General features: G+C 38.7%; 2 pseudogenes; both read right to left on the bottom strand.

The window, feature by feature from the left end:
- Window positions 1-19,831: 19,831 nt before the first annotated feature.
- Window positions 19,832-23,651, bottom strand: LOC108353114 (glyceraldehyde-3-phosphate dehydrogenase pseudogene; annotated as a pseudogene).
- A 33,502-nt stretch (window positions 23,652-57,153) lies between these two features.
- Window positions 57,154-61,306, bottom strand: LOC134482543 (uncharacterized; annotated as a pseudogene).
- Between the last annotated feature and the right edge of the window lie 10,783 nt (window positions 61,307-72,089).

Genomic DNA, 72,089 nt, shown 5'->3' on the forward strand with positions numbered 1-72,089 from the left:
TTACTATCATGTGCTCCAGTGCTATGCAACTCAGCTTTCGAAAAACAGATTGTTTTGTTTTGTTTTGTTTTGTTTTGTTTTGTTTTGTTTTAATTAAACTAACAGTAGATTTTCTTTACTTAAAATAGTAGAGAATAATGTTGACATAATTATAACTTCTTAAATTGATATTTTAATTACATGATCAAAATGTTGGGAAAGCAGAACCGACTAGTCTGTGGTAAAAGATTATGGAAATTCTTGAATGGATTAAATGTTTTTAACATTAAAGAAAGAAACATATTACTTAAACCAGATGAATTCTCATCTTTTATTATTGAGATTCATCAGATGTCATAAAAGGTCATACTAGTAATGCATATAAATAAGTGTCATAGATTAGCATCTTAATGATAGAGAAGAATAATTAATATTACTTAGTATTTAAAAATTTTAAAGTCATATTTTATATATAGCAATACAAGTTACATGTCAAATACAGTAATAGAATGATTTAACACACATAATCAGAAGAAAATGAACTTATAGTTCTTATATTTTTAAGTCACCCATAAAACTTGACAAAAATATTTTCAGATTATGTAAACTTCATAATTCATACTATATTGTGATCTAAAATGAATTATATCGAATGAGTATTAATGTAACAAATACAATCTTAGTGCCAGGGTTGTCTTCCCTCCTTATTAGTTGGTCAGGAGGCGCCTAAGGCCTCCAAACCAATGTAAGCAAATGCCGTTGCTATTGTAAAACAACTAGATGGCAATAGGACCCTATTGCTGAAGTTGCTATGGCACAACTTCTTCACCACAGAATAAAGAGAAATCAAGCTGGAACTGGACTGAAAGCTTCCTCTCTTCTAGCTAACTTTCCTAATACCCTAAGTGCTGTGCAAGTGGCTGGAGGAGGATTATCATCAGCATCATTTTCTGTTTTGGGCCGTATGTGCAAAACTACAGTCCAGCAGGATGAAACTGCTGTTGCAAAAGTGGCAAGTCTGCTATAAGATGAACAACAACTTTCTGATTAGATGTGATGCCTGGTTCACTGGTGGAAGCTTCCATCTTTGTCTCAAGAGATTACAGGCTCTATTGGAACAGTTACTTCTGCTGTTTTGCTAAATTGACAATGATGTACACATAATATTCCTCTCTAAGGAATTTCTATGTTTATGCCCTGAGATTAGTGCTGCTATGTGCTTTGACTAGAGAAACTTTTTTTTGCTTGTCAATGGTGTCTTCAGAGACATGTAACTGGTCAAAAGTATTGAGAATAAATGATCACTAAATGTTCAGCTGTAGGTGACACATATATACCACTTCCTTGCGATTCAAAGGCCATCACAGAATAAAAGACAAAGAGTGTAAGAGTCAGAGAAAAGAGGAAGAGTGGTACAAAATGCTAATTTCTAAGTTATGACATGGCTTTTAACTTTTGCACTCACAGCATCTGAGATTTTCATGTATAACACTGGGAGCATCCTGTCATGAAATAGGGAGGGAGTCATGGAGCTACACTTTATTATGAAGATTTATTTGCTGTTAATATGTGTTGATGAGGAAGAGACATTTTCTTCTGTCTTGAAGTCACCAATGAGGTGTCAGTGCTTCTCTGCACCACCAACAAAATTGGGTATTCTCTCTCCCATGCATGTGAATGCAGAGGCGCGCGCGCACACACACACACACACACACACACACACACACACACACACACACACACACACAGGGGGGAGGAAGGGAGAGAGGGTAAAGGAAGAGGACCTGAGAAGAAGAGGGATTATTTGGTAAATCAGATGGGATTAGGGATTAGTGGGATGGGAGAAAGGCAAAGAATGTCAGGAGTATGTGCAAGATGAAGTTACATTAAGAACATACATGAAAATATAATGAAACTTGTGAATAATTAGTATATTCTATTAAAATATTAGAAATAAAATTAAGTTATTAAAAATTAACCAATACTAGATACTAAATGAAAAATTAAGAAAAAATAAATTATCCACACAGAACACTGATATATTGAAGTTATGTGGCCCCTGCCCAGGAGACCAGATAGTAATATCTTTTTCCTTAAACTCTGTTCTCCATATAGAGAACCGATAAGAAGTGACCAAATAGCACATACTATAATGTACCAATGACAAGGAATTACAACTGTAAGATAATTAAAAGTATTTTCTGCGTTGTATCTTGCTTGAAGAATTTTTCTTCTTAAGTTGTTTTTGTGATTAATAGGTAAAAATTAATCTCTTTAAACTTATTTTGGAGAATGCTATAACAGTAAAACAAATTAGAAATTGTTGCTGCCCACATAAATCCACTTATTTTATTTACAAGCCATAGAATAGATTGGGTAGGTTTCAGGGTTATTTCACAGCCATAATGTCCCTTCTTATTTGTTTTTCCTGGCCACAAGCTCATGGTCCATCTCCTCTCATGTTAGCCTTCTCTGCCACCTTGTCTTTTCTCTTTCTCCTTTCTCTACTTGTAGCCTCTCTCACTTGATCAAGTCCCACCTTTTCTTCCTCTGCTGCCCAATCAGGTCCTAGTCTTTCATTAACCAGTTAAATTCGGGAAGAAGGTCTATAAAGCATCGTTTAGTGTGCATGGGGATCTGATGGTCTAAAGATCTGTCCCTTGGGAACAATCAGATTTTGTGAGCCAGTATTTAGCATTAGAAATCAAGCATTTTCAGACAAACACACTACATATAACTGTAATGAATAATATCAGTTCTATCCCTCTACAGAAGCTGGGTAATACATATATGTGTCTATTATATGTACATTTCTATGTAAATATAAAAGAATATGCTTCTGTATGCTTTTCAAACACTCCTACTGTTCCTCCTCTTTCATGATGACAGATTTTTTGCTTTGGTACATTTTTTCATTAATTTACATATTTATTCACTTATATACTTATAGCAGCCCCCTTCTCTCCTCCCTCCAAGTTCCACTCTTACCCATCACTCCCCACAATAATCTCTCCCCATCTCTGAAGAAAATAGAAATCCCCATAGGGGTTCCTCTGCACCCTGTCTCACCAACTCGCAACAGGACTAAGCACATTATCTTCCACTGAGGTCTGACCAGTCAGTGCAGCCCAGGTAGAGGGAGAGGATCCAATGCCTGGTAACAGAGTCAGAGACACCCCCACTTTGATTAATTGAGGACCAACTTAAAAACTAAACTGCATGTCTACTACAAATATGTAGGGATCATAGTTCCATCCCTTGCATGTACTTTATTTGGTGGCTCTGTGTGCCTCTATTGGCCCAGGTTTGTTGACTATGTAGGTCTTATTGTTGTGTCCTTGACACCTCCTCCTTGCTCAATTTTATCACCCACAATGCCTGACGTTTGGCTATGGGTCTTTGTATCTGCTTCCATCTGCTTCTAGATGAAGCCTCTCAGGAGACAGTCATTCTAGGTTTCTGTCGGCAAGTGTAGCAAAGTATCAATAAGAGTGTTAGGGGTTGATTCTCTAGTTTGGGCAGTCATTGGTTGGCTGTTCCATCGGTCTCTGTTCCATCTTTATCCCTGCATACCTTATAGGCAGAACAAATGTTGGGTTCAAGGTTTTGTCAGTGGGCCCATCATGTCATGCTTTCTCCACTGCAAGTCCTGTCTGGCTACAGGAGGAGATCAGTTCAGTTTCCAAATATCCTGATGGGTGGAATCTCAGGCAGGATAACACATAGACTCCCCAGAGCCTCCGTTTCCTGGTCTCCAGTTATTCCCAAAGATGCCCTAATGGATTCCCATTCTCACTCTAGCCCTCTTGTCCCCCTCCCCACATCTGATCCCCATCTTTGTTCCTCACCCCCTATCTTACCCACTTCCTTTTCCTCATCAACATACAATGACTATTTTGTTTCCCCTTCTGTATGAGATTTCACGCATCCTCCCTTGGACCCTCCTTATTAATGTGCACCTATAACTGATTATATATCCCTTGCATCAGAGCCCCAAGACCTGACACCATTACTGGGGTTACGGGGCACTCACAAAATGTGACCTATCACAACTGCCTTCCAAAAAACCCAACAAGAAGTTTAAAGAGTCAGATGCAGATATATGCACCCAACCAATGCATAGAAGCTGCTGACCCCCCTGGTTGAATTAGGGAAAAGCTGGAGGAAGCTGAGGAAGAGGGCATCCCTGTAGGATGACTAGCAATCTCAATTAACCTGGACCCATGAGATCTCTCAGACACTGGATCACGAACCAGGAAGCATAGATGAGGCCCCCAACACAAATACAGCAGACGATTTCTGGGTCTGGGTTCAGTCACCAAAGATGCACCTAACCTGCAATAGACTGAAGGTCCCAAGGAGTTTAAAGGTCTGGCAGGGTGGGTAGGTTGGGGTTATCCTCATGGAGACCGAGGGGCACCAAAAGGAGATATAGGATGTGGAACAGTTGGAGGGGGGACTTGGAGTTGAATAAAATCTGAAGTATAAAAATGAAAAATAAATAAATAATAAAAAATAATTGACATGGTCATTGTGTCTGTTCACAGAAGGAAAACTTTGACTAAAACAGTGACTCTGGTTCAGGTATAACTCAAAAGTCTGATTCCATAGTAAAAGAGCTAAGATTAATAAAACTGAATAAATGACAGCATTTGGTCACCAGTGATTTTTCCTATAAAAATAAAGTGACTATATATACCTTGTATCTTTCTGGGCCTGGGTTGCTTCAGTTTGGATGATATTCTAAAGTTCCATCCATTTGCCTGCAAAATTTATTGTCTTTGTTTTTATTCCGTTGTGTGGATAGACTGCATTTTATTTATCCATTCTTCAGTTGAATATTTGCTAGGTTGTAAATAATATTGATATGAACATAGGTGAATAAATGTCCTTGTGGTATATAGTTAGGCATATTTGGGTATATACCCAGGAGTAATACAAGCCAGTTCTGAGGGTAGAACTATTCCCAATTACCTGAGAAACCACTGAACTCATTTGTAAAGTGGTTATATGTAGAAATTAGTTATGGGTTCTTCCTTCCAGGCCCATGCTCCCAGAATCAAAACTCAAACTCAAAATATATTTATGAATACCTTGGCCATATAACTAGGCTCTTCTTTGACTAGATCATAACTTAAATTAACCCATTTATTGCAATCTCCTTCCATGTGGCTATTTACTTGTGCTCAGGTACACTGAATCTGTCTTATCATTCCTGGCAAAGCTTCTGCTTGTCCCTATTCCAGAATTCTCTCTGCTCCTAGATGCCCCACTTCCCACCTCCTGCCGAAGCCATAGGCCATCAGATTTATTATTGAGAGTGCCAAACCAATACATAGTAATATTTATTCTTTCAATAATTCTCCTTAGTCCAATTAATTGTCCCTTTTGAAATTTAAATTGAATATGATTATAATTATTATGGAACCATTATAAAATCTATAAGTCATGATATGCATTTACAATATCCAGTCCATAGTATTTGGTAACTAATGAGTAATTGCTATTATTGATCCTATCTTGGTGTGTTAACAATTCTGTACATTAATCATTTTCTATCCTAACTTGTATTATCATCTTACAGACATCTTCTTAGACACAGAACATCTTCTTAAATCAAACAAATTAAGCTTATAGTAAGTGAACCTATGATATTCTCCTCAATGGGATTGCTAACGATTCCACCGGACCAGTCAAATCTACTCTTCCTTCATAGAGAATGCACCAGGGATGACAGGACTATTCACCCTTTCCTCCTGGGATTGAAGCTCTACCTCATGTATACCTTCTCTAGAGACCCTATTTGAGGCTCCTCTGCCTGCTCTGTATACACACTCAATTTCCACCAACACAAGAGCTACTAGATCACAAACAGGGAAGGCTATGCTCTCCCAGAGGAAAAACTCCACCTTGCATTTCCCAAGTCAATGGAGTGAAAGATAAGGGAGAAATACAAATACAGTAAGAGACAGACAGACAGACAGAGATTCAATCAAAATGTAAAGTAATCTCTGGATAACCCAAGAAGTAAAGAAATAGAGGCTCAATATCTAATCCAAATGCAAAGGTATGTCTCAGCTATTGTTATATGCACCTGTGTGGACAGCTATGCGCAAATGGCTTGTGGGACGAAAAGAGAAATTAGAGTGAGAGATGGACTTCCAGTGGATTGGTGTTGCAGGTCCACTAAGGAAATGTTCTTGCCTTAAGGAGAACTTAATCTGACTTGCTGAGGTCAGATTGCAGTGTCCATTTTGCCCTCTGCCTGTGCAGAAAACTGGCAGAAGAGCAAATTGTAGCCTTTTCCCCTACCTCAGGTTATGTGAAGAGACTCAAATCCTCAGCATTCCCTTGAGAGTGGTAGATCTCGGTGGAGAGCAGGCTTGGCTTAGAGTTTAAATGAGGAATTGTAGAGTCTTACAGTTGAAGAAGTCACCTGTAAGGAAGACACTGTTCTGGGATCCATCAGTTCTGTTGTGTTGGGAGATCAGAGACAGGCGGGAACGATTGAAGCTGGTAACTAGGTGTGGCTTATAGACCTACGAGTTTGGAAGGGTCTTCCTTAAAACAAGCCACTTTGGTGGTTAGTTTGGCAATTGTGTGACAGAGGCCTGGCCCAGATACCACCTGATAGAACACATATTAATCTGAGAGACAAAAAGAGGCAGGGTCCACTAGCAGGTGAGCTGGCATTGGTACCTTCTGACCCAGAGAACTGGCTACCTTTCTGGAGATGAGGCTATTTGTGCCAAGAATGTTGATCCTAGGATGTCCCTTCCTGTCCTCAGGAGTAGACTGGAAAGCAGGCCCGCACCTGAGTATCCTTCAGAAGCTTCGGGAGAGTCGTTGCAAAGACATAGACCCAGAAAAGCTCTGCAAAATGCTGACAGAACTCTCTTCTTTGCCCATCCTGTCTAAAAGCCTGGCAGAGATTGGCTTCAGGCAAACCACCAAATGCTTGCGGAAACAGGAACTCCTAGACCCTTTTTCCGAGGACATCAGGTAGTCAACAAGGTCCAGGGAAACAGAAGTGGCTTTTGTCTCCTAAGCACAGAAAGAGCCACAGCACTGTTCCAATGGGACCAGCAGCAGGTGCCTGCTGGGTCCTTTGAGTCTTTTCTCATCAATTATGGAAGGTCTCCTTATCCACTGGCACTGCTCTCATGCAAGAAGATGGAGAGGACCAAATCCTGGAACAAAAGCACTTCAAGGCAAGTCTTCGAGCTAGAAAGATCTGAGTCCCATAGTTGTGAGTCCCATTTCAGAGAGCTACTCCAGTGCCACTAAATTAATGTTCCGGGATATCCAGGAGGAGTCTTCTTCACACCTGGACAAGTAACCTCAACATGGGCATGGACCCACGGTATTGACTTCAAAGCACTATTCAATTGATGATGCAGGCCCCCAGCTGTTTTTTCCGCAGAAATCCTACCAGGGTTCTTGCTAAAGAGCCCATAGTACCCTGGATCATGGTCAGGCCTCGATGTTTAAAACTGAGCCAGGGCAGCCAAAGGAGTCCTGGACTGAGACCCATAGACACCTGCAGCTGCAGGAGTCCCAAGAGGTGAGGCTGCAGGCATTGAAAGCCTGCATCCAAAGCACAAGAGCCAGCAGGCTAAAAGCCAAAGAGACAATGATGATCTCCTCCCCAGCTCAGGAGCCCAGGCTGGTAGCCAGAGTCTGAACTTGGAGGGATTGAACAGGATTCCGGCTGCCTTTACCCATCTTCTAGCTCTGAGGGCTTCCTATCTGCCCTTTGTGGGTAAGGGCAGCAGTAAGACAACCTCTGCTAAGAAAACCTGCCCTGCACATGGCCAAGGCCCTAGGAGATTATAAAAACGGTTTCCCTAGCAAGTGAACCTTGGTTGCTCTCTGTTGTGGCATTTCTTCTTTTCACTAGATCAGGCTCACCCATTTTCATCTCAAAGATGTTCTGGCTTTCCAGCTCCTAATCCTGGGATCCCAACTTTAACTCACGGATATCTTCTCTGCAAACACTGTTTGAAGTGTCTCTGACTACTCTGTATATTCACCTGCAGTTTCCACCAACCTGTGAGTGCCTAGATTCTACCAACGGAAAACTGTGTTCTCTCAGACAAAATACCTTGCATTTTCCAGATAGCCACCTACTACAGGAGAACTCTTAAAGACTGAAAACCTGGGCTTCCATCACAAAGACAAGCATGAGACCTTATGCCTTTGCGTCCATCTCTGATTGTGACTGGGTTACAGAAAAACCCTTTGAAATTCTGAATTCACACTGTGTGAACTCACAGTAAAATGTGGATTTCTTGTGATTCCAGAGCCACTGCACCTGCATTCTGAAATGCTGGTCACTTGGCTGAACTAATCCTTTTCTTGACATACTTCTGTTTTCACCTATTCTGGGCATTGCACTTAAGTTCTTTGCAGAATTTTTCATACCTTAATGTTTTATCCAAGGTATAAAACAACTTCAAATATAAATAAATATCTATCTCTGCATGTTTATGTATATATATATATCTTTAGAATGATGGATAGACATAAACATAGATGGTTGCTTGACAGTTGTACAAACAGACCAACAGCCAATAGACAATTCTACATATGTACATATAGACTAATATATAGATGTATTGATACATAGATAGACAGACAGACAGACAGATAGGGTATGCACACATGCCTTTCATGCCCACAACATCATAAAAATTAAACAAATTAAAATGTTGTAAAAATAAAAAGGAAATGAGCGACAGCACCATTGTAAATACCAAAATAAAATTGGTGTGTATGAGGCATGGTGTGTGGGGGTGGGGGGGTAAGAGGGAGAGAGATGGAGGAAGAGATTAAGTATGTGAAGAAAGTAGGACAAAACAGGGTCAATAACCTCTGACATTATACCTCATAAGGGCAATAGATCAGACATATTGGTACCCACCCTTAGACCAGCCATTTTGAGAGACCCTAGAATTTGAGGTCACAGTGGTCAGGTGAACAAAATGTGAGAAATCTGGGGTGATGTGGGCTAATTTATAAGTGAGGTTTTGAGAGATCTCAGGAGTGAAGGGGTAAGGAGAAATAACTACAGTGAGAAACAGACAGGCAGAAAGAAATTGAATCAAAATAAAAGGAATCTCTGGGTAACCCTGGGAGCAAAGAAGTAATAGACTAATATCAAATCTGAAATGAAAGTTTTGGACATGGCTGGGCACCTGTTTGTCCAGGTATGTGCAACTAACTTGTGGGGAAAAGAGAGAAATTGGAAGGAAGGGAGGGACTGCCATCAAGGTGGTGGTGCAGGTTTGCAAGCTGACCTCCGGGCTCACCTGCTATTTTAGAAATTAATTAGGGGTTTCTAGCCTACCGTGGATCATTGAGCTCCCAGATAAGAAGACTTAAAATCTTTATAAGAAGCTTTACTAGCACTGGAACTGGACATATATCACCTTCTCAGCTATTTTGTCTAATTTCCTGTCAATAAACCCAATGAATGATTGTTTTGCCATGTTCTGCCTGGTCTACCCTTACTCTAATTGGCCAGCCCTCATGGCCATGTTCTCATAATTCATCTAACCTTCGGATTTTCTCTTCTCTATTCACCTCCCTGTTTTCCCTCATGATCAGTGCTCAGAAACCAAGCCCAGCAACAGAGGCACTGAATAAGTTACTTCTTCTCAAATATATACTGTAGGCATCTTTATTGACCAATCAGATATAACTTGGTTGGCAAATTTCATAGCATCATTTGGCATACTTGAGAATCTCAGTAACAGAGCCAGTACTTCCATGTATTATAAAATATAGCAACAGATCAAACTTCAACACTTCCTCCTTTTTATCTAAATAAAATGTCTCTTTCTCATACAATAATAAACAACAAACAGTTGAAATAAATATGCAACAAGTTACATTCAAAAAGTCCAGTTTGTTTACATTTGGCAGCTCAGGAGTAGTATTCTATTATCTATTCTATCCCAGTGTTCAGTGTTTTGAATCTAATTTTCTACTCTAACTTGTATTATCATCCTAAAAACATCTTCTAGACTTCTTAAGTATATTGTAAGACTATTGTTATTTAGTCTTCAACTCCATGAGAAACATGCACAGGAATAAACATTACTTGAATATATAGGAAGAACAGGAATGCAGTTTGCAAAAATTATAGAAATGCCAGCTGGCTTCCTGCAAATCTCAAACATTATCCATAATGTCCAAGTGTCTATCTTCAGCTTTTTTGACCGGAATAGCTAGAAGAGTTTATGTGAAACAGGAAATATGACTTGCTTACCATTTTGTGGCAGAAGTTGGTGGTCCACTTTCCTGCATCAATTTATTCTTTTTAGACAGAATTTTTCTGAAGATGAAGTTTAGTCATTTTCTTTACCTAGCAGGTAGATGGCCATAATCAAAGCAAGTCCATGTGGAGGTTTTTGATTTTTATAATCTTCTTCCAAGGAGAATAGGATATTGCAAGGAGTGGATATGTCTTAATGTCTAAAAAGATCTTAAATTAATAAAATTATGTTTACATGATATATTCTGTGAGTCTCTGGGTTTTTTTAACATGATCTATTTATTTCTAGCATATCTGAACAAACAGTACCTGTTTCTAGCTATCATTTGTTAAACTTAGAATATACGTTTATGTGATAATTCAGATTAGTATCTAACATGGCTATGAGTTGGACTATTAATTTGCCTTGCTTAAATAGTATGTAATAGCTGCTTTCAAATGGACTAGAACTTTATATTGTGTCTTTAAGAATCTGTAAGTACAATACCTCAAAAAACATTAAAAACATAAATACATGATATATACCAAAATAATCTCAAATTTGTATCATACACTGTAACCCATACCAATATATCAAAACTAATGTGATTTTTGTGTCAATATACAAAAATTCTGTACCAATGTAACAACATATACTTTCACATTTGCATCAAAATACAAAGGTATCTGGCAAATTAATTATGGCTGTAAGTGTTTTTAAGAGTAGATTTGATAATCTACCCACTTTTGGACTAATATCCACTTATCAGTAAGTTCATAGCATGTTTGTTCTTTTGTGACTGGGTTACCTCACTGAGGATGATATTTTCTAGTTCCATCCATTTGCCTAAGAATTTCATGAAGTCATTGTTTTTAATAGCTGAATAGTACTCCCTTGTGTAAATGTACCACATTTTCTGTATCCATTCCTTTTGAAGTGTGGCATCTGGGTTCTTTCCAGTTTCCGACTATAATTAAGGCTGCTATGAATATAGTGGAGCATATATTCTTGTTATATGTTGGAGAATATTTTGGGTACATGCCCAGGAGTCATATAGCTGAATCCTCAGGTAGTTCTATGTCCAATTTTCAGAGGAACTGTCAGATAAGACCAAAAGTTTGGAACACCCAAAATACAATTCACAGACCACATAAAGCTCAAGAAGAAGGAAGAACAAACTGTGGATGCTTCAGCCCTTCATAAGAGGGCTTATAAAAGGGGAAACAAAGTACTCAAGGGAGGAAATACAGAGGCAAAGTGTGGATTTTGGATGCCAAGAAGTACTTGCTGACAGGAGCCTGATTTAGCTGTCTCCTGAGAGATTCTGCCAGAGTCTGACAAATACAGAGGCGAATTCTCACAGCTAACCATTGGACTGAGAATGGGGTTTCCAATGGAGGAATTAAAGAAAGGAGTGAAGGATTTGAAGAGGTTTGCAACCCTATAGGAAGAACAACAATATCAACCAAATGATATTGAAGCAGGGGAGAGAGAACGGGCTAGGAGGTTTCCAGAGAAGAAACCAGGAAGAGATAACATTTTAAATGTAAATAAAGTAAATAAATTAAATATCCAATAAAAATATGCTACCCAATAATGTGATATTCTTATATTTCTACACACCCCTTTTTCTTTTCAACCCCCTTTCCTTTAACTTATGAAGAAAAATAAATACAGGAAGGGAAAGGAGAGAGAAAAGAAGACCTCGAATCTAACTTCCTTATTTCTTCTCCTTGGTGTCCAAGACCGTAACTATTTGTAATCATTCCCTAAAATGAAAACATAGCCATAACTCATTAAATGGCCAAAACCATTCACCCCTCCTTAAGCGACTAGGACAATGATCTTCTAATAATTGTTTCCAGCTGAATTATGGTGAAGGATTACTTTTCATGGTGCCAAGAAAATTAGAAAAATGGTTAGTCTTACGCAAGCTATCGGTAGTCATTTGTTGTCCTTTCGCTGTATGTTGAGAAAGTGCAGGTGTAATGAACTTCCAATTGGAACAGCCTGAAAGGCTGGACCATGTAAGCTAGCTGTTCTGAAGTTTTCCCGGAATAGTATCCCAAGGACATAGCAGTTTGAATCTGAATCAGGTGTCCCAACATCATCAAGAGTGGATCTTGCCAGGATTGCTTCATTGACCTTCCATTCTGCAATATACAAACCTTACAAGCAATATACAGTTCTATAAAGACAATGTTTGTATGAAATACGTGGGGTACACAGGTCAATTGGGGATGACTTTCTCCATTTTGTTTGAGCAAGTGAAACACAACTGTCATTTTTTACAACTTTAATCATGTAATCAAACTACCAGAAATCTCCATTCCTGCCATCTGAAAGGATGGTATGAAATACAAGTTATGAGAATTCTTTAGCCAATACAATTTATTGGCTATGGAAGTTGGTGTTTTGGCTAGAAGCATTTTATGTCCTAGAAAGTCTCAGAGCTGTTTCCAAGTACAGGATCATCAAATGTAAGTTATCTGTTTTGGTCTTGATTTGATTCTTCTTATCTGTGGCAATGATATTTAAACTGTTGGCATTTAGTCTAGGCTCTGCCCACAGTTTCCTGGCAACAGCCAGGTGTTCCTGAGTCACTACAAAAGGGGATGCTTGCCCACTCCTCACTCTCATGCTCTTGCTCTTCTCCTCTTTCTCCGGCTCCCTTACCCTCCTTACCCCCTCTCGCCATTCCCCTCTCTCTACAAGCTCATTGCCAGCCTCTATGACCTCCGCTCTCTGCCCTTCTCTTCTCTACTACCCCCTCAACTCCCATGCCCATGCCCTAAATAAACTATAATCTATACTATACTATGTGGCTGGTACCTCAGAGAGGAGGGATGCCTCAACATGGGCTGCAGAGACACCCCTATCCCAAACCCCATACTATGACTCCACCAAATATATTCCTGGCTTCTTTTTTCTTTTATACAACACAGTACAAGTGACCTCCCTCTGTCTAATCTGATTTTTATAGTTTTTGATGGGATTTAAATCCTTTTCTCCACTCCTTTTGATATATGCACAAATTCTCTCTTCCAACAAAACATCCTTTTTCCAGCAGCTTGAAGTCTTACAGTTATAGACTAATCCAATTTAGCAGCCTGTTTTCTACTTAGGTCTGCTCCATTTTGGCCTTTCTCAAAGAGATTGTATAATACCATCATAACCATTGTCACTAAGTCAAAATCTACATAGTATTGTTAAGAGAAAATGTGTAATTTTGAGGTTTAGACTGTCATTTACATGTTGCTGTATCTATCAGCAGTGTGTCTGCTATGGCTTTATTGTGTAGATCAAGCAGTTCTAGAATTCATAGAGCTCTGCCTGTCTTTGTCTCCTCTGTCTGCTGTGGTTTAACTCATATGCTGACACACCCCCATCCCTTTATTTACATGAAGAGTCTTTGGTCTTCTGTTTGATTCTGGCTACAGCAACTAACTTAGTGCTGCATTTCTGAACACCATGACTGCAGAGCACTTCCCATAGGACAAAACTGGGCCAATTTGAATTGCCAAGCTTGGGAGGTTCTGAAGTGGCTTATCTCATACTTGTGGTCTCTGGGAAGTTTCCACAGGAGCTACCATGGCTGCATTCGGCCCATGTGTAATCCAGAGTTAGTTCCTCCTACTAAGCCACAGCTGTACTCTGTCCTCGAGAAAAGCCCCAATTTCTGTGTTTTGTTTGAAATTCAGTAGGGACTTCTGAAAAAAGCAAAAAGCCACCTTCCATACTATCTCTCTGCGTGTTCCTTCTCCTGATCTAGGATACTTCTTCCTTCTCCTCTTGTGTAGTTCTGATAAGCTTTGATTTTTGCCCTCCTCCTCCTCCACCTCCTCCTCCTCCTCCTCCTCCTCCTCCTCCTCCTCCTCCTCCTCCTCCTCCTCCTCCTCCACCTCCTCCTCTAAGAGACCAGGACTGTTGTGGGGCATTGCAATTTAAACTTGGGTTCTAAGTAGGTTCTTGTTCCACATTTTGTGCAATTTGTAGAAGACAGATCCAGGTTCTTCCTCCCAGCTCCCTGCTCTAAGTAACAATACTCAGACTGGAAATATATTTAAAAATACCTTGGCCATATAACTAAGCTCTTCTTTGACTAGACCATTGCTTGAATTAGCCCATTCATTTTAATATAATTCTTCAGAATAGCAAGTTGCCTGTGTTCAGGGACCATGTTTCCATCTTTTTGACTGAACTTATTCCTGGCTCCACCCCACATTTACTTCTCTTCTTGGATGCCCCACTTTCTATTTCCTGCCTAAGCCACAGGCTATCAAATTTAATGACATGTACCATATCTATACAGACATAAGATATTCTTTCTACAGTCAGACTGCTAACAGCAATGGAGAAGTGTTCATTATGCCCCACAATCCAAACAGTATGTCATTTTCCTGGAGGTATTTATCTTAGGTCCTGAGCAACTGGTGTTCTGTTGAGGAAAGTGTCTCCTGTGCCAATGAATTAAGGCACTTCTTCACTTTCTCTTCTATTGGATTTAGTGTGTCAGAATTTATTTGGAGGGCTTTGATCTACTTGAACTTGAGTTTTGTTCAGATTTATATATAGGGATCTATTTCATTCAACATCTATTTCTAGTCTTCTACATCCAGAATCCAGTTAGACCAGCATGATTTGTTGCATATATTTTCAGTTGTCCATTGCAGTTTTGGCTTCTTTGTCAAATATCAAGTTTCCACGGGTGTGTGGTTTATTTCTGTGTCTTTTATTCTATTCTACTGATCAACATGTCTATTTTTACCACTACATGTGAGATGTATTACTGTAGCTTGATATGAGGGATAGAGAGACCTCAGAATGTCTTTAATTGTACAGTATTATTTAGCTATCCTGATGGTTTTCTTTTTCCATATGAATTTGAGAATTGCTATTTCAAGATTAGTAAAGAATTGAGTTGTAATTTTGATGGGGATTAAATGGAATTTTCAGATACTTATAAAATGGTCATTTTTACTATGTTAATACTGTGGATCCATGGCTATGGGATATCTCTCCATTTTCTGTTTTTCCCCCCAATTTCTTTCTTCAGAAGTATGATGTTCATTTCATACTGGTCTTTAACTTGCTTGGATAGAGTTACACTAAGATTTTTAAGATACCTGTGGCTATGGTGAAGGGTTACAATTTTGTGTGGACATTGTTTCTCTCATTATTTCCTCAGCCTGTTTATCTTTTGTATAAAGGAGGACTACTGGTGGGTTTGTTTTTTTTTTTTTTTTTTTTTTGTTTGTTTGTTTGTTTGTTTTGTTTTTTTTGGGTTTTTTTTGTTTTTTTAGTTAATGTTGTATCCAGCCACTTTGGTAACAGTGTTTATCAGCTGTAGAATTTTTCTAATTTTTATTGTTTTATTTCAATTTTCATGTCTTTACCTGTTTGGTTCTGTCCTTCTGTGTTTTTAAGGGATCTGTTTGTTTCTTCTTTAACATCGTATTTCTATCTTTATAAAATTGGACTGAAGCTCATTTTCTTGTGCTTCAATTATGTTAGTACATCTAGGGATTTTTTGTTAGTAGGATAGCTCTACTTTGAAATTGCCATACATTTGGATTTTGTTGATTTTGTTTTTACGCTGGCCTTTAGTCATCTGGTTATCACTATATGTATCCCTATACAGCAGGCCTCCAGTGGGCAGACTTTTGCTGGACAATGGATCGCTGGGAGGACAACGTGATGCTCAGGGTAGTTGGGTGTGCCCAAGGGTACTTGCAGGGTAGGAGGATGGGACTGGGACATTTAACCTGCATGTTCCTGGTGCTGCAGACCTGGTGAATGTGGGAAAGAGGGTTCCTCTTTCACTCTGTTTTAATGAAATACCAACTCTTATACTTTCAAAAAGGAGTATAAACTTTCAAAGACCTTTGAACCATTTATTCATGTGTTTCATCTGTAGCATATTTTGTGTATTATACCTTTTTAAAAATTAGGAAAGTCTTGTAAAACATTAAAGAGAGTCTATAAGATCCTTCATATTGAAATCTGTGATTATATTTGAACAATATAATTTATTTAACAATATATTTCTAATGAAATGGATTCAGCAGAGTCCTAATGAGAAGACAACAATCAATATAGGAGCTTGGTAAGTTAATTTACACAAATTATAAAGGCCTGTGAATATGACTTGATGAGGAGTTTGCCTCACATATATGAAACCCAAAATGACTAATATTGAAGACAATGTACTTGAAGACAAAAAATGTTAAATTGCTCTGAAATCATTATGCAGGTAATATTCATCTTTATTAGTTCAAATGCAATAATGATAAAAAGGATAGTGCATTCACATTGTAGAAAAAGATATGTCAAAATTGATATGCTGAACAAAGAAAAGTCTGTCTTTACTGGGTGTAGCTATGATGATAGGTTATCCATGAGATACTGAACATATCAAGTTCAATTATCCTTAATTGCATTATCTGAGAAAAAACTAAGTTGCAGTTAGCAGAAATTAATGAAAGAAGACAATTCAATATGTATTACTTGATATATTTTCATTGAAATATTAGTGAAAAATGCTGGAAAACAGCACACCAAATAAACACTAAGACAGTCTAGTGGAGGAGTTATCACACTATGGATGAGTTATCACAATTAAAGTGAAGAAAAAGGGTAGATGTTTGCTTAATAACAAGGAAGTAAGAAAATAGCCTTTTTTCAAAAGCATATGAAGCAAATATCAATGAGCAATGAAACTGTAGAAACCTTTATCCACTACTGAGGTGAATGTATTTTTATTAATGTACTTGAAAAATAGTATAACATTACCACCTAATAGTAAACACACATTAATCCTAGAACTCCTGACTCTCTGGAGACACCCTCCTACAAAATATCTCTCAGCTAATACTTTCATTACCTTTATACAAATGAAAGTTCCAACCCACCAGGAAAGGCATGTCCACTGCTACACTAGTAGCACAACTGTCCTGTGAACAAACAACTGCTCTGTTTTGGGATTTCAGACTCCCAGCAGCAAAGTCATGCTACATACTATAAACCTGGTTGTGGGATGCACTGAGCATAAGCACGAGGGATAACATATTATAGTTGTTTAGTTATATTGTGATGGCATCAAAATTCCTTCCAAACATCTATATTTTAGACAAAAGCATTCTCGGTATTAATCACACTTTACATTGAAATGGAATGAATTTCATTCCATTGATCCTTGATTGCTCAATGTATTCACAATAAGGCTCAGTTGATTGCTCATCCCTAAATAGGATACATTCATGCCCACTGTTAATCTTGGTGATATGGCATTAACAACGGAAAGGAACCTGCCAGGGAGGGGAGTTGATCTCAACCCTCGATGTGAGGGTTGAGAATAATCAAAATGTTTAAGTCACATGTAGGCAATAAAGAACAGATAATTAATAAAAACAGTTCAAGTCACAAACTCTTAATTGATTTATAGGAGATACTGGGTGCGTGGAAAACTAAAATTACTGTAACTATCCTAAATCCATTTAAAAACATTACTCAGAAACTAACTTCAAATCATCACTGCTCAAAAGTGGGAAACTAATCTTCTATGGATTGTCATTGAGTATGAAAACCCCACTTAAGGCCAGATCCCATGCACAGAAGGAGATGGCCAACACAAAACAATCCCAATAGCATTTTTGGAGGTTTATGTTTCACTGTACATTGTCGGGATTTTTTTTAACTTAACAGGTCCTTTGCAAATCTATTATGCCTTCTGGATTTCTGTTTTTATGGTACATCTGAGTGTAAGAATCTTTACCACTGTTTCTGCTGTTCTTGTGCTTTTCCTTTGGATCTTGTTTATCAGTTTCCTTGTCTCGTTTCAGTTTGTTTGCTTTTATTTTATTTTATTACTATTTTAGATGTCTGTTTTAAAGGAGAAAAAAATAGTGTATATTTGGGGTGGTAAGATACTGTGAGGTGTTAGAGGAGGGGAAGCATAATCAGAATATACTCAGGGAAAAAATCTATTTTCAATAAAAAAAACAGAAAGCACATAACTGATTTCACTAAGAGTTTTTAAATTCACTCTTAGACCATTTCTGAGACAACACTAGGGAAACTAAAAGGGAGAAAGACCAATCTAATTAATAAAGTATAAGCAATAGAAATATCACAAAGAAATCAGATGATGCATGTTCAAAAAGCAGAATTAAACAGAAAATCATTGCTGACACAGACTGAAGACAGTGAACTGTGCTACAGCTGTGAATTCACAAAAAATGGTGGATGAAGGTTTGCATGGAATAAATTTTAACTTCTTTGAATTTGATCAGCTCATACACAGCAATTTTAAGTTGCCTCAATATAGACTGGGAAAAATAACAACTATCCAAATAGTTTTTATTTTAAGAAGCTACTTGGAGTTTTAAAAGTTAGAATTTCATAACTGTAACATTGTTATTTCAAACATGTTGATTATTTAATTATTATTCTGATACTGCAATTTGATTTTTGAAAGACAAAGACAGAATTTCTATTCTAACTTCAGTCCTTGGTGCTTTCAAAACTAATGCTTTTTTTGTCTGCTCCAACTTGCTTGACTTGATGGTCTTCAAGAGGATGAAATCCAAAATGAGAGCTGTAGTTTATTTCTGTGTTTCCCATTCTGGTTACAGAATCTCGCTTTTTTGTTTTTCAGAGAATAATGTCAAAATATCTCTCAAAATTGTCCTTTTTTTAAAATCACAGTAGCGAACTTTTTCTAAACTACTGAAATTGCCTCTGGATTTGTTTGACTATATCTAATATTTTACCCATTAAATCAACCCTAAACATTTAAGCCTATACATTCTTAAAAGACTTTCTTATCTTGTCACCATGACTTAAATGTTTAGTTATCCAAGATCAACAACGTATATTTGGTATCAGCCCACCTGTGCTAATATTTCGATTTATACTTTTATCCCCATTAACCTGGATGCATTTTTGTCTCAAAATTTGGCTATTCTACCACATTATGCAAGGGAAAAATTTATTCATCAAAAATAACAACAGCAAGAAAGCCAAGAAAACAATGCACATAGAAATTGAGAGCTCAAGAACTCTTTTTTGTTGATTCTTTGAAAGGACTGAGGAAATATAAAGATAGCCCAAAAATAAGAGAGTAATATTGCTTCTGTAAATAGAGTAGGTGGTAATAATAGTAATACAATAATAGTAATTCTAATAATAAGTATTAATTAATAAGTAGTAAAATGATTGGAAGAAAGTAAAAGCAGACTTATCAGCAGAATAAATCAGACATCTTTTTCTTGTTGGATATTTTTCATTTACAGTTCAAATGTTATTCCATTTCCCAGTTTCTGGGACATAAGTCCCCTATCATATCACCCTCCCCTTATTCTATAAGGGTGTTCCCCTCCCCAAACACCCCCCTTTCTGAATTCCACTCCCATTCTCCTAAACTGAATCTCTCAAAGGAGACTATGAAAGCTAGAAGATCCTGGGCAAGATGTCATACAGATCCAAGGAGAGCACAAATACCAAACCAGGCTACTATGCCCAGCAAAACTCTCAATTAACATAAAGAAACCAAGATATTCCATGACAAAACAAAATTTACACAATATCTTCATACAAATCCAGACCTACAAAGGATAATAGATGGAAGACTCCAACACAAGGAGGGAAATTACTCCCTAGAAAAAGCAAGAAAGTAATCTTTCAACAAGCCCATAAGAAGCCACACAAACCAATTCCACCTCTAACAACCAAAATATCAGAAAGCAACAATCGCTTTTCCTTAATATCTCTTAACTTTAATGGGGTCAATTTCCCTATAAAATGACATAGACTAACTGACTGGATACTTAAACAAGACCCAACATTTTGGTTCAAAGGAAGAAATAAGGAAAGAAATTAAAGACTTTATACAATTTAATGGAAATGAGGGCACGACATACTAAAACTTATGGGACACAATGAAAGAAGTGCTAAGAAGAAATTTCATACCTCAGAGAGTCTCAAAACAAAACTGGAAAGAACATACACTAGAAGCTTTAAAGTACACCTGAAAGATCTAGAACAAAATGAAGCAAATACAGCCAAAAGCAGTAGAGAGCAGGAAATAATCAAACTCTGGGCTAAAATCAACCAAGTAGAAACAGAAAGGACTATACAAAGAATCACCAAAACCAGGAGGTGGTTCTTTGACAAAATCTACAAGATAGAAAAACTGTTCCCCAGACTAACCATAGTGCACAGAGCTGGTATCCTACTTAACAAAATCAGAAATGAAATGGAAGACATAAAAACAGAAACTGAGGAATTAAAAAAATTATCAGATCCTACTATAACAGCTGATACTCAATAAAACTGGATGAAATGGCCAATTTTCTAGGCAGATACCATGTACAAAAGTTAAATCAGGATCAGATAATCATCTAAACAGTCCCAGAAAGAATCAGAAGAAGCCATTAAAATTTCCCAAACAAGCAAAAATCCCTCAGGACCAGACGGATTTAGTGCAGAATACTATCATACCTTCAAAGAAGACCTAATACAAATAAATGTTCTTCAAACTATTCCACAAAATAGAAACAGAGAAAACCCTACCCAATCCATTCAATGAAGCCCCAACTATGCTTGAACGTAAACTACACAAAGACCCAACAAAGAAAGAAAACATCAGACCAATTTCCCTTATGAATATCAATTCAAAAGTACTCAATAAAATTCTTGCAAACTGAATCCAAGAACACATCAAAATTGTCATTTATCAAGATCAAGTAGGCTCCATCCCAGGGGTGCAGGGATGGTTCAATAGATGGAAATCAATTAACATAATCCAGTATATAAACAAAATCAAAGAAAAAACACATGATCATCTCATTAGATAACGAGAAAGCATTTGAAAAACTGAATATCCCTTCATGGTAAAAGTCTTGGAAAAGTAAAGTAGTCAAGGCCCATATCTAAATATAGTAAAAGCAATATACAGCAAATCAGTAGACAATATCAAACTGAATGGAGAGAAACTTGAAGCAATCCCACTAAAATCAGGGACTAGACAAAGTTGCCCTCTCTCTCCCTACTTATTCAATATAGTACTCAAAGTCCTAGCCAGAGCCAATTAGACAACAAAAGGGGGTCAACAGGATACAAATTGGAAAGAAAAAAGTCAAAAATATCACTATTTGCGATGATATGATACTATACTTCAGTAACCTCAAAAATTCCACCAGAGAACTACTAACCCACATATTCAACTTCAGCAAATTGGCTGGATATAAAATTATCTCAAACAAATCAGTAGCCTTCCCCTACTCAGAGGATAAAGAGGTTAAGGAAGAAATTATGAAAATGACACCATTTACAGTAGTCACAATTAACAAAAAATACTTCAGTGTGAATCTAACCAAGCAAGTGAAAAATCTGTATAGCAAAACTTCAAGTCCCTGTAGAAATTGAAGATCTCAGAAGGAAAGACCTCCCATGCTCCTGGATGGGCAGGATTAATATTGTAAAATTGTCCATCTTGCCAAAAGCAATATAAAGATTCAGTGCAATCCCTATAAAAATTTCAATGCAATTCTTCAGAGTTAGAAAAAGTAATGGGCAAATTCATTTGGAATAACAAAAACCCAGTATAGCAAACACTATCCTCAACAATAAATGAACTTCTGGGAGAATCATCATCCCTGACTTCAACCTGTATTACACAGCAATAGTGATTAAAAAACTGTATGGTATTTGCACAGAGACAGGCAGGTAGTTCAGTGGAATAAAATTGAAGAGCCAGAAATGAACACACACTGATGGTCACTTGATGTTTGACAAAGGATCTAGAACCATCCAGTGGTAAAAAGACCTCATTTTCAACAAATGGTGCTGATTCAACTGGAGGTCAGCATGTAGAAGAATGCAAATTGATCCATTCTAATTGCTCTGTACAAAGCTGAAGTCCAAGTGGATCAAGGACCTCCACAGAAAACCCTTTATTTTTCTATGGCACCAGAAAGGACCTTTACTCACAGAGCATTTGTTGCTGCTCCATGTTAACATGTTCCTTCCTTCCCTCCTTGTTCTTTTGCTTTTATTTATATCCTGCACACTAACTTTATAATTTTTATGACATTTCATTCCCACTCTGAAAAATAAAGAAAAAATTCTAATTTAATTGATGCACAAACCAATTATGGTTTTTTGTGGGTGCAGTGAACTTTATTGATGGTATTCAAGAGAGAAGGGAGAGCTCCCTAGGCCCCTCCTACTATTACGGAGTCTGGGTGGAATTGTGAGGGAGATGCTCGGTGTTGGTGGCTGAGTTAAGATGGGGACTTCTAGCAACTGAGGGCCTCCATCTTGTTCTCAGTATCCTTGCTGGGCTGGGTGGTCCAGGGTTTCCTACTCCTTGGAGACCATGTAGGCCATGAGGTCCATCACCCTGTTGCTGATGCCGTATTCATAGTCATACCAGGAAAGGAGCTTTACAAAGTTGTCATTGAGAGCAATGCCAGCCCCAGCATCAAAGGTGGAAGAGTGGGGGTTGCTGTTGAAGTTGCAGCAGACAACCTGGTCCTCAGTGTAGCCCAGGATGCCCTTTAGTGGGTCCTTGAATACCTGCTTCACCACCTTCTTGATGTCATCATACATGGCAGGTTTCTCCAGGCAGCATGTCAGATTCACAATGGATACACTGGGGTTACGAACACGGAAGGTCATGCCAGTGAGTTTCCCGTTCAGCACTGGGATGACCTGGCCCACAGCCTTGGGAACACCAGTAAATTCAGGGATGATATCCTGGGCTGCCCCACGACCATCATGCCACAGCTTTCCAAAGGGGCCATCCACAGTCTTCTGAGTGGCAGTGATGGCATGGACTATGGTCATGAGCCCTTCCATGATGCCAAAGTTGTCATGGATGACCTTGGCCAGGAGGCCTAAGCAGTTGGTGGTGCAGGATGCATTGCTGACAATCTTGAGGGAGTTGTCATATTTCTCGTGGTTCACACACATCACAAACATGGGGGCATCTGCTGAAGGGGCAGAGATGATGACCCTTTGGCCCCCCCTTCAAGTGAGCCCCAGCCTTCTCCATGGTGGTGAAGATGCCAGTAGACTCCACGACATACTCAGCACCAGTGTCACCCCATTTGATGTTAGCAGGATCTCGTTCCTGGAAGATGGTGATGGGTTTTCCGTTGATGACAAACCCATTTTCAGCCTTGATTGGGCGGTTGAACTTGCCATGGGTAGAGTCATACTGGAACATGTAGACCATGTAGTTGAGGTCAATGAAGGGGTCGTTGATGGCAACAATGTCCACTTTGCCAGATGCAGAGCAGAAGGCAGCCCTGGTAACCAGGCGCCCAATATGGCCAAATCCGTTCACAGCGACCTCCACCATCTTGTCTATGAGACGAGGCTGGCACTGCAGGAGAAGATGCGGCTGTCTCTGGAACAGGGAGGATCAGAGAGCCCCAATTATGTTTCTATTCAAGGAAAAAATGTAGTTTTAAAGGATACAATCCTCAAGAAAAAGATAGAACCTTTTATTTATTACTCCTATTTTAATAAGTAGCTGAGCATACTTCAAATGTCTTATCTGAATAACTTATGTACATATTTCGTGCCATACTCTGCAATATAAGATTTAGTTTCTTTCCTTTTCATACTATCTTTTTCCATTTTTGATGACGGATCTTGAACTTACTTATACTAACTACATACCGTTAACTAAGATACATCACTAGATAGATGTATTACTAAGAAAATGTTTGCATTGATGGAATTAATTATAGAAAATGCTATATTGACTAGTTCTGTGACTTTTCCCTTGGTAGACAATACATGGTAAATCTTGGAGTTCCCTTTTAAAAGATAAGGATAGTCATTGCTATCTTCTTGACTTACATTACTTATATGCCCCATTTTATACTCTGATTTAATATTTGCAGAAGAATATTTTTAATTACTTTTATTATTTAAGTCCAGTTCTTACCTGCCTCCTGCTCCCCCTCCCACAGTTCCTCATCCCATTCCTCCTCCCCTCTGTCTCCTAGAGGATTTCCCCACACAGGCAGCCAGGATTCCCCACTCCCTGGGGCCTCAGGTATTGAGGATTAGGCATGTCTTCTCTCACTGAGGCCAGAACAGGCAGTCCTCTGGTATATATGTGTTATGGGCCTCAGACCAGCTCCTAGATAGTGCCTGGATTGTGGCTCAGTGTCTGAGAGATCTTGGGGGTCCAAGTTAGTTGAGACTGCTCATCCTCCTATGGAGTGGACCTCCTTCTCAGCTTCTTACAACCTTTTCCTAATTCAACCACAGGTGTCCCCAATCTCAGCCCAATTGCTGGGGGTAAATATCTGGGTCTTTCTCAGTCAGCTGCTTGCTAGGCCTCTCAGAGGAGAGAGGCTAGGTGCTAGTGTCAGGCCTTGGAGCCTCCTGTTGAGATGGATTTTAAGTTAGGTAGGTCCATGGACTGCATTTCCCTCAGTCTCTTCTCCATTTTTCTCCCTGCAGTTCTTTCAGAAGGGACAATTCTAAAATTTTTGACTGTGAATTGGCAACTCCATCCCTCACTTGGTGCCCTCCTGGAGGAGGACTCTACAAATTTCCTCTCCCCACTCTTGGACATTTCATCTAAGGTCCCTCTCTTTGAGTCCTGAGAGTTTCACCTCACAGGTCTCTGGTAATTTCTAGAGCTCCTCCCCAACCACAGTTTGAGGTTACTATTTTCCATTCACTCTACTGGCACTCAGGAGTTCTCTCCTGTCTCCTACCCCTCATACTTGATCATGTTCCCCTTTCCCCTCTCTCATCCACCCAGTTCCATTTCTTCAGTGATTGTTTTCTCACTCCCAAGCAGGATTGAAGCATCTACACTTGGACCTTCTGCTTGTTACCCTTCTTGAGTTCTTTGAATTTTATCCTAGATATTCTGTATTTTTGGGCAGAATCATATTTTTAAAAATTAGAATAGCTTCTGATAAGCATTTGTTGATCTCTACTAGTTAGATAAATTCATTAAATTAAGATTATTGCTCTAATCTCATTGGTGGGCATGTTTTCCTCTGAGAGTTCTTAATCTTCTTACTCTCTGTAGAATTTCCTTCTTGGAATCCATATAAGACAAAAACTTGGACATTCATTAGGCATCTTCGAATGTCCTTACTTATTCTACTTACTTTCAGAGCCAATCTTTGTCCTGTGTATCATACAATTCACCTACCCTGGGAGATTCTGGCTGCCATTTGCAGTGTGCCTAGTCTCTGGAAACACTACCACCTTGCATTGGTCTCTGGGTCTGTTTTGGAGTTTCTCTTTTAACTAGGAGTTTCAGAAAATATGCATATTCATTTCTCCCTCTGTACTTCTTGTTGGAAAACAATAAAGGTTTTCTGATTGTGATGGTTTGAATTCGCTTGGTCCAGGGAGTGGCACTATTAGAAGGTGTAGCCTTGTTGGATGAAGTGTGTCACTGTGGGAGTGGTCTTGGAGACCATTCTCCTAGCTGCCTGGGTATGATCAGTCTGTTCCTGGCTTCCTTTGAGTGAAGTTGTAGAGCTCAGCTCCTCCTGAACCATGCCTGCCTGGATGCTATAATGCTGCCATGCTCTTGCCTTGATGATACTGGACTGAACCTCTGAACCTGTTAGCCAGCACCAATTAAATGTTGTCCTTTATAAAACTTACATTGGTCTTACATGTGTCTGTTCACAGACATTAGACCCTAACTAAGACACTGATTAATAATTCAATAAAATTTGAAAAGACAAATTTTATACTTTTCAAACGTATATGGAGTGAATTTGTATCTTTTATTTCATATGTGTTCCATTAACTCTACTTATTGTGTCAGGCTTCATAAGTAGGGTAAGTTTATACATTATTCTTATGAAAATATATTTTCCTCATGGATAGGGGTCAGGCTGAGATAAAATAGGTAAATTTAATTACTGTTGACCAGGTAGCAAATCATAAGACTATTTTCATAGGCCAGTTAAGGAATAATGAAGTAAGTAATGATAAAGGAGCTTCAGGCAGGTTCAAGGAGGTTAAATATGGGGAAAATAAATGCCTTTATGACCCATATAGGAAATACTAAATACAAGACATACCATACAAGGTAGGAAAATAAAATTATTATTGATTTTTGTACAAAACTCCCATGAAGTAGTTAATGAACTCACCAATTTTAAATTGAGAAGCTTAGTCTTTCAAAGGCTAAACAGTTAATTCATATCCATATTGCTCCATAACTTGTGTAGCTGCTTCAACTCACATTCAATATGCTGCTATGTTTTAAACTTAATAAAGAAAATGGGATCTTTTCAATTAAATGTTTTATTAGCTTTCTTTTTGGTCTTTTTTGTTGTTTTTAGAGTTTTTCCTTTTTTTCTCATATTGAATATTTTTAAATTGTATTACAAAGTTATTCCCTTTCCCAGTTTCCTGAAGATAAGCCCACTCTCCCATCCCCCACTTCTATAAGGGTGTTCCCAACCTGGTCCATGACCCCTTACCACCGCCCCAAGACATTCCCTTACACTGGGGGGTCCAGCCTTGGCCAGATCAAAGGCTTCTTCTTCCAGTGGTGCACAACAAGGCCATGCTCTGCTACATATGCAGCTAGAGCTATGGGTCAGTCCATGTATAGTCTTTGTGTAGTAGTTTAGTCTCTGGGAGCTCTGGTTGATTGGAATTGTTGAACTTATGGGGTTGCAAGCCCCTTCAGCTCAATCAATCCTTTCTCTAATTCCTCTAACAGGGACCCTGAGAAAACTCAGTTCAATGGTTTGTTGCTAGTATTTGCCTTGGTATTTGACATGCTCTGGCTCTGCCTCTCAGGAGAGAGCTATATCTGGCTCCTGTCAGCATGTTCTTCTTAGCTTCATCAGTCTGAACTAGTTTTGGTGGCTGTATATATATTGGGTGTATACCCATTGTGGCAGGTTCTAAATGCCCATTACGTCAGTCTCTGCTCCTAATTTTGCCTCCATAGTTCCTCTTATGAATATTTTTGTTCTCCCTTTTGAGGAGTGAGGCTTCCACACATTTGTCATCCTTCTTGATATTCATGTGGTCTGTGGATTGTATCTTGGATAATTCGAGGTTTTGGGCTAATATCCACTTAGCGAGTGCATACAATGTGTGGATTTTTTTGAGATTGGGTTATCTCACTGAGGATGATATTTTCTAATTCCATCCATTTTCTTATGAGTTGTATTTGTTTTGTCATTGCTTTTAATAGCTTAGTAGTACCCCATTGTATAAATATACAACATTTTCTATATCAATTCCCCTGTTGAACAGTGTCTGGGTTCTTTCCAACTTCAGACTAATATAAATAAGGCTGCTATGAACATAGTGGAGCATATATACTTGTTGTATGTTGGAGCATTTTTTTGATATATGCCCAGAGAGATATAGCTGGGTCCTCAGATAGTGCAATGTTTAATTTACTAAGGAAGTTCCACATTGATTTCCACAGTGGATGCACCATTTTGCAATCCCAACCAAATAGAGAAGTGTACCTCTTTATCCACATCCTCTGCAGCATCTGTTGTCACATGAGTTTTTGATCTTAGCCATTCTTATTGGCATGAGGTGGAAGCTCAGTGTTGTTTTGATTTTCATTTCCCTGATGACTAAGGATGTTGAGCATTTCTATAGGTACTTCTCAGCCATTCGATATTCCTCTGATGAGAATTCTTTGTTTAGCTTTGTACCCCATTTATAATAGAGTTATTTGGCTCTCTGGAGTCTAACTACTTGAGTTCTTTGTATATTTTGGATATTTGTCCTCTATTTGGATGTTAGATTGGGAAAGATCTTTTCATAATCTATTGGTTGCTCTTTTGTCCTAATGACAGTGTCCTTTGCCTTAAAGAAGCTTTGAAGTTTTATGAGGCCCCATTATTGATTCTTGATCTTAGAGCATATTTAGATCAGGAAAATTTCCCCAGTCCCCATATGATCAAGACTCTTCCCCAGTTCTATCAGTTTGAGTGTTATCTGGTTTGTTGTGGAGGTACTTGATCCACTTGGACTCAAGCTTTGTACAGGGTGATGAGAATGGATTGATCTGCATTCTTCTAAATGCTGACCTCCAGTTGAACTCCCACCATTTGTTGAAAATGCTATCTTCTTTCTATTTAATGGTTTTAGTTCCTTTTTCAAAGATCAAGCGGCCATAGGAATATGGGTTTTTTTTCTGGGTCTTCAATTCTATTGCATTGATCTACATGAGTATCTCTATACCAAAACCATACAATTTTTTATCCCTAATGCTCTGTAATACTGCTTGAGTTCAGAGATGGTGATTCCCCCAGAAATTCTTTTATTGTTGAGGAGCATTTTCGATTGCCTGGGCTTTTTATTATTCCAAATGAATTTGCCCATTACTCTTTCTAACACTGTGAAGAATTGAGTTGAAATTTTGATGGGATTGCATTGAATCTGTAGATTGCTTTTTGAAAGATATCCATTTTTACTATATTAATCCTCCCAGTCCATGAGCATTGAAGTTCTTTCCATTTTCTGAGATCCTCTTCAGTTTCTTTCTTCTTAGACTTGAAGTTCTTGTCCTACAGATCATTTACTTTCTTGTTTATTGTCACACCAAGAAATTTTATATTACCTGTGACTCTTGTAAATGGTGTCATTTCCCTAATTTCTATCTCAGCCTGTTTATCATTTGAATAGAGGAAGGCTACTGGTTTGTTTGGGTTAACTTTAAACCCAGCCACTTGGCTGAAGTTACTTATCAGCCTTAGTGGTTCTCTGGTGTAACTTTTGGGGTCACTTAAAAATACTATCATATCATATGCAATAGTAATATTTTTATTTCATCTTTTCCAATTTGTATCCCTTTGATCTTTTATTATTGTCTTATTGCTCTGGCTAGGATGTGGAGAACTATATTGAATAAGTAGGGAAAGAATGGGCAACTTTGTCTAGTCTCTGATTTTAGTAGTATTGCTTCAAGTTTCTCTCCATTTAGTTTAATGTTAGCAGTGGGTTGCAGTATATGTCTTTTACTATGTTTAGCTATTGGTCTTGAATTTCTGTTCTTTCCAGGACATTTATCAGAAGGAGTGTTAAATTTTGTCAAATGCTTTCATGAAAACATGTGGATTTATCTTTGAGTTTGTTTATATAATGGTTTATGTTGATGGTTTTTCACATATGGAACCATCCCTCCATACCTGGGATGAAGCCTACTTTATCATGATGGATGATCGTTTTGATGTGTTCTTGAATTCAGTTTGCAAGAATTTTATTGAGTATCTTTGTGTCAATATTCATAAGGGAAATTGTTCTGAAGTTCTCTTTCTTGGTTGGGTCTTTGAGTGGTTTAGGTATAAGAGTAATTGTGGCTTCATAGAAGGAATTTGGTAGTTCTCTGTCTGTTTCTATTTTGTGGAATAGTTTGGGAAATATTGCTATGAGGTCTTCTATGAAGGTCTGATAGGATTCTGCACTAAACCCATCTGGTCCTGGACTCATTTTGGTTAGGAGACTTTTAATGACTGATTCTATTTCTTTAAGAGGTATAGGGTTGTTTAGATGTTTTATCTGTTCCTGATTTAACTTCAGTACCTGGTATTTGTCTAGAAAATTGTCGATTTCCTCCAGATTTTCAATTTTTGTTGAATATCGAATTTTGTAGTAGGATCTAATGATTTTTGAGTTTCCTCAGATTCTGCTGTTATGTCTTCCTTTTCTTTTCTGATTTAGTTAATTTGGGAACATTCTCTGTACCCTATGTTTAGTCTGGCTAAGGGTTTATATATCTGATTGATTTTCTCGATTTTCTCAAAGAACCAGCTTTTCGTTATTTTCATTCTTTGTATAGCCCTTTTTTTGTTTCTACTTGGTTGATCTCAGCCCTGAGTTTGATTATTTCCTGCCTTCTGCTCCTCTTGTGTTTCTTTGCTTTCTTCTCTTCTAGAGTTTTATGTGTGCTGTCAAGCTGCAGATATATGCTCTCTCCTGTCTCTTTTTGTAGGCACTCAGTGCTATGCGTTTTCCTCTTAGTACAGCTTTCATTGTGTCCCATAAGTTTGGGTATGTTTTGCCTTCATTTTGACTAAATTTGAAAAAGTTTTAATTTCTTTTTATTTCTTCCTTGACCAAGTTATTGCTGAGTAGATCACTGTTCAACTTCCATGTATATGTGGGCTTTCTGTTGTTTTGTTTTTATTGAGGACCAGTATTAGTCCATGGTGATCTGATAGGATGCATGGAATCATTTCTCTTTCTATATCTGATGAGGCTTGCTTTGTGACCAATTGTATGGTCAGTTTTGGAGAAGGTACCATGAGGTGCTGAGAGGAAGATATATTCTTTTGTTTTATGATGAAATGTTCTATAAATTTCTATTAAGTTCAGTTGATTCATAACTTCTGTTAGTTTCTCTATATCTCTGTTTAGTTTTGGGTTCCATGAAATGTCCATGATCCACGTTTCACATGTTAAAATCTCTTACTAATATTGTGTGAGGTGCAATGTGTGCTTTGAGCTATAGTAGTGTTTCTTTTATGAATGTAGTTGCCCTTGTATTTTGAGCATAGATATTTCAGATTGAGAGTTCATCTTGGTGGATTTTTCTTTTGATGAATATGAAGTGTCCTTCCTTGTTTTTTTGAAACCTTTTGGTTGAAAATCAATTTTATTCGATATTAGAATGGCTACTCCAGCATTTTTCTTTGGACCATTTGCTTGAAAAGTTATTTCCCAGACTCTTACTCAAAGGTAGTATTTGTCTTTGTCTCTGAGGTGTGTTTCCTGTGTGTAGCAAAATGCTGGGTCCTCTTCAAGTATTCATTCTGTTAGTCTCTGTCTTTTGATGGGGGAATTGAATCCATTGATGTTAAGAGATATTAAGAAATAGTGATCGTTGCTTCCTGTTATTTTTGTTGTTAGAAGTGCAATTATGATTGTGTGTCTCTCTTCTTCTGGTTTTGTTGCAAGGAGATTACGTTCCTGCTTTTTCTAGGATATAGTTTCCCTCCCTGTGCTGAAATTTTCCTTCTATTATCCTTTGTAGGGCTGGATTGTAGAAAGATATTGTGTAAATTTGGTTTTGTCATGGATTATCTTGGTTTCTCTGTCTATGTTAATTGAGAGTTTTGCTGGATATAGTAGTCTGGACTGGAGTTTGTCTTCTCTTAGGGTCTGTATGACATCTGTCCAGGATTTTCTAGTTTTCATAGTCTCTGGTGAGAAGTCTGGTGTAATCGTGTTAGGTCTGCCTTATATTTTACTTGAACTTTTTCCCTAACTACTTTTAAAATCATTTCTTTGTTCTGTGCATTTGATGTTTTGACTATTGTGTGATGGGAGGAATTTCTTTTCTAGCTCAATCTATTCGGAGTTCTGAATGCTTCTTGTATGTTTATAGGCATCTCTTTCTTTCGGTTAGGGAAGATTTCTTATATAATTTTGTTGGAGATATTTATTGGTCTTTTGGTTGGGAGTCTTCATTCTCTTCTATACCTATTATCCTTAGGTTTGATATTGTCATTGTGTCCTGTGTTTCCTGGATATTTTGGGTTAGGAGTTTTTAAATTTTACATTATCTTTAAAGTCGTGTTGATGTTTCTATGGTATCTTCTGCCCCTGATATTCTCTCTTCTATCTCTCGTATTCTGTTGATGATTCTGTTGGATATTCTATGGCTCCTGATCTCCTTCCTAGGGTATCTATCTCCACGGTTGTCTCCCTTTGTGCTTTCTTTATTTTATATATTTCCACTTTTAAATCCTGTATGGCTTTGTTCATTTCCTTCACCTATTTGGTTGTATTTTCCTGTAATATTTTAAGGTATTCTTTAGGGTTCTTTTGGGTTTCTTCTTTAGGGCTTCTACTTGTTTACTTTTGTTGTCCTGTATTTCTTTAAAGGAGTTATTTATGTCCTTCTTAATGCCATCCATCATCATCATAAAATGTGAGTTACATCCAAATCTTACTTTTCTGATATGTTTTGCTATCCAGTTCTTACTTTGGTAGGAGTACTGGACTCTGATGATGCCAAGTAGTCTTTGCTTTTGTAGCTTAAGTTCCTGTGCTTGCCTCTTACCATGAGGTTGTCTCTGGTGTTAGTTCTTTCTGCTGTCTCTGACAGTGGTTTGACCCTCCTGTATGCCTCTGTGTCTCATTCCTGTAGATCTGCTTTCTTTCAGCCAGATCTTAGAACAGAGAACTGCTCCTGCATTTGGATGACCGGAAGCCTCCAGTAGGGTTGCTTGGCACAGAAGAGTTATTCTTACCTCTGCTCTCAGATGTGTAGGCACTCCTAGTGACTAGCTTTCAGCTCTAGGTACAGGAAGAAACCCAAAGAGCTCTGCCCTTTACTCCTCCTTGGTCTTTATGCCCTCTGGGCACAGATTAACTAGGCAATTTCCTCTTGGGCCAGGAATGTGGGCAGAAAGTACTTGTCTCCTCTGAGTTTTCAGAATTCTTCACACTCCTGAGCACCCAGCTCTCTTGCCCACTGCATTAGAGTGCAAGGAGCTGTGGGACTGGTTCGTGCAGTTCTGGGCACAGGCAGAAATCAGCAGGTTCCTGCTGCTGACTCCTTCTATATTCCTCTATCCAGAGGCACTATGCAGTCTCCTCTTGAGGCAAGAATGTGAGGAGAAGTGGGCAGAAGTGGCAGTCTGCCCTGAGGTCACAGGATTCTCTGCACTTCTTGGCCTTCGGCTCTCTCTCCCACAGGATTTGGGTCCAAGGAGCTGTGAGTTTCAGTTCAGTTCTAGGTGCAGCCAGAAACCAGAAGTGTCCTATCACAGAACAGAGAAGTTCTGCCTTTGTGTGTCCTGAAGCCAAGAGTCTTGTCTCTTGGAGAAGAAAAGTTGGTCTTACCTCTGATCTCAGGTTTGTAGGCACTGCTGGCAAATGTCTTTGAGCTCTTAGTGCAGGCAGAAACCTGAAGGGTCCTGCTGCTGACCGTTCCTAGCTCCCTGTTTCCAGAGGGCACAGATGGCACTAGGTGATTTCCTCTTGGGTCAGAAATGTGGGCAGAAAGTAATTGTCCCCTCTGATTTCTCAGGAGGTGCTTTCAGAATCCAGAACCCTGCGTTAAATCCCTTGCAGGGGGAATAACAGGTATTTAAGAGCATCCATGTATATGGGCACTGAAAATTGATTGCAGATCATCTTGAAGAATGGGCAAACACCATCTTTATGGCTGAGTCATCTCTCAGGAACTTATGTCACTTTTAATCACTATAACAGGTTTCATTGAGGCATTTACATACAAACTGTATTTTGGTCTCCCCTTCTGTCCCTACACCTGTGCATCAAGACACCTCTCTATCCCCTTTTTCTTGTTGTGGCAATTTTTCTTCTATTAGTTTGAGTGTATCTGGTTGTATGTGTAGGTCCTTGACCACTTGGACGTAAGCTTTTTACAGGGTGATAAGAATGAATCAAATTACATTCCTCTACATGCTGATCAACACTTGAATGAGCAGCATTTGTTGAAAATGCTATCTTTTTTTCCATTCGATGATATTAGTACCATTGGCAAAGAACAAGTGGCCAGAGTTGTGTGGGTTCATTTCTGGGTCTTCAATTTTATTTCCTTGATCTACTTACATACTCTATACCAGTACCATACAGTTTTTGTCACTATTCCTCTGTAATGTTGCTTGAGGTCAGGGATTGTGATTCCCGCAGATGTTCTTTTACGGTTGAGGAGAGCTTTCATTATCCTGAGTTGTTTGTTATCCCAAAAAAATTTGCAAATGTCTCCTTCTAACTCTATGAACAATTAACTTGGAATGTTGAGGGGATTACATTGAATCTGTAGATTGCTTTTGGCAAGATGACCATTTTTACTACAATAATACTGCCAGGCCATGAGCATGGGAGGTTTTTCCATCTTCTGAGATCATCTTGAGTTTTTTGTTATTTGGTTCATTTTTCTTTTTTTTCCACTTTTTTTTATTAATTTAGTATTTTATTCAGCTAATTCATTTACTTTTTTTTATTAACATGAGTATTTCTTATTTACATTTCGAGTGATATTTCCTTTCCCGGATTCCAGGCAAACATCCCCCTAATCCCTCCCCCTCCCCTTCTTTATGGGTGTTCCCCTCACCATCCTCCCCCCATTGTCGCCCTCCCCCAAACAATCACCTTCACTGGGGGTTCAGTCTTAGCAGGACCAAGGGCTTCCCCTTCCACTGGTGATCTTACTAGAATATTCATTGCTACCTATGAGGTCAGAGTCCAGGGTCAGTCCATGTATACTCTTTAGGTAGTGGCTTAGTCCCTGGAAGCTATGGTTGCTTGGCATTGTTGTTCATAAGGGGTCTCGAGCCCCCTCAAGCTCTTCCAGTTCTTTCTCTGATTCCTTCAACGGGGGGTCCTATTCTCAGTTCAGTGGTTTGCTGCTGGCATCCACCTCTGTATTTGCTGTATTCTGGCTGTGTCTCTCAGGAGAGATCTACATCCGGCTCCTGTCGGACCTGCACTTCTTTGCTTCATCCATCTTGTCTAATTGGATGGCTGTATATGTATGGGCCACATGTGGGGCAGGCTCTGAATGGCTGTTCCTTCTGTGTCTGTTTTAATCTTTGCCTCTCTATTCCCTGCCAAGGGTATTTTTGTTCCCCTTTTAAAAAAGGAGTGAAGCATTCACATTTTGATCATCCGTCTTGAGTTTCATTTGTTCTAGGCATCTAGGGTAATTCAAGAATTTGAGCTAATAGCCACTTATCAATGAGTTCATACCATGTGTGTTTTTCTGTGATTGGGTTAGCTCACTCAGAATGATATTTTCAAGTTCCAAACATGTGCCTACGACTTTCATAAAGTCATTGTTTTTGATAGCTGAGTAATATTCCATTGTGTAGATGTACCACATTTTCTGTATTCATTCCCCTGTTGAAGGGCATCTAGGTTCTTTCCAGCTTCTGGCTATTATAAATAAGGGTGCTATGAACATAGTGGAGCATGTGCCCTTGTTATATGTTAGGGCATCTTTTGGGTATATGCCCAAGAGAGGTATAGCTGGATCCTCAGGCAGTTCAATGTCCAATTTTCTGAGGAACCTCCAGACTGATTTCCAGAATGGTTGTACCTGCAATCCCACCAACAATGGAGGAGTGTTCATCTTTCTCCGCATCCTCGCCAGCATTTGCGGTCACCTAAGTTTTTGATCTTAGCCAATCTCACTGGTGTGAGGTGAAATCTCAGGGTTGTTTTGATTTGCATTTCCCTTATGACTAAAGATGTTGAACATTTCTTTAGGTGTTTCTCAGCCATTCGGCATTCCTCAGGTGTGAATTCTTTGTTTAGCTCTGAATCCCATTTTTTAATAGCGTTATTCGTCTCCCTGTGGTCTAACTTCTTGAATTCTTTGTATATTTTGGATATAAGCCCTCTATCTGTTGTAGGATTGGTAAAGATCTTTTCCCAATCTGTTGGTTGCCGTTTTGTCCTAACCACAGTGTCCTTTGCTTACAAAAGCTTTACACTTTCATGAGATCCCATTTGTCGATTCTTGATCTTAGAGCATAAGCCATTGGTGTTTTGTTCAGGAAATTTTCTCCAGTGCCCATGTGTTCGAGATGCCTCCCCTCTTTTCTTCTATTAGTTTGAGTGTGTCTGGTTTGATATGGAGGTCCTTGATCCACTTGGACTTAAGCTTTGTACAGGGTGATAAGCATGGATCGATCTGCATTCTTCTACATGTTGACCTCCAGTTGAACCAGCACCATTTGCTGAAAATGCTTTTTTCCATTGGATGGTTTTGGATCCTTTGTCAAAAATCAAGTGTCCATAGGTGTGTGGGTTCATTTCTAGGTCTTCAATTCTGTTCCATTGGTCTATCTGTCTGTCTCTGTACCAATACCATGCAGTTTTTTATCACTATTGCTTTGTAATACTGCTTGAGTTCAGGGATAGTGATTACCCCAGAAGTCCTTTTGTTGTTGAGGATAGTTTTAGCTATCCTGGGTTTTTTGTTATTCCAGATGAATTTGCAAATTGTTCTGTCTAACACTTTGAAGAATTGGATTGGTATTTTGATGGGGATTGCATGGAATCTGTAGATCGCTTTTGGTAGAATGGCCATTTTTACTATATTAATCCTGCCAATCCATGAGCATGGGAGATCTTTCCATCTTAAGAGGCCTTCTTCAATTTCTTTCTTCAGAGTCTTGAAGTTCTTATTGTACAGATCTTTTACTTGCTTAGTTAAAGTCACACCGAGGTACTTTATATTATTTGGGTCTGTTATGAAGGGTGTCATTTCCCTAATTTCTTCCTCAGCTTCTTTCTCTTTTGTGTAGAGGTAGGCTACTGATTTATTTGAGTTAATTTTATACCCAGCCAGTTGGCTGAAGTTGTTCATCAGGTTACTATTTCTCTGGTGGAACTTTTGGGATCACTTAAATATACTATCATATCATCTGCAAATAGTGATATTTTGACTTCCTCTTCTCCAATCTGTATGCCCTTGATTTCCTTTTGTCGTCTGATTGCTCTGGCTAGAACTTCAAGAACTATATTGAATAAGTAGGGAGAGAGTGGGCAGCCTTCTCTAGTCCCTGATTTTAGTGGGATTGCTTCAAGTTTCTCTCCATTTAGTTTAATGTTAGCAACTGGTTTTCTGTATATGGCTTTTACTCTGTTTAGGTATGGGCCCTGAATTCCTATTCTTTCCAGGACTTTTATGATGAAGGGGTGTTGAATTTTGTCAAATGCTTTCTCAGCATCTAATGAAATGATAATGTGGTTTTGTTCTTTCAGTTTGTTTGTATAATGGATCACGTTGATGGTTTTCCGTATATTAAACCATCCCTGCATGCCTGGGATTAAGCCTACTTGATCATGGTGGATGATTGTTTTGATGTACTCTTGGATTCGTTTAGCCAGAATTTTATTGAGTATTTTTGCGTCGATATTCATAAGGGAAATTGGTCTGAAGTTCCCTTTCTTTGTTGGGTCTTTGTGTGGTTTAGGTATAAGAGTAATTGTGGATTCATAGAAGGAATTCGGTAGTGCTCCATCAGTTTCAATTTTGTGGAATAGTTTGGATAATGTTGGTATGAAGTCTTCTATGAATGTCTGATAAAATTCTTCACTAAACCAGTCTGGACGTGGCTATTTTTGGTTGGGAGATCTTTAATGACTGCTTCTATTTCCTTAGGAGTTATGGGGTTGTTTAACTGGTTTTTCTGTTCCTGATTTAACTTTGGTACCTAGTATTTGTCTACGAAATTGTCCATTTCCTGCAGATTTTCAAGTTTTGTTGAATATAGGCTTTTATAGTAAGATCTGATGATTTTTTGAATTTCCTCTGAATCTGTAGTTATGTCTCCCTTTTCATTTCTGATGTTGTTAATTTGGACACACTCTCTGTGTCCTCTCATTAGTCTGGCTAAGGGTTTATCTATCTTGTTGATTTTCTCAAAGAACCAACTTTTGGTTCTGTTTATTATTTCTATCGTCTTTTTTGTTTCTACTTGGTTGATTTCAGCTCTGAGTTTGATTATTTCCTGCCTTCTACTCCTCCTGGGTGTATTTCCTTCTTTTTGTTCTAGAGCTTTTAGGTGTGTTGTCAAGCTGGTGACATATGCTCTTTCCTGTTTCTTTCTGCAGGCACTCAGCGCTATGAGTTTTCCCCTTAGCACAGCTGTCATTGTGTCCCATAAGTTTGGGTATGTTGTACCTTCATTTTCATTAAATTCTAATAAGTCTTTAATTTCTTTTTTATTTCTTCCTTGACCAGGTTATCATTGAGTAGAGCATTGTTCAACTTCCAAGTAAATGTGGGCGTTCTTCCCTTATTGTTATTGAAGACCAGCTTTAGGCCGGGGTGGTCTGATAGCACACATGGGATTATTTCTATCTTTCTGTACCTGTTGAGGCCCGTTTTTTTGACCAATTATATTGTTAATTTTGGAGAAAGTACCATGAGGAGCTGAGAAGAAGTTATATCCTTTTACTTTAGGATAGAATGATCTATAAATATCTGTTAAGTCCATTTGGCTCATGAGTTCTCTTAGTCTGTCTACGTCACTGTTTAATTTCTGTTTCCATGATCTGTCCATTGATGAGAGTGTGGTGTTGAAATCTCCTACTATTATTGTGTGAGGTGCAATGTGTGTTTTGAGCTTTAGTAAGGTTCCTTTTACGTATGTACGTGCCCTTGTATTTGGGGCATAGATATTTAGGATTGAGAGTTCATCTTGGTTGATTTTTCCTTTGATGAATATGAAGTGTCCTTCCTTATCATTTTTGATGACTTTTAGTTGAAAATTGATTTTATTTGATATTAGAATGGCTACTCCAGCTTGCTTCTTCCGACCATTTGCTTGGAAAATTGTTTTCCAGCCTTTCACTCTGAGGTAGTGTCTGTCTTTGTCTCTGAGGTATGTTTCCTGTAGACAGCAGAATGCCAGATCCTCGTTGTGTATGCAGTTTGTTAATCTATATATTTTTATTGGGGAGCTGAGGCCATTGATATTGAGAGATATTAAGGAATAGTGATTATTGCTTCCTGTTATATTCATATTTGGATATGTGGTTATGTTTGTGTGCTTTTTTTCTCTTTGTTTTGTTGCCAAGACGATTAGTTTCTTGCTTCTTCTATGCTATAGCTTGCCTCCTTATGTTGGGCTTTACCATTTATTATCCTTTGTAGTGCTGGATTTGTAGAAAGATATTGTGTAAATTTGGTTTTGTCATGGAATATCTTGGTTTCTCCATCTATGTTAATTGAGTGTTTTGCAGGATACAGTAACCTGGGCTGGCATTTGTGTTCTCTTATGGTCTGTATGACATCTGTCCAAGATCTTCTGGCTTTCATTGTTTCTGGCGAAAAGTCTGGTGTGATTCTGATAGGTCTGCCTTTATATGTTACTTGACCTTTTTCCCTTACGGCTTTTAATATTCTTTCTTTATATTGTGCACTTGGTGTTTTGACTATTATGTGACAGGAGGAGTTTCTTTTCTGGTCCAATCTATTTGGAGTTCTGTAGGCTTCTTGTATGCTTATGGGTATCTCATCCTTTAGGTTAGGGAAGATTTCTTCTTTATTTTTGTTGAAAATATTTACTGGTCCGTTGAACTGGGAGTCTTCACTCTCTTCTATACCTATTATCCTTAGGTTTGATCTTCTCATTGAGTCCTGGATTTCCTGTATATTTTGGACCAGTAGCTTTTTCCGCTTTACATTATCTTTGACAGTTGAGTCGATGATTTCTCTGGAATCTCCTGCTCCTGAGATTCTCTCTTCCATCTCTTGTATTCTGTTTGTGAAGCTCGCATCTACAGCTCCTTGTCTCTTCTTTTGGTTTTCTATATCCAGGGTTGTTTCCATGTGTTCTTTCTTGATTGCTTCTATTTCCATTTTTAATTCCTTCAACTGTTTGATTGTGTTTTCCTGGAATTCTTTCAGGGATTTTTGTGACACCTCTCTATGGGCTTCTACTTGTTTATTTATGTTTTCCTGGAATTCTTTTAGGGATTTTTGCGATTCCTCTCCGTAGGCTCCTACTTGTTCTCTAAGGGAGTTCTTCACGTCTTTCTTGAAGTCCTCCAGCATCATGATGAAATATGATTTTGAAACTAGATCTTGCTTTTATGGTGTGTTTGGGTATTCCATGTTTGCTTTGGTGGGAGAATTGGGCTCCGATGATGCCATGTAGTCTTGGTTTCTGTTGCTTGGGTTCCTGTGCTTGCCTCTCACCATCAGATTATCTCTAGTGTTACTTTGCTATTTCTGCTATTTCTGACAGTGGCTAGACTGTCCTATAAGCCTGTGTTTCAGGACTGCTGTAGACCTGTTTTCCTGTTTCCTTTCAGCCAGTTATGGGGACAGAGTGTTCTGCTTTCAGGCGTGTAGTTTTTTCTATCTACAGGTCTTCAGCTGTTCCTGTGGGCCTGTGTTTTGAGGGTAGGTCGCCTGCAGCAGAAAAGTTGGTCTTACCTGTGGTCCCGTGGCTCAAGTTTGCTCATGGGGTGTTGCTTATGAGCTCCCCACGGCCGCAGCAACCAGGAAGATCTGCACCCCCATTTCCGGGAGCTTCTGTGCACCAGGGTTCCAGATGGCATTTGGTGTTTTCCTCTGGAATCAATAATGTGTGCCGAGTGCAGTCTCTTCTGGCTTCCCAGGCGTGTCTGCCTCTCTGAAGGTTTAGCTCTCCCTCCCAAGGGATTTGGGTGCAGAGATTTGTTTATCCAGTTGGTCCCTTCAGGTTCCGGTGGTATCTCAGATGCAGTGGACATGCTGCTCCTGGGCCCTCCTCTACGGGAACCCAGTTTCCTCTTTGGCCAGGGAAGTGGGCTGGGGTGGGCAGTGTTGGTGGTCTCTTCCGCTCTGCAGTCTCAGAAATGCCCACCTGACCAGGTGGTGAGGGCTCTCTCCCATGGGGTTCGGGAGCAGAGAGCTGCTTCGGGCAGGGATCTGCTGGTTTGGGACTCCTGCTAAATACCAGAAGTGTCCGGTCCTACAAGAATTTTGCCTCTGTGTGTCCTGAGTTCACCCGGCAGGTCACTTGCAGCAGAAAAGTTGGTCTTACCTGTGGTCCCGAGGCTCAAGTTTGCTCATGGGGTGTTGCTTATGAGCTCTCCACGGCCTCAGCAACCAGGAAGATCTGCACCGCCCTTTCAGGGAGCTTCCATTTTACCACCTTTATTAACGTGAGTATTTCTTATTTACATTTCGATTGTTATTCCCCTTCCCTGTTTCCAGTTCAACATCCCCCTAATCCCTCCCCCTCCCCTTTCATATGGGTGTTCCCCTCCCATCCTCCCCCCGTTACTGCACTCCCTGCAACAATCACATTCACTGGGGGTTCAGACTTGGCAGGACCAAGGACTTCCCCTTCTACTGGTGCTCTTACTAGGCTATTCATTGCTACCTATGAGGTTGGAGCCCATTGTCAGTCCATGTATAGTCTTTGGGTAGTGGCTTAGTTCCTGGAAGCCCTGGTTGGTTGGCATTGTTGTTCATATGGGTTCTCGAGCCCCTTCAAGCTCTTTCAGTCCTTTCTCTGATTCCTTCAATGGGGGTCCCGTTCTCAGTTCAGTGGTTTGCTGCTGGCATTCGCCTATGTATTTGCTGTATTTGGGCTGTGTCCCTCAGGAGAGATATACACACATTTCCTGTTGGCCTGCACTTCTTTGCTTCATCCATCATACATATACCTCCACCCAATTAGATAAGAGTGGAGGTATATGTATGGGCCACATATGGGGCAGCCTCTGAATGGGTATTACTTCTTAGAGCATAAGCCATTTTTTGGATATTTTCTCCAGTGCCCAAGTGTTCGAGGTACTTACCCAATTTGTCTTCTATTAGATTGTAAGTATCTGGTTTGATGTGGAGGTCATTAATCCACTTGGACTTAAGCTTTGTACAGGGTGATAAGCATGGATCAACCTGCATTCTTCTACATTCTGACCTCCAGGTGTACCAGCACCATTTGCTGAAAATGCTTTCTTTTTTCCATTGGATGGCTTTGGCTCCTTTGTCAAAAATCAAGTGACCATAGATGTGTGGGTTCATTTCTGGGTCTTCAGTTCTGTTCCACTGGTCTGTCTGTCTTTCTCTGTACCAATGTCATGCAGTTTTTTATCACTATTGCTCTGTAATACTGCTTGAGTTCATGGATAGTGATTACCCCAGAAGTCCTTATATTGTTGAGGATAGCTTTAGCTATCCTGTGTTTTTCGTTATTCCAGATGAATTTGCAAATTGTTCTGTGTAACTCTCTGAAGAATTGGATTGGTATTTTGATGAGGATTGCATTGAATCCGTAGATCGCTTTTTGGTAAAATGGCCATTTTTACTATATTAATCCTGCCAATCCATGAGCATGGGAGATCTTTTCATCTTCTGAGGTCTTCTTCAATTTCTTTCTTCAGAGGCTTGAAGTTCTTATTATACAGATCTTAGCCTTGCTTGGTTAAAGTCACAATGAGGTATTTTATATCATTTGGGACTATTATGAAGGGTGGTGTTTCCCTAATTTCTTTCTCAGCCTGTTTCTCTTTTGTGTAGAGGAAGGCTTCTGATTTATTTGAGTTAATTTTATACCCAGTCACTTTGCTGAAGTTGTTTATCAGTTTAGTAGTTCTCTGGTGGAACTTTTGGGATAACTTAAATATGCTATCATCTCATCTGCAAATAGTGATATTTTGACTTATTTTCCAGTCCGTATCCTTTTCATCTCCTTTTGTTGTCTGATTGCTCTGGAAATAACATCAAGAACTATATTAAATAAGTAGGGAGAGAGTAGGCAGCCTTCTCTAGTCCCTGATTTTAGACGAATTTCTTCAAGTTTCTCTCCATTTAGTTTATTGTTAGCTACTGGTTTGCTGTAGATGGCTTTTACTATGTTTAAGTATAGGCCTTGAGTTCCTATTCTTTCCAGGACTTTTATGATGAAGGGGTTTTGAATTTTGTCAAATGCTGTCTCAGCATCTAATGAAATGATCATGTGGTTTTGTTCTTTCAGTTTGTTTATATAATGGATTACGTTGATGGTTTTCCGTATATTAAAAAATCCCTGCATGCCTGGGATGAAGCCTCCTTGATCATGGTGGATGACTGTTTTGATGTGCTCTTGAATTCGGTTGGCAAGAATTTTATTTAATATTTTTGTGTCGATTTTAATAAGGGAAATTGGTCTGAAGGTTCCTTTCTTTGTTGGGTCTTTGTGTGGTTTACGTATAAGAGTAATTGTGGCTTCATAGAAGGAATTCCTTAGCGTTCCATCTGTTTCAATTTTGTGAAATAGTTTGGATAATATTGGTATGAGGTCTTCTATGAATGTCTGATAGCATACTGCACTAAACCTGTCTGGACATGGGCTCTTTTTGGTTGGGAGACCTTTAATGACTGCTTCTATTTCCTTAGGAGTTATGGGGTTGTTTAACTGGTTTATCTGTTCCTGATTTAACTTTGGTACCTGGTATGTGTCTAGGAAATTGTCCATTTCCTGCAGATTTTCAAGTTTTGTTGAATATAGGCATTTGCAGTAGGATCTGTTGATTTTTTCAATTTTTTCTGATTCTGGAATTATGTCTCCCTTTTCATTTCTGATTTTGTTAATTTGAACAGACACTCTGTGTCCTCTCGTTATTCAGGCTAAGGGTTTATCAATCTTGTTGATTTTCTCAAAGAACCATCTTTTGGTTCTGTTGATACTTTTTATGGTTTTTTGTTTCTACCTGGTTGACTTCAGATTTCAGTTTGATTATTTCCTGCCTTCTACTTCTCCTTGGTGTATTTGCTTCTTTTTGTTCTAGAGCTTTTACGTGTGTGATCAAGCTGCTGATATATGCTCTCTCCTGTTTCTTTCTGCAGGCACATAGAGCTATGAGCTTTCCTTTAGCACAGCTTTCATTCTGTCCCATAAGTTTGGGTACGTTGTATCTTCATCTTCATTAAATTCTAAGAAGTCTTTAATTTCTTTCTTTATTTCTTCATTGGCCAGGTTATCATTCAGTAGAGCATTGTTCAACTTCCATGCATAGGTGGGCATTCTTCCCTCATTGTTATTGAAGAACAGCTTTAGTCCATGGTGGTCTGATAGGACGCATGGGATTTTTTCTATCTCTCTGTATCTGTTGAGACCTGTTTGATGACCAATTATATGGTCAGTTTTGGAGAAAGTACCATGAGGTGGTGAGAAGAAGGTATATCCTTTGGTTTTAGGATAGAGTGCTATATAAACATCTCTTAAGTCCATTTGGTTCATGACTTCTCTTAGTCTGCATATGTCTCTGTTTAATTTTTGTGTCCATGATCTGTCCACTGATGAGAGTGGGGTGTTGAAATCTCCTACTATTATTGTGTGATGTGGAATGTGTGCTTTGAGCTTTAGGAAGATTTCTTTCACGTATATAGGTGCCCTTGTATTTGGAGCAGAGATATTTAGGATTGAGTGTTCATCTTGGTAGATTTTTCCTTTGATGAATATAAAAGTGTACTTCCTTATTTTTTTGATGACTTTTAGTTGAAAATTGATTTTATTTGATATTAGAATGGCTACTCCAGCTTGCTTCTTCAGACCATTTGCTTGGAAAGTTGTTTTCCAACCTTTTACCCAGAGGTAGTGTCTGTCTTTGTCTCTGAGGTCTGTTTCCTGTAGGCAGGAGAATGCAGGGTCCTCATTGCATATCCAGTTTGTTAATGCATGTCTTTTTATTGAGGAGTTCAGACCATTGATGTTGAGAAATATTAAGGAATAGTGATTATTGCTTCCTGTTATATTCATATCTGGATGTGAGATTATGTTTGTTTGCTTTTCTTCTCTTGGTTTTGTTGCCAAACAATTAGCTTCTTGCTTTTCCTAGGGTGTACCTTGCCCCCTTATGTTGGGCTTTACCATTTAATATTCTTTGTAGTGCTGGATTTGTAGAAAGATATTGTGTAAATTTGGTTATGTCATGGAATACCTTGGTTTCTCCATCTATGTTAATTGAGAGTTTTTCTGGATACAGTAACCTGGGCTAGCATTTGTATTCTCTTAGAGTCTGTAGGACATCTGTCCAGGATCTTTTGGCTTTCACAGTCTCTGGTGAAAAGTCTGGTGTGATTCTGATAGGTCTGCCTTTCCATGTTACTTGACCTTTTTCCCTTACTGCTTTTAATATTCTTTCTTTATATTGTGCACTTGGTGTTTTGACTATTATGTGACAGGAGAAGTTTCTTTTCTGGTCCAATCTATTTGGAGTTCTGTAGGCTTCTTGTATGATTATGGGAATCTCTTTCTTTAGGTTAGGGAGCTTTTCTTCTATGATTTTGTTGAAGATATTACCTGGAAATTGAGCAGGGAATCTTCACTCTCTTCTATACCTCGTATCCATAGGTTTGATCTTCTTATTGAGTCCTGGATTTTCTGTTTTTTTTGGACCAGTGGCCTTTTCCATTTTACATTATCTTTGACCATTGTATCAATGATTTCTATGGAATTTTCTCCTTCTGAGATTCTCTCTTCTATCTCTTGTATTCTGCTGATGATGCTTGTATCTACGGCTCCTTGTCTCTTCTTTGGTTTTCTATATCGAGGGTTGTTTCCCTTTGTGCTTTCTTTATTGCTTCTATTTCCATTTTTAATTGCTTCACCTGTTTGATTATGTTTTCCTGGAATTCTTTCAGGGATTTTTGTGACTCCTCTGTTTAGGCTTCTACTTGTTTATTTATGTTTTCCTGCTTTTCTCTAAGGGATTTCTTCATGTCTTTCTTGAAGTCCTCTATCATCATGATCAAATGTTATTTAAAATCTAGATCTTGCTTCTCTGGTGTGTTTGGATATTCAGTGTTTGCTTTTGTGGGTGAATCGGGCTCTGATGATGCCATGTAGTCTTGGTTTCTGTTGCTTGGGTTCCTGCACTTGCCTCTCGCCATCAGATTATCTCTGGTGCTACTTTTTTCTGCTATTTCTGACAGTGGCTAGACTGTCTTATAAGCCTGTGTGTCAGGAGTGTTGTAGACCTGTTTTCCTGTTTTCTTTCAGCCAGTTATGGAAACAGAGTGTTCTGCTTTCAGGCATGTAGTTTTTCCTATCTACAGGTCTTCAGCTGTTCCTGTGGGCCTGTGTCCCGAGTCCACCAGTCAGGTTGCTTGGAGCAGAAAAGTTGGTCTTGGCTGAAGTTGCTTGTCAGGCGCTGCTTTTGAACTGTCTGTGAGGGCGACATCCAGGAGGGCCTGCCCTGCCTTTCCTGGGGCCCCATTCACCAGGGTCCCAGATGGCCTTAGGTGTTTTCCTCTGGAGTCAGAAATGTTGGCAGAGTGTAGTCTCTTCTGGCTTCCCAGGTGTGTCTTCCCCTCTGAAGGTTTGGCTCTCCCTCCCACAGTATTTGGGTGTAGAGAACTGTTGACCAGGTCCCTTCAGTTCTGCATGGTATCTGGATTGTACGGGACCTGCTGCTTGAGTGCTCTGTTTTTTTCTTCATTGACTTGAAGTTGTCATCATACAGATATTTTACTTGTGTAAACGGAATCCAAGGACACATCAAAATTAATACCCATCTCATGATCAAGTAGGCCGCATCGCAGGGATGCAGGGATAGTTCAATATATGGAAATACAGCAAAGTGATCCACTACTCAAAGAAAAACACCACATTATCATCTCATTAGATGCTGAGAAAATTTTTGACAAAATTCAAAACCCCTTCATATTAAAAGTCTTGAAAACATCATTAATTTATAGCACGTATGAAAACAGTAAAAGCAATATACAGCAAAGTCGCAGCAAATATCAAACTAAATGGAGAGAAACTTGAAGTAATCCCACTAAAATCAAGGAATAGGCAAGACTGTCCACTCTCTCCCTATTTATTCAATATACTATTCAAAGTCCTAGCCAGAAAAATCAGACAATGAAAGGAGGACAAAGAGATACAAATTGGAAAGGAAGAAGTCAAAATATCACTATTTGCAATGATATGATTGTATACTTTAAGTGGCCCCAAAGTTATACCAGAGAACTACTAAGCCTGATAAACACCTTCAACAAAAAGTATATTTTAGCAGTATTGAGAGTGATGAAATAGATGACAGTATGTTGTTCTGATATTAATAACAATACTGAAACTATCATCTTGGTTCAAGATGAATGTGGCAATTCTGAGGAAGGAAAATTAAAAAAAATTGAAATGACGAATTTTTTAAAGAGTACTGGAATATTAACCACCAATTAATAAAGAAAGGGTCCATGAATGGATGAGCAAGGAGGGGTTATGAGAGGGTTTGGAGGAGGAAGGAAAGGGAAAAGAAAGTGATATAAATGTATTGCAATGTAAAAATGAAACTTAATAGAAGGAATAGTAAATGATCAAGAAAGACAACAAAGAGTAAGGAGATAAGGGTCAACTTTTGTAACCATTTTTCATCCTGTGAAACTATATTAGCAACTGATGACACTTGGCAACACATGAAATGTAGAGAAATAAGTTGATTTTCTGTGTAGAGTCATAGTGGAGTGTCAAAATGAGTTTATATAATTGCTCTAAGGTTCTCTCAGAAATTCCAATTAGGCTGTTATTTTTAGATAGTGAATTGAGTGAGTAAGATGGCAAATAAACATTTGGAATATATTTGGCAGAATGTGCATGTTCAGATAAGACTATCTTGGATGAACAGTAGGTAGAGATTTGGAAGCTGCACATTTATCCTGGTAACATCAGGAATATTTTCAAGAACAGAGGGGTGGAGCTGAAGAGAAAGGTTGTTTACCAAAAACTATCTCTACAGATTCAATGCAATCCCCATCAAAATATCAATCCAATTCTTCAGAGAGTTAGACAGAACAATTTGCAAATTCATCTGGAATAACAAAAAACACAGGATAGCTAAAACTATCCTCAACAATAAAAGGACTTCTGTGGGAATCACTATCCCTGAACTCAAGCAGTATTACAGAGCAATAGTGGTAAAACTGCATGACATTGGTACAGAGACAGACAGATAGACCAGTGGAATAGAATTGAAGACGCAGAAATGAACCCACACACCTATGGTCACTTGATTATTGACAAAGGAGTCAAAACCATCCAATGGAAAAGAGATAGCATTTTCAGCAAATGGTGTTGGTTCAACTGGAGATCACCATGTAGAAGAATGCAGATTGATCCAAACTTATCACCCTGTACAAAGCTTAAGTACAAGTGTATCAAGGACCTCCCCATCAAACCAGATATACTCAAACTAATAGAAGATAAAGTTGGGAAGCATCTCAAACACATGGACACTGGAGAAAATTTCCTGAACAAAACACCAGTGGCTTAGGCTCTAAGATCAAGAATCAACAAATTGGATCTCATAAAACTGCAAAGCTTCTGTAAGGCAAATGACACTGTTGTTAGGACAAAAAGCAACCAACAGATTGGGAAAATATCATTCCCAATCCTATAACTAATAGAGGGCTTATATCCAAAATATACAGAGAACTCAAGAAGTCAGACTGCAGAGAGACAAATAACCGTATTAAAAAATGGGGTGCAGAGTTAAAGAAAGAATTCACAGCTGAGGAATGTCGAATGGCTGAGAAACACGTAGAGAAATGTTCAACATCTTTAGTCATAAGGGAAATGCAAATCAAAACAAACCTGAGATTTCACCTCACAAAAGTGAGAATGGCTAAGATCAAAAACTCAGGTGAGAGCAAATGCTGGCGAGGATGTGGAGAAAGATGAACACTCCTCCATTGTTGGAGGGATTGCAGACTATTACAACCATTCTGGAAATCAGTTTTTAGGTTCCTCAGAAAATTGGACATTGAACTACCTGGGGACCCAGCTGTACCTCACTTGGGCATATCCCAAAACATGCCCCGACATATAACAAAGACATGTGCTCCACTATGTTCATAGCAGCCTTATTTATAATAGCCAGAAGCTGGAAAGAACCCAGATGCCCTTCAACAGAGGAATGGATACAGAAAATGTAGTACATCTACACAATGAAATATTACTCAGCTGTCAAAAACAATGGCTTTATGAAATTCATAGGCAAAGTGATAGAACTGGGAATTATCCTGAATGAGGTAACCCAATCACAGAAAAACACACAATGCACATATTCATAAGTGGCTATTAGCCCAAATGCTTGAATTACCCTAGATATACAGACACATTCAACTCAAGAAGGATAACCAAAATGCTAATGCTTCACTCCTTCTTTAAAAGGGGAACAAACATACCCTTGGGAGGGAATAGGGAGGCCAAGTTTACAACAGAGGCAGAAGGAATACCCATTCAGAGCCTGCCCCACATGTGGCCCATACATATACATCCACCCAATTAGATAAGATGGCCAACAGGAACTGGGTGTAGATCTCTCCTGAGAGACACAACCAGAATACAGCAAATACGTAGGCGAATGCCAACAGCACACCACTGAACTGAGAATGGGACCCCCATTGAAGGAATCAGAGAAAAGACTCGAAGAGCTTGAAGGGGCTCAAGACCCCATATGAACAACAATGCCAATCAACCAGAGCTTCCACGGACTAAGCCACTACCCAAAGATTATACATGGACTGTCCCTGGGCTCCAACCTCATAGGTAGCAATGAATAGCCTTGTAAGAGCACCAGTGGAAGGGGAAGCCCATGGTCCTTCCAAGACTGAACCCCCAGTGAAGGTGATTGTTGGGGGGAGGGCGGTAATGGGGGGAGGGTTGGTAGGGGAACACCCGTATGGAAGGGGAGGGGGAGGGATTAGGGGGATGTTGGACTGGAAACCGTGAAGGGGAGTAACAATCGAAATGTAAATAAGAAATACTCTAGTTAATAAAATTGGGGAAAAAATAAAGAAAAAGTGGGATTTTATTTTTCTCCTTACTTATTTGGTCTTTCCTCTTGTTTGTAATGCTTATAATTTTTGTTGCAGGTTTTGTGCTCATCCTTAATGGATGGCATGCGGAGACATCAAGACATAATACCAAGAAAATCATGCTGAAAGAATAACAAGATTATTTGAAATGTACATTTAAGATTGTTGCTTGATTCAAGTTAATGTTTTCATGATTTTATTCTGTAACATCTTCCCAACACTTTAGGATAACCCCATCTTATTTAGTGAATATGACAGATTACATGTCAAAAGCTAGTTTTATTAGTTAAGTGTCATTATAGTGCTTATCCTAGTTAATCCAGGTAGTTTAAATGTATTTCAAAGGTCTTTTGAAGGAGAAGAAACTTTAGAAGATACTAAAACATTGTGATTGGAAAGGTCAGAATGCTACATTGTGAGAAAGACACTTTCTAAATCTTTGTGAGTTCCACTTGAGGTTTAGTAGTCTTTTGGTAAATGTGAGAATGTAATGACCATATAAAACCTAGTCTACACAGACTGTCCTGAATTTCACACTATTTTCAGACATTTCCTTCCTAAATATCATGTTGGCTGTCAAAGCATTTCTTAAACCCAGAACTAAGGCTGCACCCTTGATCTTATACATACTCTTCATTTGCTTGCTTAGAGTCATCTTGTATTCATAGTGGCTGTTGATTCTGCTTTGCTAAGCCATTCAGTCAATTGTGAGTCAAAGCAACTAAATTGAACAAATTATTATGATTTTTCCCAAAACATCTTCATCTGGCTCATAACTTATACATGGGAAAATAATAATTCAGAGATAACTTGGAAGTGTGATACTTTTTAAAAATACTACAGACTTTCTTTCAGCTGACTCTTATTACCAAGGAATGCATAAAAGTATAACATCTGTTTCTGTGAATTGGAAAGTACAGTATGTAACAGAGATAATTGCTTTGAATTCTCCAAATATAGTATATACTTAGTAGTACTGACTAATCTGTTTCTCCTTCAATATAATAAGATAAAAAAGGTAAAGCAAAATATAAGAATATATATGTAGATTGATATTAAAGTTACATTTCCCTATCAATATTCTTTGCTTCTTTGAGTTTTTCCCTTTTTGATATTAGGCATTTTAACATGAATCCTGTGGACAGCCTAATTATTTGTTATGAAGGCATTTTATAAATATTATGATTTCCACCCACATGCAATGCCCCTATTTCTGTTAACTGAACTTAGGAATTATTTTGCTTTCACTTTCCTTTTATAGTTTGGAAGGTATTTTAAATAAATTTAAAGAAGATTGTCACTGAAATTGTTATAAATTACAGGTACCATATCATTTCTTACAATGGTAATACTTTGAGTGATACAGTTATAATTCTCATTGTCTTTCATTTGAAGCACCAGTGTTAATGATACTTTGCAATCCTTAAAAAATAAGACCTTGTAACAAAGAAACTTCCAAGTATCATTTTAAGTGAGTCTAAGAGTATGAAAATGTTACCATAAAACTCCTACTTTGTAAAATCAACACTTGAAGGGAAAAGAAGGCAAACATAGAAGGGAGGAAGAGAATGAAGAAGGAAAGAGTGGGGAGAAAGGAGGGCAAGAGAGAAAGAAGAAATGAAGAGGGAAGGAGAGAAGGAATGGAGGGAAAGAGGAAGGGAAGAAGGCAGGCAGGCCTGACAATACTCAGCAGACTGTGTAGAATCACCAATGTGTGTTCTCATCAAGCCTGTAGATAACTAATTAGAGCATCTAACTTTTCTACTAACCTTCTGTCATTAGTAGTATGTAAGCCTCTCCTTTGAAGGCAAATTCCTATTATAATACTAGATAATTTGACTATCTGTGATGTTTAATGATATTTTTAACTAAACAGAATGCCTCAAGAAATTGTTCTCAAAGCATACAGTATAAAAATTCAGTAGTCTTTGATAAATAAATGAAGACGATGTTCCTACTTTGGTCACTGATAGAAGGAGTTAATTTCACGGTCCTCAATGTAGTTCCATATGTATGTCATTGTAACTTGGCAAATGAATACACAGGTTTTGACAATTAATATTTTCTAGAGAAAAATGAAGTAGAACTAAAAAATATCATACAAACTCCTGTGATCCACTTCCATTAGGTCCTGGAATGATCCTCCATAACTCCATACAAGTTATAGTTGTGAGCATGCCATATGTATAAGAATGATTTGAGAATACTATAATGTTATTCAAATCTAAAATTCAAACAAAATACTGGTAGATATGATAAATTACTCAAGGAATTTTGATGAAAAGGTAAATACCTCTCAGGAATAATTTTCTTCCAGAGACACATTGCTTCTTGAAATATCAGTACTTTTTCAGAACCCAGTGGTTTACTTTGTTTCATACAAATGTTGTTTCTCTTTCATACTATTAGAACTCCATTCATGTATAGTCCCTTACAGAGTTAATATATAATGTTCATAATTGTAACATGACATGAAATTCCTAACCAGGACAGGCAATAAGTTTTACATTCAAGAGAATGTAATCTATTTATGATATTAGGTATTTAGGGATTTGTTTAAATAATGATAGGTCTATAAGAAATTTTATTTTGTAAAGGCTTAATTACTCACAGACATAGAAATAAATATAGAATTAACGATTTTCTCCATCAGTAAGTGACAATCAACCACCCAGAGCCATCCTTCTGTCATGTGTGGCCTTTCATGTGCATAGTGACTGTGAAGCAAGTCATACAGATTCTACTGCATTGTAGATTTCAGCATATAAATATCGAAACACAATGAATTATTTCATTAAAAATGATTGTGGTTCAGTTATCACAGTAAAATACAGGGATTTTTTTTAAATACCATCGCATACCCTAGCTCACATAAACTGTCACACCACTAGAAACTATTATAATGTATGATTATTAGTGTTTTGCCTAGAATTCAGCAAATATTTTCCATAACATATTAGCACAAGCCTCATATTTTCTTTTATCAAGTCTTCGATTTTTATTATTTTAAATACATACTGTGTTTAAGACAGAGGTAAAGATCCTTCTTATATACTAAACATAAACAAAAGTTCAAAAAGAACTCATTATGTAATACAAAAAGATAGAAAATAATAACTAAATATCCCTTCTGTTGTAAATGAAATGTTATTGAGAAATAAAATAACAGGCTACCAAGAATGATAGAAAATTCCAGAAAGAAACTTTAAATTTTAAATACATCAACAAGAAGGGCATAATTAGAAAGCTCTCATTTAAGAAATGATTTAAAAGAAGAAGTATCCACTAAAACAAAGTCCCCTAGAGAAATACATTCCTGAACTGAGGCTCAAGGTGTATGGGAAGAAAAGAGGAATGAGTCCTAAATGTCTTGAGATGTCCTACCTACTCAAGATGAGCAGCCTATGTGCTCCCTCTATGATATGTTTCTGACTTCTCTAAATCTGGCTTTTCTTCTAGTTATACTAGTGACATTGTTTGGCAAAGATAGTCCTTTTGATTTCTGTTTGACACAAAAGAAAACAGACACATGTTCTTCTAACCCAACAGTTTGATGGTTTAGAGGTTTAACTGGATGTGAAATGGCTTTATGGAAAAGACCAACTCATCATATGACACTCCTGCACTTGAAAATGACTCATTGGCCCTGACACAAAGTAAAAGATGGGGTGCGATCAAACAATGCCTTGAGACTCTTCACATTACTGTAAACATGCAAAATACATTGATCATTTATAGGAGAAACTGATTTTATTGTTGTTCTTCTTATGAGTTCACCTCCTTCACCTCCTTCAGTTCTTTCTCAAACTCCTCCATTCAGGACCCAGTGCTAAGTCCAATGGTTGTCTGCCACCACCTGCCTCTGTAATTGTCATGCTATGGCAGAATCTCTGGGAGACAGTTTTATCAGGTTCTTGTCAGCATGCAATTCTTGGCATTCATGATACTGTCTGGGATTGTTGCCTGTATATGGGATGGATCTCCAGGTGGGATAGTCTCTGGATGGTCTTTCCTTCACTCTCTGCTCCACATTTGTCTTCGTTTTCCCTCCCTTGAGTATTTTGTGTCTCTTTCTAAAAGGACTGAGGCATCTACACTATGATTTTCCTTCTTCTTGAGCTTCATGTTGTTTGTGGATTGTATCTTAGGTATTCCTAGCTTTGGGGTAAATATCCACTTTTCAGTGAGGAAATTCCATGTGTGTTCTTTTGTGATTGTATTGCCACACTTAGGGGGATATTTCATGAAATCATTGTTTTTAATAGCTGTGTAGTACTCCATCGTGTAAATATACCACATTTATGTATCCATTCCTCTGTTGAGGGACATCTGAAATCTTTCTAGCTTCTGGCTATTATTCTTAAGGCTGTTATGAATATAGTGGAGCATGTCTCCTTGTTATTTGTTGGAACATATTTTTGGTTTATGCCCAAGAGTGATATAGCTGGGTCCTCAGGTATTACTATGTCCATTTTTATGAAGAACCTCCAGGCTCGTATCCACAGTGGTTGTACCAGCTTGCAAAACCACCAACAATGGAAGAGTGTTCCTCTTTAAACACACCCTTTCCAGCATCTGCTGTCACCCGAGTTTTTGATTTTAGCCATTCTGAACAGAGTGAGCTGTAATCGCAGAGAGGATTTGCTTTGTATTTCCATGATGACTAAGGATGTTGAACATTTCTTTGGGTCCTTCACATCCACTCGGTAGTCCTCAGTTGAAAATTCTTTGTTTAGCTCTGTACACCATTTATAAAAGGGTTATTGGGATCTCTGAAATCTACTTCTTAAACTCTTTTTATATATTGGACATTATTCCTCTATCAAACATAGGATTAGTAAAGATCTTTTCCCAATCTGTTGGTTGTCAGTGACAGACAGTGTCCTTCACCTTACAGAAGCTTTGTGATTTTATGAGGTCCCATTTGTTGATTCTTGATCTTAGAGCATAAGCCATTGGTGTTCTGTTCAGGAAATTTGCCCTTGTACAAGTGTTTAAGGATTTTCCCATTTTCTCTTCCATTACTTTAAGCACATCTGGTTTTATGTGGAGATCCTTGATCCTCTTGGACTTGAGCTTTGTACAAGTAAATAGGGATGGATTAATTTTCCTTCTAATGCTGACCAACAGTTGAACCAGAAATATTTGTTGAAAATGCTGTCTTTTCCACTTGATAGTTTTAGCTCCTTCATATGGGTTTATTTCTTGGTCGTGAATTCTGCCTGTGTCTACACTAATTTCATCCAGTTTTGATTACTATTACTCTGTGGTACAACGTGAGGTTAGGAATGGTTCTTTTATTGTTGGGAATAGTTTTTGCTATCCTGAGCTTTTGTTATTCCAAATGAATTTGCAAATTGTTCTTACAAACTCTATGATGAATTGAATTGGATTTTTATGGGGACTACATTGAATCTGTAGATTGCTTTAGGCAAGATGGCCATTTTTGCAATATTAATCCTGCCAAACTATGAGCATTAAAGTTCTTTTCATCTTCTGAGATCTTTGATATATTTCTTCAGAGACTAAGTTCTTGTCACACAGTTCTTTTACTTCCTTGGTTAGTGTCACTCCAAGGTATATTTTATTTATGACAATTGTGCAAAGGGTGTAGTTTCCTTAGTTTGTTTGTCAGCCGGTTTATCCTTTGAGTAGAAGAAGGCTGCTGATTTGTATGCATTAATGTTATATCTACTTTGTTGTGTTCTCTGGTGGAGCTTTTGGAATCACTTACATATACTATCATATCATCAGCAAATAGTGATAATTTGACTTATTCTTTCCAATTTTTATCCTTTTGAACTTCTTTGGTGATCTAATTGCTCTGGCTAGGACTTCCAGTACTATATTGAACATGTACGGAAAGAATGGGCAGCCTTGTCTAGTCCCTGATTTACCAGGTTTGCTTCAAGATTCTCTACCTTTATTTTGATGTTGGCTACTGGTTTACTATATATTGCTTTTACTATGTTTAGGTAAGGGCATTGAATTCCTGATATTTCCAAGACTTTTGTAGTGAAGGAGTGTTGAATTTTACAAATGCTTTGTCAGTATCTAATGAAATGACAGTGTGGCTTTTTTACCTTGAGTTTGTTTATATACAGGATTATGTTGATGGATTTCTGTATATTAAAAACCTCCCTGCATCCCTGAAATGAAGCCTACTTGATTTAGGATGGATGATCACTTTAATATGTTCTTGGATTCAGTTTATGAGATTTATGAATATTTTTTCACTGATATTCATACTGGAAATTGGTCTGAAGTTCTCGTTCCTTCTTGGGTGTTTGTGTGATTTAGGTATGAGTGTAATTGTGTTTCACTGAATGAAATGGGCAGTGTTCCTTCTGTTTCTATTCTTTTGGAATAGCTTTAAGAGTATTGGTATTATGTTTTCTTTTGAAGTTTGATAGAATTCTGTACTAAAAGCATCTGATTCTTGGCGTTTTATTACTTGGCAGTCTTTTAAGGACTGCTTCTGTTTCTTTAGGAGTTATGGTAATTTTAGTTGACTACCTGATCCTGATTTAACTTTGGTAACTGGTACTTGTCTAGAAAATCTTCCCTTTGACCTAGATTTTTCCAAGTTTGGTGAGTATTGCCTTATGTAGTAGGAGTTGATGATTTTTTTGGATTTCCTTGGTTTCCGTTGCTATGTCTCTGATTTCATTCCTGATTTTGTTACTTTGGATACTGTCAAACAAAGAAAATCAATAGAAATAGACAAACAAACAACAGCAACAGCAACAACAACAAAACATGGCATGCACTCCCTTATAAATGGACATTAGAACAAAAGCTTGGATTAGCCAAGATTCAGTCAATAGAAAACATGAACCTCAAGAAGAAGGATGACCAAAGTGAGGATATTTCAGTCCTTTTAGATGGGAGAACAAAAGTATTAATAGGAGGAGTACTGGCAAGTATTGTGAGTCAACTTGAAATAAGCTGAAGTTATCCCAGAGAAAGGAGCCTCACTTGAGGAAATGCCTCACGAGACTCAGCTGCAAGGCATTTTCTCAACTAAGATCAAGAAAGGAGGACACAGCCCATTGTGAGTGGTACCATTCCTGGTCCGGTAGTCTTGGCTTCTATAAGATAGCAAGCTGAGTAAGCTAGCAGAAACAAGTCAGTAAGAAATATCCCCACATGACCTCAGTATCAGCTTCTGCTTGCTGACTTGCTTGAGTTCCTGTCCTAACTTCCTTTAGTGCTGAACAGCAATGTGCAAGTGTAATCTGAATAAACCCTTTCTTCTCCAACTTGCTTCTTGGTCATGATGGTTGTGCAGGAATAAACACCTTAACTAAGATAGGAGGAAATACAGAGACAAAATTTGGAGCAGAGCCTGAAGGAAAGGCCATCAATAGATTGCCCTAGCTGGTGATCTAACTCAAACATATACAGCCTCAAACTCACAGAGTATTGCTGATGCCAAGAGGTGCATGCTGATAGGAGCCTGATATAGCTGTCCCCTGAGAGGTTCGGCCAGAGTATGGCTACTACAGAGGTGGAGGCTAGCAGCCAACCAAGGAACTGAGAGAGCTCGTCTCCCATTTGAAGAGTTAGAGAAAGGAAGGAAGGAGCTGAAATGGAGTGCAACAATACAAATTACGAACATGATACCAATCAATCGGTGTCCTCACAGAAGAAACCACCATCCAAAGATGCACATAGACAGACCTCAGTCTCCAGCTGCATAGTTAGCAGTGGATGGTCTTGTTTGGCGCCAATGGAAATAGAAGCCCTTGAGCAGCCAATGCTGGAAATCTCAGTGTAGGGTAGTGTGAAATAAGGCTTATACTGGCAGGGGAACACCTCACTAGGAGAAGAGAGAGGGAAAATGGATAGGGGTTTTTTGTGTCAAAAACCTGGAAAGGGATAATATTTGAAATGAAAATAAAAATAAATCCAATAAAAAATAAAGTAGTTAAATAAAGCAAACCAACACAGGAAGGAGAAGAAAAACAAAACAGAGGGAAAGAAGAAAAGATAGAAAGAAGTAAAGAAAGAAGTTAGGAAGGAAGTTAGAAAGGAAGAATGAAAAGAAAAAAGGAAAGAAAGAATCAGCTAGAACAACAATCACAACAACAACAGGTTGGAATCTACTCTCCTCACAGTTTTCTGCAGAATGCAAAATGGCAAGGCAACCTTGTGACTTAGCCATTTGAGCCTGCTTAGCACAAGAACTTTTCCTGTGTAGGCAAACATTTTGGAAACAACAACTTGCTGCAGGCATCTCTTGCCTTCTAATTCCTTCCTTCTTCCCACATCTACTGGCCATGGTTTTCCCCACAGGTATAGAGACCATCAGCCCAGACACACATTTGCATTTCAATTTTGATATTGGCTTTCTATGTGTCCACTTTCAGGGTTGTCAGGAGATTGCCTTTCATTTTGACTGAATCTCCTTCTGCTTATCTCTCTGTCTCTTTAGGTCTGTCTCTCTTTTTCTTACTGTCAATGCATGTCTCCTCCAAACTCTGTGTGACTACTCAATACTTCTTTCTAAATGGGTAGACATGAACCTGCTTTTCTCCATGGCTTTTGTTCATATGACCTTTGATCACAAGCTGCATCAAATGTATGGACTAAGGCTGGGTGTAAATATACCAGTACATTTGCCCTAACAGGAGAGAAATTCTGAGAACTTTGGCTCACTTTGGTTCTCATCAGGACATGAGGATTATCTCTCGCTCTCTCTGTCTATCTCTTTCTAGCTTCTTACTCATTCCTGTGTGTATTTTTCTATGCCCCCTATTCTTTATCACACACATAAACATAGCTCTATCATACACACACATACAAACACACAACCATACAAACACACCCACACACACACACACACACACCCACACACACACATATAAACACACACATAAACACTCACACATACATAGGTGTATTTGGTTATGTCTCCTCTTATTTATTATTCAGATACACATAGCTCTATCACACACACACACACACACACACACACACACACAATCACAAAATTTAGTCTAGTTTTATTTTTTTCTTTTCAGCTTTCATATCTTTTAGATTCATTAAATTATCTAGATTCTGGGAACTGAGGGGTAGTCTTCCAGCCAGATTTCAACTCATATTTACCTACCTAACAATGTATGAGACTATGTACCTATTGGGCTAATTGATAACCTACATGTATCTTTTTGAAACTGTCTGTAGACAGTTGGTCTATTTAGGTAACTGAAAAGCAAGTATGTACTTTAATCTGTATCCATAATTCTAAAGATACCTAAACACAAACACTGAATAAAGTGGGAGGTAGATATTTATTCACATTGGAACATGATTTACAACTTGACATGGGACAGGTGTTAAGTTGTGGAAAATCTTGTCAGGAAGCACAGTGCAAATTCCAGAAGAGGCTGGTGTGGAGTGTGTCTAGAGCTTGAAAACCACAGTGTGCCATGTGCCAGTTCCTCCAGGGAAGAGTGTATGCCCAGTAATTCCCAGTCCCCGGATTTGCAGGTATTCTGATTGTGGAGAGCATCTGAAATTCACTTTGTGTAGAACCTACGGCTGTAGTCCCTGAGTGCCTTGACCATGAGCGGAGCAGATCTCTTAACAGGGGCCTTTTTGCTGTCTTTTGTTCAAGGGGGCAGGCAGGCAGGCTTCTGGGCTCCTGGATGGGTAGGAGCCTCAGGAAGACTGTGGGAAGTTGGTGCAGAGGCAGTCCTTCTGGGTCTAGGCTCCCTTTATTGACTAGGGCTTTTGCACAAGGTATGGAAGGAGATCATGATGATCTGTCTTGCTTGTATCCTCTTGGCCCTTGAGCTTTGGATGTGGACTCTGAGGGCCTGCAACCTCTCCTCTTGGGACTCCTGATGTTACAGTGTTGCAGAGGACCCAGGCCTACTCTTGGTTTGCTTGCTTGTCTTTGTTGTGGACTGTGTCTTCTCTTCTGACTGCCTAGGCTCAGCTTCTTCTTTGGCAGATTGGCGGTGAGTAACATCCCTGATGCCAGCAGGGTGTTTACTAAGGAGCCCTGGGTGGGATTTCTTGTGGCAGCAATCTGCAGACAAACAACCTGAATAGACTGGCATTTTGTGGTTCTTTCTGAGTTCCCAGCCCCAAGGTGAGGCTCTTCCTCCTTCTGAGAGGAAGATGGCTGTGAGACAACATCCACAGCAAGGCAGGCTTTGCCACTTCACCGAGTAGCTGGACTAGCAGAGTCAACAATGGAACTCTGGTCCTTGGATCTTCGAGAATCACCTCGAGGAATGTTTGCTCCAGGCCTCTGCATCTACGCAAGCCAGGGGAGTTCATTCTTCCTCTTGCATGGTAGTGGAACTTGAAGAAGGAGATCAGCATTCATCATTGAGGCAGTCCAACACTGAACCAGTCCCAGGGGGTTCTTCCCGCTCCCAGCGGCCTGATGGATGATTTCTCTGTGCCCCCAAAACACAAGCCACTTGTGTTACCCTGACCTAGCCAATGGCATTCTTTAGAGAGGCTTGGCTCCTTCATGCTCAAAGGTTCCTCAAAGTTTGCAGAGTGGGTTCCTACCTGCCCTGGATTCAGTAGAGCTAGCTGTTGCTTGGAGCTCCAGTTCTCTTTTGGGTGCAGGCTTCGATGCTGAGGTGTCTGTGGGTAAGAACCTGTGTTGGTTTTGTGGCTATGGCTCAGTCAGGAGATTGTACGTGGTCTGTAGTTGCTGAGCCCAAGGAAGACCACTCTCCCAGCTACTCGGTTTACCTGCAATACGTGCTCCTGGTTTGTCTATTCTAGATCAGTACTCTGCTGCGCTGTCCTGTGGCTCCTCAACAAGCCAAAGTCAAGGGGGGGCCTGCTCAGGTTGGGGTCCCAGCAGCAACCCCAGTGACCACTTGGCTACTAGGTCCTTAAAGAAGGGACCAGGAGCTGCTGTTTTTTCAACGACTTTATGGTCTTTCTGAAGTCAATCTCTGCCAGGCTTTCGAACAGAACATTCAGAGAAGACAGTTCCTTCAGCACTTTGTTGTTCTTTCCTGGGTTGCTCTTTTGACAGGGACTATCCAGGATCTTCTGCAGGATGCCTGCCTGAGTGCCTGGTTCCATGTCCACAGCCAAGGACAGGACAGGACACTCTGGGTTCGATCAGCACACTCGACCGAACTTGTGCCCTGCCTCTGGTGAGCTGTGTGGTCTCCTGAGTAGACGACACGTTCAGAGAGAGGCTAACCACCTAGTGGTCCTTGCCTTTCTTTGTGTTCCCCTTTTATACCTACACCTGGCAGGTGGAATCATGGCCATGCTTCCTCCTCACTAAGGCTGTTACTGATTCGTCCATAAACCAACATGTAGAATGCAAATTTATGCATTCCTGGAGCCTTTTACAAAGCTGCAGTCTAAGTAGGTCAAGGACATCCACGTAAGATCAGATGCACTCAAAATAATAGAAAAAAATTGTAGGGAGCCTCGAATAAATGGGCACAGGGGGAAATTTCTGGAACAGAACATCAGTGGCTTATGCTCTTCGATCAAGAATAGGCAAATGGGACCTCATATAATTGCTAAGCCTCTGCAAGGGAAAGATTACTGTCATTAACACAAAACAGCAAACAACACATTGGGAAAAGATCTTTACCAATTCTACATCAAATAGAGGCCCTATATCCAATAGATACAAAGAACTCAAGACGTTACACTCCAGAGAATCAAATAACCCTATGAAAAATGGTGTACAGAGCTAAACAAGAGTTCTCATCTGAGGAACATCTAATGGCTGAGAAGAACCTAATGATATGTGCAGTATCCTTAGGCATCAGGGAAATGCAGATTCCCTAAAACAACCTGGAGATTCCACCAAATCTAGTCAGAATGGCTAAGATCAAAAACTAAGGTAACAAAATTGCTGGTGAGGATGTGGAGAAACAGAGACAAGCCTCCATAGTCAGTGGCATTTCAACCTAGTACAACCACTCTGGAAATCAGTTCTGAGATTCCTCAGAAAATTAGATTTTGTACTACCTGAAGACCCACCTACACCACTTCTAGACATTCACTGAGTAGATGCTCCAACCTTTAGCAAGGATATTTGATCCACTATGTTCATAATACCATTGATTATAATACCCAGAAGATGTGAAGAAATCATGTGTCCCTCAACATAGCAATGGATACAGAAAATATGGGACATATGTTCAATGGAAAACTACTGAGATATCAGTACCATGACTTCATGAAATTCATTTATAACTGGATGGAACAAGAAAATATCCCAAGGGAGTTGAACCAAACAGACACACACAAATAAAACAAATCAATAAAAACAAACCAATAACAACAACAACAACAACAACCAAAAAAAAAAAAACCCAAATGGTATGCACTTACTTACAAATGGATATTAGAACAAAAGCTTGAATTATCCAGGAGACAGTCCAGAGAAAATGAACCTCAAGAAGAAGGACGACCAAAGTGAGGATATTTCAGTCCTTTTAGAAGGGGGAACCAAACTATTAATAGGAGCTGTGCTGGCAATTTTGTGTGTCAACTTGAACTAAGCTGGAGTTATCCCAGAGAAAGGAGCCTCAGTTGAGGAAATGCACCACGAGACACAGCTGTAAGGCATTTTCTCAACTAGGTCACCAAGGGAGGACCCAGCCCTTTGTGAGTTGTGCCATCCTGTGCCGGTAGTCTTGGCTTCTATAAGAGAGCAAGCTAAGAAAGCCACAGAAGCAAGCCAGTAATAAATATCTCCCCATGCCCTCTGTACCAGTTTCTGCTTCCTGACCTGCTTTAGTTCAAGTCCTCACATCCTTTGGTGTTGAACAGCAACATCAAAGTGTATGCTGAATAAACCCTTTCATCCACAACTTGTTTCTTCCTCATGTTTGTGCAGAAAGCGAAACCCTAACTAAGACAGGAGGAAATACAGAGACAAAATTTGGACCAAATTCTGAAAGAAAGGCCATCCGTAGACTGCTCTAGCTGGTGATCCAGTCCAAACACATGCAGCCACCAAACCCAAACAGTATTGATGATGCTAAGAGGTGAATGCCAATAGAAACCTGATACAACTGTCTCCTGTGAAGTTCTGTCAGAGCATGATTACTACAGAGGTGGAGGCTAGCAGACAACCATTGCACATAGAGAGAAGATCCCCCATGGAATATTTAGAGAAAGGATGGGAGGAACTCAAAGTAGTGCAACAATACCCATTAAAAACAATAATACCAATCAATGTCAGCTGGCAGGGATGAAACCACTATCCAAAGAGTACAAATGCACAGACCCAAGTCTCCAGCTTCATATACAGCAGTGGATGTTCTTTTTGGGTGCCAATGGAAGGAGAAGCCTTTGACTAGGCAAGGCTGGAACCCTCAGTGTAAGGCAATGTCAAGGCAGGGAAGTGTGAAAGCATTGATGGATGTGTAGGGGAACACCTTACTAGAAGAGGAGGGAGGGAAAAATGGATAAGGAATTTATGGAGAGAAAACCTTGAAAGGTGATAATATTTGGAATGTAAATAAAAAATCCAGTAAAATGCAAAGGAAATAAAGAAACCAAACCAACCAAAGAAAGAAAAGAAAAAAAAGATAGAAAGGAAGAAAGAAACAGAGAGGGAAAGAAGAAAGAAAGGAAGGAAGAAGGAAGGAATGAAGGAAGGAAGGAAAGAAGGAAGGGAGGAAAGAAAGAAAGAAAGAAAGAAAGAAAGAAAGAAAGAAAGAAAGAAAGAAAGAAAGAAAGAAAGAAAGAACACTACAATAGCAATTGGCTGGAATCTACTCTCCTCACAATTTTGTGCAAAATGCAAATATGTAATTTTTGAGTTTTAGACTATCATTTATGTGTAGCTGTATCTATCAGAAGAGTGTCTGCCCTGGTTTTATTTTGTAGATCAAGCTGATCTAGAATTCATAGAGTTCTGCCTGTCTCTGTCTCCTGTATCTGCTGTGTTTTAACTCAGATGCTGTGTTGCAGCTTGTCACAACCCCATCCCTTTATTTACATGGAGAGTCTTTTGGCTTTCTGTCTGATTCTGGCTGCAGCAGCCAACTTAGTGCTGCACTTTTTAACAACATGACTACAGAGCACTTCCCATAAGGCAAGACTGGGCCAACCTGCCTTGCCAAGCTTGGAAGGATCTGAAGTGGCGTATCTCATATTTGCGATCTCTGGGAAGTTTCCACAGGAGCTACTATGGCTGCATTCAGCCCATGTATAACCCAGACTTGGTTCCTCCCACTCAGCCACAGTTGCACCCTGCCCTTGAGAAAAGTCCCAATTTCTGTGTTTTGTTTTGAAATTCAGTAAGGGCTTCTTAAAAGAAAGCCACCGTCCATGCTATCTCTCTGCATGTTCCTGCTCCTGGTCTGGAAAACTTCTTCCTTCTCCTCTTGTGTAGTTCTGATAAGCTTTGGCTTTGGTTTCCTCCCGCTCTTCCTCCTCCTACTCCTCTTCCTCCTTCTCCGCCTCCTCTTCCTCCTCTTCCTCCTCCTCTTCCTCCTCTTCCTCCTTCTTGTTTTCCTTCTCCTTCAAGAGACCAGGTCTGTTATGGGGTATTGCAATTAAAACTTGGGTTCTAAGTAGGTTCTTGTTCCACATTTTGTGCAATTTATAGAATATAGGCCCAGGTTCTTCCTCCCAGCTCCCTGCTCTAAGAAACCATACTCAGACTCAAAATATATGTACAAATACCTTGGCTATATAACCTGGCTCCTCTTTGACTAGGCCATTGCTTAAATTAACCCATTCATTTTAATGACATTCAGCAAAATAGCAAGTTGCCTGTGTTCAGGGACAATGTTTGTATCTCTTTTGGCTGATCTTACTCCTGACTCTGCCCCACATTTATTTCTCTTCTTGGATGCCCTACCATCTATTTCCTGCCTAAGCCACAGGCCATCAAATATATTGATAGGTACCATATTTACACAGACGTAAGATATTCTCTCTATAGTCTTTCTGCTGACAGTAATGGAGAAGTGTTCATTGTGCTCTACATTGCAACCAGTATGTAATTTTCCTGGAGGTTTTTATCTTAGGGCCTGAGCAACTGGTGTTCTGTTGAGGAAAGTGTCTCCTGTGCCAATGTATTAAGGTACTCCTTCACTTTCTCTTCTGTTGGATTTAGTGGGGCAGACTTTATATGGAGGGCTTTGATCCACTTTAATTTGAATTTTGTTCAGGGTTATATACGGATCTATTTCATTCTTCTACATCTGGTATCCAGTTAGACCGGCACCGTTTGTTGCAGATATTTTCATTTTTCAATAATAGTTTTGGCTTCTTTGTCAAATATCAAGTGTCCACAAGTGTATGGTTTATTTCTGTGTCTTTTATTCTTTTCTAGTGATTAACCTGTCTGATTTTTTAACCACTACATGTGAGATGTATTGCTATAGCATGATATAAGGGATGGCAAGACCTTAGAATTTCTTTAATTGTACAGGATTGTTTAGCTATCCTGATTGTTTTCTTTTTCCATATGAATTTGAGAATTGCTATTTCAAGATCAGTAAAGAATTTGTTGTAATTTTGATGGGGGTTGCATGGAATCTGTAGATATTTGTAAAATGGTAATTTTTACTATGTTAATACTGTGGATCCATGGCTATGGGATATCTCTTCATCTTCTGTTTTTTTTTTCCCTCAATTTCTTTCTTCAGAAGTGTGATGTTCTTTTCATACTGGTCTTTATCTTGCTTGTATAGATTTACACCAAGATATTTAAGATACCTGTAGCTATTGTGAAAGACCACAATATTGTGAGGACATTGTTTCTCTATTTACATTCTCAGCCTGTTTATCTTTTGGATAAAGGTGAACTACTGATATTTTTTAGTTAATTTTGCACCCAGCCACTTTGGTGAAGGTGTTTCTCAGTTGTAGAATTTTTCTAATTTTTATTGTTTTATTTCCATTTTCATGTCTTTACCTGTTTGGTTCTATCCTTCTATGTTTTTTAAGGTATATCTTTTTTTCTTTTTTAACATCATATTTTCATCTTTAAAAAATTTGACTGAAGCTCATTTTCTTTTGCTTCAATTGTGTTAGTACATCTAGAGATTTTTGTAGTAGGACAGCTTTACTTTGAAGTTGCCATACATTTTGCTTTTGTTGATTTTGTTTTTATGCTGGCCTTTAGTCATTTGGTTATCCCTATATTTTCTTGATACAGCAGGCCTCCAGTGGGCAGACTTTTGCTTGACAGTGGAGCTCAGGGTGGACAACAGGCTTCTCAACTGCTCTGTTTTGGGATTTCAGTCTCACTCCACAGCAGGAAAGTCATGCTATGTATTATAAATCTGATTGTGGGAAGAGCTGAGCATAAGCACTAGGAGGTAACATATTATAGCTGTTTAGTTATATTGTCATAGCATCAAAATTCCTTCCAAACATCTATATTTTAGACAAAAGCATTCTTGGAATTAATCATACTTTACATTGAAATGGAGTGAATTTCAATGAACAGATCCGTGATTGCTCAATGTATTGAGAATAAGGCACAGTTGATTGCTCAGCCCTAAATAGGATACTTTCACACCCACTGTTAGACTTGGTGTCATGATATGATATTAACAACAGGAACGAATGTGTAGGGGAGGGGAGTTGACAGAGTGTGAGGGAGATAGAGAAGGTGGGGGATGTGAGGGGTGAGAATAATCAAAATGTTTAAGTCACATGTAGGCAATAAAGAACAGATATAATTAATAAAAACAGTTCAAGTCACAAACAGTTAATTGATTTATAATAGATACTGGGTACATGGAAAACTAAAATTACTGTATCTATCCTAAATCCATTTAAAAACATTACTCAGAAACTAACTTCAAATCATCACTGCTCAAAAGGGGGTAACTAATCTTCTACAGATTGTCATTGAGTATACAAATCCCTCTTAAGGTCAGATCCCATGCACAGAAGGAGATGGCCAACACACAACCATCCCAATAGCATTTTTAGAGGTTCTTTGTTTCACTGTACATTGCTGGGATTTTTTTTAATCTTTACAGGTCTTTTGCAAATACATTATTCCTTCTGGGTGTGTTTTTATGGTACATCTGAGAGTAAGAATGTTTATCACTGTGTCTGCAGTTCCTGTGATGTTCCTTTGGATCTTATTTATCTGTTTCCTTGTCTCAATCCAGTTTGTTTGCTTTTATTGTATTTTATTACTATTATAGGTTCCTGTTTTAAAGGAGAAAAAGAAATGGTGTTGATTTGGGATGGTAAGATACTGTGAGGTGTTAGAGGAGTGGAAGCGTAATCAGAATATATTTAGGGAAAAAATCTATTTTCAATAAAAGAAAACAGAAAGCACATAACTGATTTCATTGAGAGTTTTTAAATGAACTTATACCATTTCTAAGACCACACTACGGAGACTAAAAGGAACAAAGACCAATCTAATAAAGAGATGAAGTATAAGCAAAAGTATAAGCAAAAGAAATATCACAAAGAGGCCAGATGATGCATGTTCTAAAAGCAGAAAATCATTGCTCATACAGACTGAAGACAGTGAACTGTGTACAGGTGTGAATTCACAAAAACAGGTGGATGAGTGTTTGCATGGAACAAATTTTAAGTTCTTTGAATTTGATCTGCTCATACACTGCAATTTTAAGTTGTCTCAATATACACTGGGAAAAAATGAAAACTGTCCAAATAGTCTTTATTTTAGGAAGCTATTTGAAGTTTCAAAAGGTAGAATTTCATAACTATAACATTGTTATTTCAGACATGTTTATTATTTCATTATGCTTCTGATACTGCAATTTGATTTTTGAAAGACAAAGACAGAATTTCTATTATAACTTTTGTCCCTGGTGCTTTTAAAACTAATACTTTGCCTAGTTTGTATTCTCCAAGTTGCTTGAATTGATGGTTTTCAAGAGGATGAGATCCAAAATGAGAGCTGTAGTTTATTTCTGTGTTTACCATCCTGGTTATAAATCTCACTTATTTTGTTTTGTTTTTCAGATAACGGTGTCTAAATATCTCTCAAAATTGTCCTTTTTTTTAAAAGTCACAGTAGGGAACTTTTTTCTAAACTACTGAAATTACTTCTAGTTTTATTTGACTACATCTGATATTTTACCCATTCAATTAATTAACATTTAAGCCTATACATTCTTAAAAGACTTACTTATCTTGTCACCATGATTTAAATGTTTAGTTAACCATGATCAACAACACATATTTGGTATTAGCCCACCTGTGCATATATTTTCTACTTATACTTTTATCCCCATTAAACTGGAGGAATTTTTGCCTCAAATTTGGAAATTCTACCACATTATGCAAGGGAAAATTTTATTCATCAAAAATAACAACAGCCCTGCGTCCAGACTCCACACAGATCTGAAGGGACCCCATCAACAGACCCCTGCACCCGAATCCTGTGGGAGTTAGAGCTAAACTTTCAGAGGGGCACACCTGGGAAGCCAGAAAAGATTACCCTCTGCCCACATTTCTGACTCCAGAGGAAAACACCTAATGCAATCTAGGACCCCGGTGCACAGGGGCCCGACAAAAGGCAGGGCAGACCCTTCTGGTTGCCGCCCTCAACCAGAGAGTCAAAAGCAGGCCCCAGTAGAAATTTCAGCTGCAGGACCACAGGAAAGATGAACTTTTCTGCTCCAAGTGAACGGTCTGATGGACTCAGGACACAGGCCCACAGGAATAGTCGAACACCAGTAGACAGGAACGACTACACACCTGAAAGCAGAACACTCTGTTCCCACAACTGGCTGAAAGAAAACAGGAAAACAGTCTACATCACTCCTGACACACAGGCCTATAGGATGGTCTAGCCACTGTCAGAAATAGCAGAACAAGGCAACACCAGACACAACCTGATGTCAAGAGGCAAGCACAGGAAACCAAGCAACAGAAACCAAGACTACATGGCATCATCAGAGCACAAATCTCCCACCAAGACAAACACTAAATAGCCAAACACACCAGAAAAGCAAGATCTAGATTTAAAATCACATTTGATCATGATGAAGGAGGACTTCAAGAAAGACAAAAAGACTCCCTTAGAGAAACTCAGGAAAACATAAACAAATAGGAGCCTATAGAGAGGAAACACAAAAATCCCTGAAAGAATTCCAGGAAAACACAATAAAACAGGTGAAGCAATTAAAAATGGAAATAGAAGCAATAAAGAAAGCACAAAGGGAAACAACCCTGGATATAGAAAACAAAGGAAGAGACGAGGAGCCGTAGATACAAGCATCACCAACAGAATACAAGAGATAGAAGAAAGAATCTCAGGAGCAGAAGATTCCATAGAAAATCATTGATACAGCAGTCAAAGATAATGTAAAATGGAAACAGCTACTGTTCCAAAACAAACAGGAAATCCAGGACACAATGAGAACATCAAACCTAAGGATAATAGGTATAGAAGAGAGTGAAGACTCCCAGCTCAAAGGATCAGTAAATATCTTCAACAAAATCATAGAAGAAAACTTCCCTAACCTAAAGAAAGAGATGCCCATAATCATACAAGAAGCATACAGAACTCCAAATAGATTGGACCAGAAAAGAAACTCCTCCTGTCACATAATAGTCAAAACACCAAATGCACAAAACAAAGAAAGAATATTAAAAGCAGTATGGGAAAAAGGTCAAGTAACATATAAAGGCAGACCTATCAGAATCACACCAGACTTTTCGCCAGAAACTATGAAAGCCAGAAGATACTGGGCAGATGTCATAAAGACCCTAAGAGAATACAAATGCCAGCCCAGGTTACTGTATCCAGCAAAACTCTCAATTAACATAGATGGAGAAACCAAGATATTCCATGACAAAACCAAATTTACAAAGTATCTTTCTAGAAATCCAGCCCTACAAAGAATAATACATGATAAAGCCCAACATAAGGAGGCAAGCTACACCATAGAAAAAAAGCAAGAAACTAATCATCTTGGAAACAAAACAAAGAGAAGAAAAGCACAAGACACAATCTCAGATCCAAATAAGTATATAACAAGAAGCAACGATCACTATTCCTTAATATCTCTCAACATAAATGGACTCAATTCCCCAATAAAAAGACATAGATTAACAAACTGGATATGAAATGAGGATCCTGCATTCTGCTGCATACAGGAAACAAGCCTCAGAGAAAAGGACAGACACTACCTCAGAGTGAAAGGCGAGAAAACAAATTCCAAGCAAATGGTGTGAAGAAGCAAGCTGGAGTATCCATTCTAATATCGAATAAAATTGATTTTCAACCAAAAGTCATCAAAAAAGATAAGGAAGGACACTTCATATTCATCAAAGAAAAAAATCCACCAAGATGAACTCTCAATCCTAAATATCTATGCTCCAAATACAAGGGCACCTACATACATAAAAGAAACCTTACTAAAGCTCAAAGCACACATTGCACCACACACAATAATAGTAGGAGATTTCAACACACCACTCTCATCAATGAACCAATGAGGGAATCAGAAATTAAACAGAGACATAGACAAACTAAGAGAAGTCATGAAACAAATGGACTTAACAGATATTTATAGAACATTCTATCTTAAATAGAAAGTATATACCTTCTTCTCACCATCTCATGGTATTCTCTCCAAAATTGACAATATAATTGATCATAACATAGGCCTCGATTGATACAAAAAGATAGAAATAATTCCATCTATCCTATTAGACCACCACGGGCTAAAGCTGGTCTGCAATAACAATAAGGGAAGAATGCCCACGTATACATGGAAGATGAACAATACTGTACTCAATGATAACCTGGTCAAGAAAGAAATAAAGAAAGAAATTAAATGCTGGCAAGGATGTGGAGAAAGAGGAACACTCCTCCATTGTTGGTGGGATTGCAGACTGCTACAACCATTCTGGAAATCAGTCTGGAGGTTCCTTAGAAAATTGGACATTGAATTACTTGAGGACCCAGCTATACCTCTCTTTGGCATATACCCAAAAGATGCCCCTACGTATAACAAAGACACATGCTCCACTATGTTCATAGCAGCCTTATTTATAATAGCCAGAAGCTGGAAAGGACCCAGATGCCCTTCAACAAAGGAATGGATACAGAAAATATGGTACATCTACACAATGGAATATTACTCAGCTATCAAAAACAATGGCCTTATGAAATTCATAGGCAAATGGATGGAACTGGAAAATATCATCCTGAGTGAGATAATCCAATTATCGAAAAACCCACATGGTATGCATTCATTGATAAGTGGATTTTAGCCCAAATGCTCAAATTACCCTAGATGCACAGAACACATGAAAATCAAGAAAGATGACGAAAATGCAAATGCTTCATTCCTTCTTTAAAGGGGAACAAGAATACCCTTGGAAGGGAATAGGAAGACAAAGTTTAGAACAGAGGCAGAAGGAATACCCATTCAGAGCCTGCCCCACATGTGACCCAGCCACCAAACTAGATAAGATGGATGAAGCAAAGAAGAGCAGGCCAACAGGAAATAGATGTCGATCTCTTCTGAGAGACATAGCCAGAATACATGTCATACATAGGTCAGTGCCATCATTAAACCACTGAACTGAGAACGGGACCCCCTTTGATTGAATTAGAGAAAGGACCGAAAGAGCTTGAAGTGGCTTGAGACCCCATATGAACAACAATGCCAATCAACCAGAGCTTCCAGGGACTAAGCCACTACCCAAAGACTATACATTGACTGACCTTGGGCTCCAACCTCATAGGTAGCAATGAATAGCCTAGTAAGAGCACCAGTGGAAGGGAAGCCCTTGGTCCTGCCAAGACTGAACCCCCAGTGAATGTGATTGTTGGGGGGACAGCGGTAATGGGGGGAGGATGGGGAGAGAAACACCCAAAGAGAAGGGGAGTGGGAGGGGTTAGGGAGTCTTTGGCCTGGAAACTCAGAAAGGGAATGACAATCAAAATGTAAATAAGAAATACTCAAGTTAATAAAATGAAAAAAAGAATACCAACAGCAAGAAAGACAAGAAAACAATGCACATGGAAATTAAAAGCTCAAGGGCAAACTCTGAAAGTACTGAGAAAATACAAAGATAGTCCAGCAATAAGAGAGTAATACTGCTACTGTAAATAGAGTAGGTGGAAATAATAGAAACATAATAGTAATAATGATAATAAGTAGTAAGTAATAAGTAGTAAAACAATTTAAAAATGTCAAAAGCAGACCAATAGGCAGAATTATACCAGACTTTTTTTATTGAATTTTTTTATTTACATTTGAGATATCATTCCCTTTCCCAGTTTTTGGGAAATAAGCCCCCTATCCCATCCCTTGCTCTTATTCTATTAGGGTGTTCCCCACACCAACCACCCCTTCTTTCCTGTGAAAACCTCCCTACATTCATCTACACTGGATCTTTCAAAAGAGACTATGAAAGATGAAGATCCTGGGCAGATGTCATACAGACCCTAAAAGAACAAAAATGTCAAAGCACGCTACTACACCCAGCAAAACTCTCAATTAACATAGGTAGAGAAACCAAGATATTCCATGACAAAACAACCTTTACATAATATCTTCATAAATATCCAGCCCTATAAAGGATAATGGATGAAAAATTTCAATACAAGGAGGGAAAGTATGCCCTAGAAGAATCATAAGAAT

The sequence above is a fragment of the Rattus norvegicus genome, chromosome 16, assembly GCF_036323735.1.
Source record: "Rattus norvegicus strain BN/NHsdMcwi chromosome 16, GRCr8, whole genome shotgun sequence".
Lineage (NCBI taxonomy): Eukaryota > Metazoa > Chordata > Mammalia > Rodentia > Muridae > Rattus > Rattus norvegicus.